The sequence below is a fragment of the Saccostrea cucullata genome, unplaced genomic scaffold (genome assembly GCF_032062105.1).
Source record: "Saccostrea cucullata isolate Sc308-1 unplaced genomic scaffold, CSIRO_AGI_Scuc_v1 ctg660, whole genome shotgun sequence".
NCBI lineage: Eukaryota > Metazoa > Mollusca > Bivalvia > Ostreida > Ostreidae > Saccostrea > Saccostrea cuccullata.
In genome coordinates this window covers 3,455-75,543 of record NW_026927717.1, presented here as the reverse complement: position 1 = coordinate 75,543, position 72,089 = coordinate 3,455, and the positions used below count along the sequence as shown (strand labels likewise).

Genomic DNA, 72,089 nt, shown 5'->3' with positions numbered 1-72,089 from the left:
ATCTCTAAAGATATTTAACTAACTGAATATTTGCAGTACTGTTCGTAATTCTCAAACCTATATGTAGCTTAAATACGTGCTACTGAAGTAATAATTTTTTATGTATTCTTGTTCTGTAATAGACTTGGATTAATTATTATACATCCATTAATAATTTGTCCTCTTTAACATTACATAAAATTGATGCCGTGCATGCAACATTTGTACATTGCCCTTTTTTTAAGTTAATATTTTAGCATCGTTCTACATACATGTAGGTACTTAGCGTATTAATTATTTTCCAGGGAAAATTCATGAAACAAGTAACAGCTGAGTTATAATAATAGAAATATAAATATCATAGATAATTTTTGCAATGCAATAATTATTTTTCAAAGGAATATCTAAGTTATTAATTAAAAAAACATGTAAGTCCTTATCATCAAAAAGATAAGCCCTTTCACTTCGGAGTTCCGAATGACAATGAAGACTGAACAATAAGTGAACGGTGAACGCAAGGTGAATGCAAAGAAAACGGAACGAAGAGCGAACAGTGAAGGTTTTGTGATCGGTGAAAGCAAGCGCACGGTGAACGGTGAATGCAATACTGTGAACAAAGATTTAACGGTGAACACACGCTGAACGAACGGTGAGCCAACGGAAAAATGGGAAAGTAGAACGTTTCAGGGACTGTATCATCCGATGCACTATAGAAAAAAAATTTGAGCAAAAAATACTTTGAATATGTTTTATATATTTTCCTAGGTTGGTAAATAAGGTGTTGGTGGAGTGGTAGTACCTTTGCTTTACACTGTTCTATTATACACAACACACTCAATATTCAACCTTAACACATATATTTTCAACCTTGACACATATATACATTTGTACAAATGACTTTGTACAAGTTGTTTTCTTTATTTCATTTCAAATTTTTATCCCTCTTTCTCTCACAGCAACACATTAACATACACTACTCCAGAAATATTCACTTTTCATTTAGCATAAACTGAATTAATTACCCAATAGCACTGAACCTCCAAATTTATATAAGATACAACTGTATGTAAAGCTAAACTCCACTTTAAAATACAACAGTTTTACAACCAAGCTTCTCGACAACATAGCATCTAATCAAAAATTTTTTAAATTTTCTCATTAAAGAAAGCATCATTACATAAAGCATTAGAAGTTGTGCAAACATCCTTTGCATTAAAATTCTTAACTAACCATAAGAACATTAAATACTAACATCCTTATCATCCAATGCACTACAGAAAAGAAAACTGAGCATGAATTACCCTGAGTTTCTTTAATATTTTTCAGAGGTTGGTAAGTAAGGTGTTGGTGGAGTGGTAGTACCTTTGTTTTACACTGGTCCACACGCCACACTCAATTTTCAACCTCTGCCAAAATTTAGATACAAATGATACTATATCATTTTTATTCCTTGCTTGACTCCACAATATATTTTACTTATTCTCGCATCACAGCAATATATTCTACTTATTCTCACACCACAGCATTTTCAACCTCTGCCAAAACTTAGATACAAATGACACCATATCATTTTTTTCCTTGTTTGACTCAAAATATATTCTATTTATTCTCGCATCACAGCAACATTTTCTACTTATTCTCACACCACAACATTTTTAACCTCTGCCAAAACTTAGATACAAATGACATTATATCATTTTTTTTCCTTGTTTGAGTCCACAATATATTCTACTTATTCTCGCATCACAGCATTATATTCTACTTATTCTCACACCACAGCATTTTAAACCTCTGCCAAAACTTAGATACAAATGACACTATATCATTTTTATTCCTTGTTTGACGCCACAATATATTCTTCTTATTCTCACACCACAACATGTAAAGCTTACTACACCATGAATATAAACTTACCTTAATATTAAGCAAATGTTTAAAAATGGTTTACACCACTATATAATCTTTAGAATTGAAAACAATAGAAGATCAAACCAACATATTTTTTATTTTTCATTTTTCTCGTTTTAAAACAAGCCACCTCACAAAAATCAATAGACACTTTTGTTAATATAATTTACACAGCAGATATAAAGTTACCATTCAAACTTTTACTTCTTACATCCTTATCATCCGATGCACTATAGAAAAGAAATTTGAGCAAGAAATTCTTTGAATATGTTTTATATATTTTCCTAGGTTGGTAAATAAGGTGTTGGTGGAGTGGTATTTTTTTTTTTTTTTTTTTTTTTTTTTGCACTGGTCCACACATCACACTCAATTTTCAACCTTGACACATATATACAAATGACATTGTACAAGTTGTTTTCTTTATTTCATTTCAAATTTGTATCCCTCTTTCTCTCACAGCAACACATTAACATACACTAATCCAGAAATATTCACTTTTCATTTAGCATAAACTGAATTAATAACCCAATCGCAATCTACTTATAAAATGAATTAATTACATTGTATGGGGTTGAAACGACTGTACATGTATTTCCATGCCAAAGCGATTCTAAGTAAAATAGCGTTTTATTCAGATTCTACTGCAAAATATTCTATATTTATGTGCCTTTTTATTCTTTTATGACAATTATTTTAGCTAACTTCTTCATGTATCTAGACATTTCCCAGCCATGATTATACTCGGTCAAGATGTTAAAAAAAGGCATTCAAATTATTTGTTATACATGCGTAGATTAAATTTTCAAATCAAGACCCCCAGGGGTAGGGTGGGGTCAAAATTGCTGATCAAAATTTTTCTTAGGAAAATATATGGAAGTCTTTTTGTTAAACCATCTTCTTGAATACTTCAAAGCCATGATTAGCATGATTACATTCAGTTCTTTTTTCTATGTTCAAGTGAGCGAAATGGCCCTCTGGCTTCTTGTTGATATTCATCAACCATTTAATATGATGAAATAAAATTTATAACAAAATTTTCAAAATTTTGAAATATGTGTCCGCAGGGTTGGATGTTCCTGTGGGTAGGGGCGCATATTTGGTTATAGAGTGGAAATGCATTTTCTCTTTATTACTTTGATCTACCTCTGGGTATTGAGTAACCAAAGTAATCAAGCTAAGTGAATAGTTATGATAAGCAAGAGTGCCTCTTTCAAAATTTTGAAATGTTATGGCCTTTGATTTAAAACGAGAACCATTTCAACTGTTGGAAAGCTGTTACATGATACTCAGGTGACCTATAAGGCCTGTGGGCCTCTTGTTTAACTTCTATGGTCAATATATTATGACTTTGTCAGGAAATAAAATCCATCACTAAGTTGATGCTAGCTACATGTACAGTTTTCATATTCATTATAACTGTAAGGCCATTATTTCGACACAGATTAACACATTTTCCTGTTATTTCAAATCATAGCAGCTGTGAACGATCGGGATAGTCACATCTCAGTGGCACTTAATCAGACCCTTATTTGTGATCTGTGTTTGCTCTGCCCATAATTCGTATTGTTTGTATGGACTTTTAAGCTCGAATAATTTTTTTATCTGCATAATTTATTATATTTTATACACGTGACATTGTGTCATTTCTTTTCTTTTTGGCTCCACAATATGTGGTACCTAATCTCACTCTTCACATATATAAAACATACATGTACAATAGATTTTACATTATTTACAATAGAAATCTTAAATTTCAGACATATATAATGAACACACTTAAATACAAAGAAAACTCCTGTTCACTTTAATGGACACCATATTGCATCTTTTTTCATTGTATTATTATTATTACTATTATTGTGATTCGTACAAAATTCAAACCTGTTAACAAGACCTCATGCAATTACATTTTTTCAAAAATATTCTTCATAAAAACAAACCATCACATTTATCAGTTAAGAATTTAATTTTTAAATAAATATTATTCTAACCATGTTTACAAAAGACATTGAAAGAAAATAAACATCAGTGATATACTCTAAGTACAACATAAAAAGTACTTAACCCATTAGATCTTCCCTTTGAAGAATGCAGAAAGGACACAAAACACCATTCTTGTCTATTCAAGAAGGTAAAAGTTTTGCAACAGGACACAGGAATTTTTGCCAACATAGCAATCTGGAGGCTTTGAATACATTTGAAAGACAGATCATTCCCAGCAGTAAGATTTCTTTCATAAGAAATGTAGTTTTGAATTGATGTCAATTTAGGATAAGCTTAATTTGAATTATTATTTAGAAATACAATATCATTAGCTCACCTGAGCTGAAGACACAAGTGAGCTTTTTTGATGACAATTTGTCTGTCGTATATATATATATATATTATATTTCTGACTGGATTGCCGTCTGTAAACTTTTCACAGTTTTGACCTCTTCTCTAGGCCAATTTTAACCAAACTTGGTACAAAACATTTTTGGTTGGAGGGGAGTTTATAAATGTATTAAAATGAAGGGCCAAGTCCCCTTACAAGGGGAGATAATCAAGAAAAGAAAAAAATAGGCTGGGGTCATTAAAAATCTTCTTTTCAGTAACAACTAAGGTGGAAGAATTGGGGTAGTATAGATTCTAAATTGTTCATATTATGACCACACCCAAAGAAATATATAGGAAAATAACTTTTTTCAAAATCATCTGTTCAAGAGCCACTTGACCACAAAAGCTGAAACTTGTGTTGAAGCATACTGGGATAGTGTATAGTCATTATCAGTTATATTGTACAAATCATGAACCCCAGGGTTTGTTCAGGGATGTAATAGGGAACCCAAGTTTTACATTCAAATATATGATTTTTTTTATCTTCTTCTCAGGAACTACAGAAAAGCTGGAACTTATGTGAAAGCACCCTCTCACTGGGTAGTGTAGATTTAAAATTGTTCAAATTATAACCCAACCCATGGAGTAGGGAGGGTTGACAATAGGTATTACAAGGGGGGAAATCTGGTAAAGTAGTGCATGGTCAAAGCTACTCAGGTGAGCAATGTGGCCCATGGGCCTCTTGTTTTAATAGTTTTATTATAACCCCCACTTGAAAAGTGGTAGGGTATATAGTGATTGGGAGTTCCATCCGTCCGTCCGTCTGTTACGCCTTTTCTCTTATCCGCAACTCCTCTTATACTACTGAGTGAAATTTAATAACTTTCACAGAATCTTTATTACATATTGCCATTGTGCACCTCCTATTTTATTTTTTTTAATTCGACACATATTTTAGGTTTCCCAGAGCAAAACATGGACATTGCCATTTTTTGTTTACCTATGACGTCACATAATAGAAGCTTCTGGATAACATTTTATAGGACGAGTTACTGTAAACGTGGTTATATTGACGTGTTGAAAAATTGACGATTTTTTGTTTACGAAAATTGACGAGTGTTAATTTTGACGAAATATTTAATCAAGAGTTTCAAATCTTTGAATTCACAGGGATACAAACGCAGCGTCGGAATCACTAAAATTTAATTTTTGTACAAACTATCTACGTGTGTAAATTTTGATAAAATAAATTGCCTTCTTGTTATTTGATTTCATTATAAGCGGTCAAATGCCTGAGGTGACAGCACGGCATGATAATTAGGCTAAATTACGCTTGCAGTATTTGATACACCAATTTAGATTCAATGGTTTTTAAAAATGTGATTTTATATCACTATGTTTTCATAACTAATTACAAAAGATATTAACAGTGATTTTGATCTCGTTGTCAAACGAAAAAGCCGTTAAAAATTTAGCGGTAAAGTTGTACAATGGTCAATGTCTGTTGTGTCTCTATGCATATGATAAGAAGTTTGACGAGTGTAAATTTTGACGAGAAAAAAAGAATCGTTAATATACTCAAAATTAGCACATCGTCAAAATTTCCATGTTTACAGTATTTCTCTTTACACATTACCATAAAACAATATAAATCAACACATCGACATTATGGGAGGCCGGGGGTATCATTTACTGAGCTTATTGCTCACAGTACCTCTAGTTTGGATATGAAAGAAGTTTAGTCGCTTGATCATATTCTAAAATGCCTGAAGATCCTTAGAGTAGGTTAAAGTTTTATGTCTTATATCTCTTGTTTATTTATGTTACAAGGAAAATTAGAATGGAAAAAAAACGTACTTATGAAATCATGTTAATTAAGGTAGGTCGCGGGTTTACTGCATAAAAATTCTTACGAGAAAACATACCCTGAAAATTTGATATAATGTTCCTTAGAATTTACAGCGTATTATCTGCAATTTTTATTAAGTTTGCCTACGTAGTTTTAATGCCATAGTACCGTAAACGCGGTATGGTTTTTAATACTTTTTTACGCTTTGCTATTGACTTTTAGCAGCTTAATAACACTTACAATATAAATTAGTTCTTTCATTTGGTATTGTATTTAATTTGTCCAAGACATTACATATAATCACATCAGAATTCAGACTGAAATACCTCGTATTATAAAACATTACGAGGTTTACGTACAATACAATGCACTTTGTATTTATCAATCTGCTTGATTCATTAAACTTGAAGTTATTTGCGGAGAATAAAACGGGAAACAACGTAACGTTGTCTTTGTGACGTAACTGACGTCATAATCAAATGTGCACAAAACAACCGATCGAATCGTCGAAATTGTGTACCAAAACTGATGACAAAAGCAAACCCGCGACCTACCTTAAGTCACAATCAGAACTTTTCAAATGGCTGTTGCAGTTTGCCTTCCATACACGAAAAAGTCTGAACATGACTATGTCTAGCTGCATGTCATTAAAAATTGAATTTTAATTCAATTAGTACATGTATTGTCATGTAAGGAAATATATTGGGACATGTAAATTAACACAAATGTATGTGTAGAAATGGAATTCAGACTATAAAAGAAAAGATGTAAATACTTGCTGTAAATTGTTTCAGAAAAGGACAGGGTGTGAAATGTTGGCCAATCAACAATCTGGAGACTTTGAAGTTTTTATTTTCTAAGGTAAGATTTGTTTTATTAAGATATAAAATACTTGTGGATTTGATGCTTTTTAATGATTTGAAACATGCTGAGAAATATTTGTTGGAATTGTAGTAACCCACCATACCTACCATAAATGGACAAAGAAGATTATAATTAACCACCATTAAATCCATGGACATCAAAAAATGCGGTATTCTTTTAACTCATCTTATTTTTAGCTCTACTTGTCAGAGACCAGAAGAGCTTTTGCGATAGTAATGCGTCCGTCCGTCTGTCTGGCAGTCTAGCTGTCTCTCTGTCTGTCCGTCTGTAAACAATTATTCAAAACGCTACTCCTCCTACAGTTTTGGTCTGATTTAAATATAACTTGGCACACAATAAGACTACGCTAAGATACATAAAGTAGTGCATTGGTTTTTGATTTTGATGAACGCTCTTGCCATGGTTACTAAAGATAGAATTTTCTGTGAAATTCCTTTGAAATACTACTCCTTCTACAGTTTTGATCTGGTTTCAGTTTAACTTGGCACACAAGTACAATACACTAAAATACATAAAATAGAGCATCGGATTTTGATTTTGAGGAACGATGTTGCCATGGTTACCAAAAATAGTATTTTCTGTGAAATTCCTTAAAAATGCTACTCCTTCTACAGTTTTGATCTGATTTCAATATTACTTGGCATACAAGTAAACTACACTAAGATAATAATAAGATAATAATAAGATAATAATAAGATAATAATAAGATAATACATTGTTTTTTTTATTTCAATGAACGATGTTACTAAAAATACAAATTTTTTTTTAATTCCTTTGAAACACTACTCCTCCTACAGATTTGATCTGATTTCAATTTTACTTAGCACACAAGTAGTCTACACTAAGATACATAATATAGTGCATCAGTTTTTGATTTTAATGAACGATATTGCCATGGTTACTTAAAATAAAATTTTTCTGTTCAATTCCTTCAAAACGCTACTTCTTATACAGTTATCCCGTGGGGATCCGGGTTAGAATAGGTCCTCAGTACCCCCTTGCTTGTCATAAGAGGCGACTAAATGGGGCGGTCCTTCGGATGAGACCGTATAAACCGAGGCCCCGTGTCACAGCATGTGTGGCACGATAAAGACCCCTCCCTGCTCAATGGCCCTGAGTGCCGAGCATAGGCCCAAATTCGCAGCCCTTCACCGGCAATGGTGACGTCTCCATATCAGTGAAATAATCTGGAGAGGGACGTTAAACAATAAACAATCAATCAATCTTATACAGTTTTGGTCTGATTTCAATATTACTGCACACACAGGTAAACTATACTAAGATACATAAAGAAGTGAACCAGATTTTGATTTTGATAAAAGGTGTTGCCATGGTTACTAAAAATAGAATTTTCTGTGATATTCCTTTAAAACGCTACTCCTACAATTTTGGTCTGATTTCAATATAACTTAGTAAACAAGTAGACTATGAAACATAAAATAGTGCATTGGTTTTTGATTTCGATGAACAGTGTTGCCATTGTTACTAAAAATAGAAATGTCTGTGAAATTCCTTTAAAATGCTAGTCCTTCTACAATTTTGGTCTGATGGCAATGGCTTCTTTTCTCATCCTTTGTAATAAGTACAAACCAGTAGAGCTACAGTCTCGACAGAGACTTCTGGTCGACTAAGTTATGCCCCTTGGACTTAGAAAAATTTAATTATTTGCAATTTCAATTCATTTTCTTTGCAACCGTTGAACATACTGATATGAAATTTAATATACAGATTTATCAGAGGTATATTTAGGTCAAGTTCTGTTTTGGGTACAATCACACCATTTTTGACAGTTATACCCCTTAAACTTAGAAAAATTCTAATTATTTGCAGTTTCCTTTCATGTTCTTCACAACCGTTGCACATACTGAAATGAAATTTAGTATACAGATTTATCAGAGGTATATCTAGGTCAAGTTCTGTTTTGGGTACATTGGATCTGCACCTGTATTGGATTTTCTTTATATATTTCCTACAATGCATGTGCTTGATTCGGTATAATGTACAATAAACAAATATTATTGCATGAATGTTCGGGAGACATGAATATTTCTTCATCAGTGAAAAATCATATTCCCCTCGGGTGTTTTCCACGGGGAATATGATATTTCATGGGCGAAAAAATCTTCATATCTCCCTCGCTTTCATGCAATAATTGTATACTATATTCACTCACCAGGGGACACAACTGGAATGGGAACCAGAAATTAACGGATAATATACAATGGACCTCAAGGAAAGAAAACATAAAAACTGTTGGTATTGAGTTATTACAGTGTATGTGACATTAACAAAATGTATTTAGTATAGTTTAATTAACTTTAGTTTATAGTTATTGCTTGTAGACTAGAACATCAATACATTATATGTGAACTGTTTAGAAAAAGTATTTTTTCATCACATGAAAAAGTACATGTACACTTTAAGTGTACAACATTATAATGATTTTTTTTTGTAAAATCAATAACAAAGCTGCCAACAATATTACATTTTTGAAAAAACTTAAAAGTTACTTCAATTCAATTAGAAATAAGTTTGAGGGGTTTTCTATCAACAAGGTGAATTTCTTCTAAATTTGGCCAGCATACATCCTCTCTCAAAAACACAAGTGGAAAATTGAACCCCCAAGTTGAAGAATCTTCATAATCATCATCCTCTACTATTTGGATTGGTCCACTGTATAATGTTGAATATTTTTCAATGTTTGAGGCAATCCTAGAATTATTAGAATATTTTGCCCAAATTCTTAAAAACTCAAAAGCCTCAAGATTTCTTGCTACACATTTGCCCCGCCCAAGGAAAATTTCTTCCACTATCTATCACCCATTTAATGGCTCCTATTGTGTTCCATAAACATTTTTTGTTTCCAAGATTGCGCCAGTGAGAGCATACTACTTTGATGGAATGTACAATATCGTAAAATGCCAGGTAGGAAAATACACATGTATCATCAAAAGAACTTCATCAGGTAAATCAGATATTCCGGCTGGCATTTTGGTTGAAAAATAAAGATATCATTAAACAGTTTTCAAAAAATTGATTTTTTCTTTTTACAAAAAAAATGTGATAAAAACCGAATGTCTGTTTGCCCTCTACTGACTCAGGGTAGATTAAATTGGATTGGTTGTTAGCAGAATTTTTTTTCCTGAAAAATTTAATGTAAGTTTGTAACACACTGACTGTTGATGGGATGAAAAAATCAAGGAATAAGAACTTGTTTATTGAATGTGGAATGTTAAAAAAAGATTTTAGTCAGTCCATTCTGAGCAAGTTGGTCTGGAGAGGGCAAACAAATATTTATTTTGAAGATGGCCTAACTACATACCAAAGTAACCAAAGCTTCTGTAAGTCTTCAGTTAAGCAGGCCCCAAAATTTGGAGTCCAGTCCTGATCCCATTAATGCAATAAAATAATATATACCAGTATTAAAAATGCCCCCTTCAAAGAAGGGAGGGCATATTTTCTTGCTGCTGTCTGTCTGTCCACTTAGTTCCCATTCATTTTCTTGGCAACCGTTGCACATACTAAAATGAAATTTGGTATACAGATATATCACATGAATATCTAGGTCAATTTTAAGTTTTGTTTTGGGTACAATTGCACCATTTTTGACAGAGTTATACCCCTTGGACTTAGAAAAATTTCAATTATTTGCAGTTTCCATTCATTTTCTTTGCAACCGTTGCACATACTGAAATCAAATTTGGTATACAGATATATCACGTTAACATCTAAGTCAACTTCTGTTTTGGGTATGCATGATCACACCATTTTTGACAGAGGTATGCCTCTTGGAGTTTGAAAAATTCCAATTATTTGCAGTGTCCGTTCATTTTCTTTTCACCGGTTGCACATACTGAGATGGAATTTAATATACAGATTTATCAGATGAATATCTATGTCAAGTTCTGTTTTGGGTATAATTGTGCCATTTTTGACAGAATTATGCCCCTTGGACTTCCAATTTGGGGGGAGGGGGGCATAAGTATTTTACAAACATCTCTTATTATGTGACAATTTATATAAATTAAGCCAATACACTGTATAAGGTCTTTTTAATTCCACATTTTTAAAATTTACAGATTTCTTAAAAAGTACCAATAGTTTTAAGTTCCGCTGCAAGAAATTAATTTAATGCTTCTTAAAAGCATTCAAACATCATAAAAAACTAATGCTAGCATTCATGATGAGTTAAATTTTATGAAAAAAAAAAATATAAACTATCATGAACATTTGCAAAATCTGCAGTATAACATGAGGAAAACTGGCTGACATTAATAAAAATTAACACTTGATAAAGTTATACAACAGGTACATGTTAAAGCAGGTCAATATGAGCTTCTCAATATTTTTTGGGCTCTGTGATGTTTTGGCAGCTTTGTTATATTTTCAATCATGTCATTATACCCAATTTAGTTTATTAGAACTATAAATTTAGTATTATGATAAAACTAATGATCAACTTGTTTGTAATTTTCATCTTATTATATACAGTTCACATATATGCTCATTTGTAGTGCATTCATGTTATAAATATCATGAATACTCTTAAGTGGGCTACAATGACTCCGGTGGCGCCGGAGGATACCCCTGCCTTTGAGCAGATAATACAATTAATGGATACTTGAACTGACACTTTTTTATTTTCTTTTAAACATCATGTCATATATAGTCTTTCTGACATTGTAATGAAGAATGCATCTATTTTTGGATAAATGCATAAAATTCTTTTGTACTATACGGTATTTCATTTTTTACTTGTTCTATTTATCCAATAATTCATATTCCAATAAATTTAATTATACATTTTCACCCCTTAAATTCAAACTTAATCAATCATGTGCCTTACCTCATCAAAGCAATAGAAATATATACATATATATATATACCGGTATATATATTATATACACGTAATTTTTGATATTTGAAAACGATATTGCTATGATTAAAATCATTGGAATTTACAATTGGTTTACTTACAAAATTCTATTTCATCAATAATAGAATAAATTAGAATCGTTTATAATTAATAAGATCTTTTATGCTACTTGCCAAACAGAAGGATATTCTGTTGGATAATATTTCTTATATTGGAGGTATTCCCCCCATCCCAAAAGGTGTCAGTTTTAATATCCTGCAAATTGGGGGACCCACAGCCTAGAGTTTAACTTGTGATGTGATGTGCCTCTTTGCATGTCCTAATACAGTTTAGGGCATCGCAAGTGAGTTATGGCTACACATGGAGGCTTCTATGCAAAATATCTAATTAAATTCCCTAATTGCTCTACCTAGAAAATGCTAAGACTTGTTTTCTTATACATTCTTGGTACCCACGACATGCAATAGCCAGTACACATTATGACGTCATCGACCTCTACTACACAAGTTTATAAGAAATATCAAGAAATATCAAAAAAATTGCTTCGGCGTAAGGGCAAACTTTACTTTGTTTTACAGAAACAAGGTAAAAAAAAACGCAGGATATTCCAAGAATTTAAAGATATTGCTGCACAAATGTCAGTACTGCAATTGTTTAGTTACTAGTCGTGCAGTTTTAAGTTTAAATCAGTTCACAGTCCAGTGTAAGTTTCTTAAAATTTTTAATGATTGAGAAAGTGCATAGGATTTGTGCAGCAATTTTATTAATATTCTCTTTAATATTATACATTGTTTATTTTAAATTAGACGCCCTTGCGCCGACCTGATTTTGTTGATGTGATTTATTACCTTGAATGGGAGAGAACAATGATGTCATAATATGACGTCATAACGTGCACTTGCATTAATAAACTGTAAGTACTTAGTATGTATAAGAAAATCAGTTTTCTCTGTACATAAAATATACAACTTATAAACTTTTATAAGCTCATTTGCATAGATATATTCATATTTACCCTTTGTGTGCTGACTTGTTTTACATGCGCTTTAACCTCAGGACTGAGTTGTTTTATAATATCAACAAAATTATCACAATGGTGTACTAATTAAAATGCAAATATCTAAAATTGTTGACAACCAATTTGCTTGAAATTTGGCAAATATATAGCAAATGTTTTTTTTAAATCTATACTATTTTTTTTAATCTAATATTTTATGTTGCGATGGAAACCAAATTTTCAAAATATTTATTTATTTATTTTAAAAGTGACTTTTTAGCATTCTAACTATATTTTTCAGAGAAGATATTGCACTTTGATGAAAAAAATAAATCAATTGCTTTAAAAATTCAATTTTTGTTAAATATTATGCCAAAAAAAATAATTTAAACAATAACCCAATGATAAAGTCAATGTTATTTATACCATAATGTTGTGAAAAGTCATTGCATACTTATCTGAGTAAGGGATATATTCATGTAGGTTTAAGTGAATTCTGATTCAAGTTAATGGATTTTTTTTTCAGATTTTAACTAAAAATTTTTAACTAAAAAGAGTATAAATTGAAGATTCAATTAGCCTGTAAATATAAAACCAGCGATTATTTTAAGAAATATTGCCAATCATATAAGAAAGTATGATCCTCAAAGAATATGCAGTTTTCGAGGTTGGGAAATCTTGGAGCAAATTGGCACAACAATAAACTAATTGCTGTTACTAGTTTTCATTTTCAAATTAAAGCAGTCAATATGTTAAATAATTCTTAAAAAATAAGAATAATAACATTTACACTAAGTTATAGAGGTCTTATTTTCTAATGACGACTATCTAACAGCCCTAAATATACTCTAATAATTCTCAAATCTTTTTTTAATTTTGTTGTTATTTGAAGAAAATGCATTTCTCCGTGTTATTTGTAAAGTTTACATAGTCATCAACTTTCCTCCCACCGTACTTCTCACTCTGTAAGAAATGTGACATTTACTTTAGAAGTTTTAATCCTGGCTGGCAACCATAATTGCCAGCAGGAAAACTAGTGATTTAAATTTTAGAAATTTAGGCACCTTTAGCAGTTATTTATAACGTTTTCAAAAATGACTTCGTTCAATGTGGTCATTGATGAATAACAGTTTTGTTTTTTTTTCAATTGATTTTAGTTAATGATAGTTGACAGATATGTATCATAATATCAATCAATATATAATTATTATGAAATACTTTTAAGTTTATGCAGGGTTCCTGAGTTCAATTCCTGGTCCAACCATAGTTACCATACATTTTCTCCTTTCCTATTATACATGTTTTAAATGTGCCTGAATTTTTACTTCAACAAAAAATATTATTCCTAATACTGTATAGTGTATACAGGGAAATTTTTGCCCCTGTTTTATTTTTGCCCCTTTCACCCTCTCCTTGATTGGACGAATTCAAATTACAACTCATATTTTTTCTTAAACAGAACTATAACTAGGTGAATTTAAAACGGGAAAAAATTGTTCACAAGTTCAAAAGAGTTAAGCCTTAACTCACTTGTGATACTATATTTGGTGTATTACAAATTCCAAATTTAGAGTAATCATCGGATATGGGCTGTTGGCTTAATCATGAATTAGTGCAACATATGTCCTTTCAATGCATATTGTATATGCAAATGATTTCTTGGTGTTATTAATGAATTCTGGGCGGGGCCACAGTGGGAAATCAAAGTTTTACATAGAAATATATAGGAAACATCTTTAAAAATCTTCTTCTCAAGAACTACTGTGCCAGAAAAGCTGAAACTTATGTGGAAGTATTCTGGGGTAGTGTAGTTCTAAATTATTCAAATCATGACCCCTGGGGGTTTGGGAGGAGCCACAAAGGGGAATCTAAGTATTACATAGAAATGTATAGGAAAAATCTTTAAAAATCTTCTTCTCAAGAACTCATACTGTGCCAGAAAAGCTGAAACTTATGTGGAAGCACCCTGTTGAAGTGTAGAAGCTAAATTTTTCAAATCATGACCCCCGGGGGATGTGCGGGGCCACAATGGGGAATCAAAGTTTTACATAGAAATATGTAGGAAAAATCTTTGAAATCTTCTCAAGAACCACTGAGCCAGAAAAGCTAAAACTTATGTGGAAGTATTTTGGGGTAGTGTAGATTTCAAATTGTCTAAATTATGATCAGTGCGTTAGGGTGGGTCACAATATGTATTACAAGGGGGAAATCTAGTAAAGAACAGAATGGTCAAAGCTTCTGAGGTGAGCGATGTGGCCCATGGGCCTCTTGTTTTTAATTTTATTATTATGTTACTGGAGTCACTCACTTGACCTATTTGCAGACCTTTTAAAATTGTTTTTCTTGTTCGATGCCATTGAAGCCTTTCAGGTTTTTGATCTTAATTTAGTGTTTAGGTCAGTTTAATAGATACCATTCAAGATAGCATTATCAAACTCCTTTATGCTAATACACACTGAAGAGAGCTATGCAACTGCATCACCATTGTTGTCCTTGACCTTTCTGACACACATTTCTTAAATTATTGTTTAGCTCAGTTTTTAAGAAACCATTCAAGATATTTTTATAAAACTTCATCCTTATTTTGATACATATTGATGAGAGATATGCAACTGCATCAACATTTTTTACCTTAAAAATTGCTTTGACATTGACCTCGCTTTTCCATAATTAGTGTCAAATTTTTAAATTCTGATACATATTGTTGTAGTAAACAAATTTTTATTGTCCCCAAGAAACGGTCAAGGCGTCTCCTGGGTTTAGTCAAAGCGTCCGCTAATTTTGGTCAAAGCACCCCCTTATAGTATTTTTTTCATTAAATTATAGACATAAAACAATTCTATTCTGTAACATGTTTGTAAAAATACATGTATATTAGGGAGCGCCTTGACCAAATCGGGGACGCTTTGACCAATATTTGGGGGTAGTTTGGTGGATGTTTTGTAACATCATTTTACTGAAAAATTCTATAACGGGCGCTTTGACCAAAATCAGGGGTCATTTTGAACAAAATAAGGGGACTTTTTGATCAAAATCAGGGACGCTTTGATCAATATTTGGGGGGTGGTTTGTAACATCATTTTACTGTAAAATTCTATAAGGGGTGCTTTGACCAAAATCAGGGGACATTTTGAGCAAAATTAGGGGACGCTTTGACCAAAATCAAGGGACGCTTTGACTGGGAGGGTTATATTAGGAGGCCCTTTGACTGGATTTTGTCCCTTCTATATACCACATTCAAAGTCTGCTGTAAATATTGTCACTGCAGGGGTGGGGGGGGCTGTAGGGAGGCATTCCACAAAGGACTGGAACACCTTAAATAAATACAGGTAACTTTTGATGGCTAGAACTTCGATCTCTCGAAGTTCTTGATAGCTCGAAATGAATCTCAGGTCCCGAATTTTTTCCCTATATAACTAAGCAAATTTATTCTTGATTTCTCGAACTCTTGATCTCTCGAAACCCTTGATCTCTCGAAGTAAAATTGCAGTTCCATTGTTCATATTCTATTGAAATTCGCCCTCGATATCTCGAAGCGGCTATTTGTATACAATGTTACATAGTTAGCAACTTTACCTGGATATTTAATGACCCCTGGCTCGTGAAACGGGATGTTTATTCAGGTGACACTTATTCTGCAAGGTGATAATTGATTTATAATTAATCTTATGGTGCCTATATGCTATCAAAATAATTATCATCGTCTTTATTACACTAATTCAGAAACATAGTGTCGCTGAGAAATTGTAAATGCAGATAACGAGACGAAACAACTAGTGAATTAATTTTTATTTCGAATCAGTTTCAAAGTTTAACGAAATATGAAAATTCAGGAACAGCCTTGCTGTCAATATGACGACTTTTCTGGACAAATTCATACAGAATTTGGTTCAATGCACATGTTTGGAAAAGTCACAAGGCTACTGTACTACGCGATGCTGGTCTATGCCGTTTTCATATTACAAATGAGTAGAATGATATCGGTATGATAATAAAATTTAAGAACACGAACTGACGATGTCCATTTTTTCCTTTACTCACTTAAATTTATAATTCACTTAAAATACGAGAACATATAGTTGTTTTGTAAAAAACACGTGTAAAAGGTAAGAAATGCATGAAAATCATCCGGTATGACTAATTTTAAAACCTGTCAAACAAACCCAGAAAATCCGGACTCTTGAAAACTCGAAGTCTTGATCTCTCTAAGTTTTTCCCCGGTCCCGTAGACTTCGAGGTTTTGAGAGTTACCTGTAAATGAAACAAGGTGTATTTGTGGCAAACATAGGAAAGATTAAACTTTTCTTTAATGCAAATTTAATTAATTGGTAACAAAAGTAGGGTATTCTCACTGGAAAACTATTGTGAAATTTGATAATAAGCCAATGTTAAAGTTTTTTCATTAAGTACTGTACAAAAATCTCCCAGGTCAAGGTCAAAAGGTCAATGTAATTGGTATCAAATGAAGTCTCTTGCAACATTTAATACTTATGGAGAGTATGAAAGGCCTAGCCCTTACCGTTCAGAAGTTATGGTCATGGTTAATTTTTTTAGCTCACCTCAATGAAGTTGAGATGAGCTTATGCTATACCCCCAACATTGGCGTTAGCGTCGGCGTCCCAGGTTAAAGTTTTAGGAGCAAGTCCATTCCTAAGTAGCTATTAGCCTTAACTGAACCAAACTTGCATGGATGATGCATCTAGGGATGAACACTACCAGACTTGCTTTGGATGTTGGATCATTTTTCAGCTGAGTGACCAGGTTAAAGTTTTTGGAGCTCGTCCATTGCCAAGGAACTATAAGCCCTACCCTGACCTAACTTGCATGGATGATGCATCTGTGAATGGACACTACCAGACTTGCTTCGGATGATGGATCTGACCTATATTTCCCAGATGAGTGACCAGGATAAAGTTTTTGGAGCAGGTCCATTCCCAAGGAACTATAATCTCTACCCAGACAAAACTTGCATGGATGATGCATCTAGGGATGGACACTACCAGACATGCTTCAGATGCTGGATCTGACCTACATTTTCATTCCAAAGTGACTATTAGTCGTACCCAAACCAAACTTGCATGGATGATGCATCTAAGGTTGGACACTACCAGACTTACTTCAGATGCTGGATCTGACCTACATTTTCATTCCCAAGTAACTATAAGACCTACCTGAACCAAACTTGCATGGATGATGCATCTAGGGATGGACACTACCAGACTTGCTTTGGATGCTGGATCTGACCTACATTTTTATTCCTAAGTAACTATAAGACCTACCTGAACTAAACTTGCATGGATGATGCATTTAGGGATGAACACTACAAGACTTGCTTCGGATGCTGGATCTGACCTACATTTTCATTCTCAAGTAACTATAATCCCTACCTGAACCAAACTTGCATGGATGATGCATTTAGGGATGGAAAATATATCGGACTTACTTCAGATGCTGAATCTGACCTATATTTTACATACAAGAGACCAGGTTAAAGTTTTGGGAACAGATTAATCCCAATGAACTTGAAGTCCTTAATATCTGCAGTATTAACAAATTTGTGAATATTTGTTTACACTTAAAATACATGTTTTTCACGCTATATGCATAGAAATGTGTATATGCCTTGTAAGGGGTTAATTGTTGGGATAAATACTAGATATTAAGAAAATATGATGTGAGATTTGCATTACTTACAATGACAACATTCGTCGAGGTGAGCTTTGTAATCTTTGATTACCTATGTTTTTAAAAGTAGGTCAAAACTCCAAGGTTAAGGTCACAGGGTCAAAGTTGTTGTTATCAAATGAAAGGTCTTGTCACAAGAGTAAAATATGTAAAGTATGAAAGCAATAGCCCTAACTATTTAAAAGTTATGGTCAATGTTTGCATTTTTTAAGAAGGCCAGTGTCAAAGGTCAAGGTCAAAGTGTCAAAATTCTTGGTATCCAATAAAGGGTCTTCTCCCAAGGATTACGCATATGAAGTATGAAAGCCGTATTCCTTACCATTCAAAAGTTATGGCCGAGGTTAAAGTTTTTTCACAAGTAAGGAAATCTACAAGGTCAAGGTCAAGGTCAAAGGGTTAAGGTTGTTGGTATCCAATGAAAGGTCATTCAACAAAGATTACATATGTGAAGGTTAAATGTCCTGGTATCCACTGTTCAAAAGATATGTCCAAAGTAAAAGTTTAAAATTTTCATGAAAAAGTGGGTCAAACTCCAATATCAAGGTCATAAGGTCAAATTTGGTGGTACTCAAGGAAAGGTCTTGTCACAAGGAATACACCTGTGAAATATGAAAATCATAGCTCCACTAAATCAAAAGTTATGGGCAAGGTTAAAGTTTTTGCAGACAAACAGAAAGACAGACAGACGGACACGACAAAAAACAAGATGTGTTTGTAAAACACTGATGCCCCCGTATGGCAACATAGCAAAGATAAAGCTTTTATTAAATGCAAATTTAACTAGTGCTAATTGTAACGGGGACCGTTACAGATGTTCCCCAAACGCTCCCCAACTCCCTTTTGGTGCCATATTCCCTAGAGGCTTCATTAAATAGGACAAACTCGATGCATTTAAGACTTGAGCAACGTTTACCCAGAACTGTACCAAGTTCATTCAAATTTAAGCATTGCACGCTTGCGCATGTGAATGCATGTGCGTAATGACCATATCATCTTGTCTACACAATCTATATATTTTGATATACTAAATATTAGAGTATTTAATCCAAAAGTATTAAAATATACGCTCATTCACGTGTATTTTTTATTTTACTCTTTTCACGTGCACGCACGTGCATACATGATCATGGTGACTATACCTTCTTGTAGAAGTCCATTACATCTATCTATGTTCTAAATCCCACCCCGTTTGGTTGTAAACCAAGGGAGTTATAGCTGTTTAAAGTTTAAGCCAATTAGATTGCAGCGCATGTACACGCACGTGCATGCATGTGCATGGTGACCATACCTTCTTGTAGAAGTCCATTATATCTATCTATGTTCCAAATCCCACCCCGTTTGGTTGTAAACCAAGGGAGTTATAGCTATTTAAAGTTTCAGCCAATCAGATTGCAGCGCACGTGCATGCACGTGTTTTTATGATAATTGCTATATATTATGTTGTAGGATATCCTTATGCATGGCTATGTTCAAAATTTCAAAGGATTTTATCAAAAAGCAAGAAAGATATTGAGACTTTAGTTTCCGCCAATCAGAGCAAAGCGCACGTGCATGCGCGTGAGATCTTGCTAATTTGATCATGTGATATTATCTATGCTACTAATATATCCTTATATTATGAGTTTTAAAGCATTTCATCAAAAATGTAAGAAGTTACGCCTATATCAATTAAATCGGTCATTTCACGTGTTGCACGTGCACGCTCTTGCAAGCACGTGCGCGCAAAATGACCTTCGTTCCGCAAATCTACATAACATGTCTACTGACCCTAAAAACATTTCACCTAAATCGGATGTGTAGTTTACAAGATCATTCGCGGACAAAATTTTCCCGAGAAGAAAAATAATAATAATAAGAAACAGAGTAAAAACAATATGTTCCCCAACTTCGTTTGGGGAACATAATTAATTGGTACCAAAGGGTACTCTCACTGGAAAACAATTATGAAATTTGAAAGTAAGCCAATGTTAAAGGTTTTTTTATTAGTACAAAAATCTACAAGGTCAAGGTCAAAAGGTCAATGTAATTAGTATCTAATGAAAGATCTTGCCACATAAAATACTTATGCAGAGCATGAAAGCCCTAATCGTTCAGAAATTATGGTTACCGTTCAATATCTTAAAAAGTAGGTCAAACTCCAGGGTCAAGGTCAAAGGGTCAAAGTCATTGTTATCAAATGAAAGGTCTTGTCACAAGGATCTACATATGTGAAGTATAAAAGCCCTATCTCTTACTGTTCAAAAGTTATGGCCAATGTTAAAGTTTTTCACAAGTACAAAAATCTACAAGGTCAAGGTCAAAGGGTCAAGGTTGTTGGTATCCAGTGAAAGGTCTTTTAACAAACATTACATATGTGAAGTATAAATGTCCCGGTGTCTACTGTTCAAAAGATATGGCCAAAGTAAAATTTTAAAATTTTTCTTAAAAGTAGGTCAAACTCCAAGGTCAAAGTCAAAGGGTCAAAGTTATTCTTATCAAATGAAAAGTCTTGTCATAAGAATCAAATATGTAAAGTATGAAAGCAATAGCCCTTACTCTTTTAAAGTAATGGTCAAGGTTTGCATTTTTAAAGTAGGTCAAGCTCAAAGGTCAAGGTCAAAGGGTCAAGGATCTTCATATCCAATGAAGGGTCTTCTCACAAGGATTACATATATGAAGTATGAAAGCCCTATCCCTTACCATTTAAAAGTTATGGTCAAGGTCAAAGTTTTTTCACAAGTATAGAAATCTACAAGATCAAGGTCAGAGCGTCAAGGTTGTTGGTATCCAGTGAAAGGTCTTTAACAAACATTACATATATGAAGTATAAATGTCCTGGTGTCTGCTGTTCAAAAGATATGGCCAAAGTAAAATTTAAAAATTTCATGTAAAAGTGAGTTAAACTCCAAGCTCAAGGTTAAAAGGTCAAATTTGGTGGTATCCAAAGAAAGGTCTTGTCACAAGAAATACACGTATGAAATATGAAAGTCATAGCTCCACTTAATCAAAAGTTATGGGCAAGGTTAAAGTTTTTTGCGGACAAACAGACAAACAGAGAGACAGACAGACAGACGCGACAAAAACTATATACCCCGAAATTTCGTTTACGGGGGCATAAAAACATAACCCCCGAAACGGGCATAATTAAAAGTGTGTCTTTTGTGTACGAGTTGGTTTGTGTACGACTCGGTTTGTGTACGAGTTGACTTGACATCATCATAATGGCGGCGAGTGATCAGACTGATATCGACAAACGCATTTTTAAGGAAGGTATTCGTCTCTTAGAGGACAAAAATGTACGGTTTGCTATTATTAAAATGATTTCATGCAATGGTGCGGAAAGTATCTCATTTACAGAGGCAAAGTGCGGGTTTGAAGTTTTATTGGACAATGACAAAGAACCGTCGTTTGTCCCATTTTCAGTGATGTTTGGAAAAGGTGTTTCTTTCCTGAAAGAAATGGAAAATGCCAATAGCGAGGAAATAGAGAAACTACAAGGTCCAATGAAAGAGGCTATATTGTGTCTTGACAAGTTTTACAAATCGAAAGGTGAGATATACAAATATTTTATTGGCAGCAACACAACCAGATTGGGCACACTGCCCCAAATGGTCATTTAACCCCCGTTCAACGCGGACTTTTTTGCGTAGTGTCGTTCAAATATTTGACAAAATCGTCACCTTTGTTAACAAGTGTAACGTTTCTGTGTTTTAACAGGTCTGGTACAATCACTTGATTTAGCTACGTAGCTTGATTTACCTACATAGCTTTATTTACCTACCTGAGGTAGCTTTATTTAGCTACCAAATTGATCTATTTCTATTTAAAAGCATTTTTCTCAGGGTGTTCAGAAAAAATCATTTTGATGCAGTGATCATTTTCAACTTTGAATTCATCTGAAAACAACAGGTCCAGCACAATACCCCGATAAAGGTATATAGCTTGATAAAGCTATATAGCTTTATTAAGGTGTTTAAAATACCTTGATCAAGGTATTTTATGGAATGAAAATTCAAAAAAATCTTTAAAAATTAAATACTGAAAGTCGAGTTATGAGTTTTTGTCAGTGTGTCCACTCGTGCATGAAAAACACTCTGGTATCAAAAAGATTGATTGATTACTGTTTAACGTCCCTCTCCAGAATATTTCACTGATATGGAGACGTCACCATTGCCGGTGAAGGGCTGCAAATTTGGGCCTATGCTCGGCACTCAGGGCCATTGAGCAGGGAGGGATCTTTATCGTGCCACACCTGCTGTGACACGGGGCCTCGGTTTATACAGTCTCATCCGAAGGACCGCCTCATTTAGTCACCTTTTACGACAAGCAAGGGGGTACTGAGGAACTATTCTATTCTGGATCCCCACGGGGTGGTATCAAAAAGAAAGCATAAAATAACGTCTCCTCACATGACATGTTTTTATACTGATTTGTTTATGTTTGAGCACTTTACATGCATAGGTGAATTTACTGAAAACAACTCAGAACTCGACTTTCAGCAATTAATTTTTTAAGAATTTTTTTGAATTTTCATTACATAAAATACCTTGATCAAGGGTAGACCCCTTTATCGGGGTATTGTGCTGGACCTGAACAACTCATGAAAAATCCCTCTTGGAAAAATGTCTTTTTCTGCGCAATTGCAATCGTGCGTAGTTGCACCTATCAATCTTGTTTATCACTTCATAATTCCGCCATCTGCGGTGATGTGGAAAACTGTTGGTCATGCCGGCGAAACCGGCTTTAAATTTTGCATGACCAGTAAAAATGCTATCAGTGTCAGTCTGACTCCAAATGAATGACCCTTTTTTGGTTAAAAGTTTTTTAGCTCACCTGAGCCGAAGGCTCAAGTGAGCTTTTCTGATCACATTTTGTCCGGCATCCGTCTGTCCGTCTGTCTGTAAACTTTTCACATTTTCGACTTCTTCTCAAGAACCGCTGGGCCAATTTCAACCAAACTTGGTACAAAGTATCATTGGGTGAAGGGGATTCAAGTTTGTTCAAATGAAAGGCCACGCCCTCATTCAAGGGGAGATAATTGGAAATTAATGAAAATTTGGTAGCATATTTTAAAAATCTTCTTCTCAAGAATCACTGGGCCAGGAAAGATGAAACTTATAGGGAAACATCCTCAGGTAGTGTAGATTCAAGTTTGTTAAAATCACGACCCCCGGGGGTAGGGCGGGGCCAAAATGGCCGACCAAAGTTTTACATAGAAATATATAGAAAAATTCTTTAAAAATCTTCTTCTCAAGAATGACAAAGCCATAATTCATCATATTTACATGGAAGCATGTTCAGGTTGTGTAGATTCAAGTCTGTTCAAATCATGACCCCCGGGGGTAGGGCAGGGCCAAAATGGCTGTCCAAAATTTTACATAGAAATATATAGAAAAATTCTTTAAAAATCTTCTTCTCAAGAATGACAAAGCCATAATTCATCATATTTACAGTGGACCTTCAGATATCCAGACGCCAGATATCCGGATGCTTCAGTATCCGGACGATTTTTCATCGGAACGAAATTTTAAAATGTTATTCTGTCTTGTTTAACTGGTGATTCAGATATCCGGATGCTTCACATATCTGGACAAATTGACTGGGAACCAAAGCGTCCGGATAAATGAGGGTCCACTGTATATGGAAGTATGCTCAGGTAGTGTAGATTCAAATTTGTTCAAATCATGACACCCAGGGGTAGGGCGGGGCCAAAATGGCCGACCAAACTTTTACATAGAAATATATAGGAAAATCTTTAAAAATCTTCTTCTCAAGAATGACAAAGCCATAATTCATCATATTTATATGGAAACATCCTCAGGTAGTGTAGATTCAAGTTTGTTCAAATCATGACCCCCGGGGGTAGGGCGGGGCCAAAATGGCCGACCAAAGTTTTACATAGAAATATATAGGAAAATTCTTTTAAAATCTTCTTCTCAAGAAAAGCTAAGCCATAATTGATCATATTTATATGGAAGCATCCTCAGGTAGTGTAGATTCAAGTTTGTTCAAATCAAGACCCCCAGGGGTAGGGCGGGGCCAAAATGGCCGACCAAAAATATACATAGAAATATATAGGAAAATTCTTTTAAAAATCTTCTCAAGAATAGCCTAGCCATGATTTTTCATATTTACATGGAAGCATGTTCAGGTAGTGTAGATTTAAGTTTGTTCAAATCATGACCCCAGGGGGTAGGGCGGGGCCAAAATGTCCGACCAAAGTTTTACATAGAAATATATAGGAAAATTCTTTAAAAATCTTCTTCTCAAGAATAGCCCAGCCATAATTGATCATATTTATGTGAAAGCATTATCAGGAAGTGTAGATTCAAGTTTGTTAAAACAATGACTCCCGGGGGTAGGGCGGGGCCACAATGGCCGACCAAATTTTTACATAGAAATATATAGGAAATTTCTTTAAAAATCTTTTTCTCAAGAAAAGCCCAGCCATAATTGATCATATTTATGTGGAAGCATCCTCAGGTAGTGTAGATTCAAGTTTGTTCAAATCATGATCCCCGGGGATAGGGCAGGGCCAAAATGGCCGACCAAAGTTTTACATAGAAATATATAGGAAAATTCTTTAAAAATCTTCTTCTCATGAACAGCCAAACCACAATTGATCATATTTATATTGAAGTATTATCAGGTAATGTAGATTCAAGTTTGTTTAAACAATGACCCCCTGGGGTAGGGCGGGGCCAAAATGGCCGACCAAAGTTTTACATAGAAATATATAGGAAAATTCTTCAAAAATCTTCTTCTCAAGAATAGCCAAGCCATGATTGATCATATTTATAGGGAAGCATCCTCAGGTAATGTAAATTCAAGTTTGTTCAAATCATGACCCCGGGGGTAGGGCGGGGCCACAATGGCCGACCAATGGTGCTCAGGTGAGCGATGTGGCCCATGGGCCTCTTGTTTAACAATTTTAATAAATAAACTCAAATGTCATCAGAAAACAAACCTTTACATATCTTTTATCCATATTTACAACTTTTCATTCCCGGATTCAAACAACAACAGCTGCAAAAATACCATATAATAAGTAAACAACTTACATTTTAAACACTGGGCCTGGCAAGCTTGCATCATCATGTCAACAGCCATTATCCACAAGTTGTATTTGGTAAGATTGGGACCATTTTCTCGTAGTTTACGATTAAATTTGTAAAATGATCTTAAAATTTATTTTAAAGTTTAATTTTGTTTACCAATAAAAGTTACGAAAATGCTGTAAATTACACCATTTAAGTAAAATTTGTTATAAAGTAATAAAAATTTAATTATTTATTATCCTGCAAGGAGAATAATGTCTATTTTTAAGTAAATCCATCACGTGACGCCGTCGCTACTTTTAGATTGATAAACAAACACAGCGTCGAGAAAACGAAGTAAGCCCTTTGAGATACATCTCACTTTTGACATGGATGGCGTGTTACTATTAATATAAATTATCTTTAAATGTAATCAGTATCAACCATCTATACTCTTTTATGACGCATATTAACCTTCTATTAAGAATCGTTGTCAAAATGCAAGTTGCTTCGTTGTCTGTAATTTCCCGTGGACATACATGTCTATATTTAGACCTACTGTTTACGCACTTCCTTAATCAATATTCATGAAAAGATTGAATTCTTGATTGCAGATATTGCTTTATTGTTCTGTTATAACGAGTTTTACAGTTAAATTTTGTGGAAATATTATTTTTTCATTACACTTTATGTGTTTCAAATCATATAATCATTTCATGTTTCACATAGAAATCGGCATCCATACGGCTTATATTACTTTAATTCAAAGTAAAAGTTAAATTATCAATAAAAGCAATTTGAATTAATTCCTTTAACGTGTGTAATTTTTTAACGATTTTTTGGAATTTTTTTTTGCAAAGAATGACTACTCCCTTTGAAAACTGGTTCCCAGGTCCATAATCTAGTCGCTAATGGACAAATTTACAATGTTTAATCTCTGTAGACTTTAAAATTTGTTGCCATGTGTATACACTGGTTGACCTCAAGGGTTCAGATAAACGGAGGAAGGTTGGAAAAAAATGATCTATAAAACTATAATTAGGATAACTTGGAAAACATTTTTATCATTGTTGTATATAATTCTACCTTTTCAGAGAAAAAAAATTAAAAGAGATTTAAAACCAATTTCAAAATAATAATCGAATAAAACTTTGTTCACACATTGTTCATCGAGTTGCGTTCAGCATTCGCACATCGTTCACTCAGTCTGTTCACTCTGTATTCATTTACCATTCATTCAGCATTCGTTCCCTGTTCAGGTGGGAAAGAAGAACGTTTCAGGGACTGTATGGTGACAGTTAACAACACAATGCAAATCTGACCATTAAAACCAAAGGGTCACTTGCTAAAATTCGGCATTGATTCTGTATCAAAATAACCTACAATCCCCTCCTGCAGGGGACTAATAAATTTTATGATGAACTGTTAGTTGTGTACTAAAATCAAAACCTTTTTTTCAATTTATTTTGTAGGAAAAAATGAAACTTCATTGAAAACAGTCTTTGATATGAGGCATGATGGGAAATCCACAATCACCGAGACAGATATAACTATTTCGCTGGCTGAGCATCTTCTAGCTAAGCTAGCACCCGGGGAATCATATGTACTTGACAGCAAAGCAAAAGGAAAACAGAGCTGCAAGTGTGGATGCAAAAAAGAGCCTACATTTTCTTATACAGGAATAGGTATGATGAATGCAAATTTGAATTTGATGAGTTGTATTATTAATGTGGTTACACGTAAACCAATCTTAATAAGAATCAACTCATTGAAATAATTTCTATGATTATCTCCTAACTAGGAGAATTGGCAGGATTGATTTGTTAGCTCACTTGAGCTGAAAGCTCAAGTGAGCTTTTCTGATCATACATATTGTCTGTCTGTTCATCTACCTGTCCATCCTGCACATATCTGTAAACTCTTAGCTTTTTTTAACTTTTTCTGAGGAAACTACTGGGCCAATTTTGAACAAACTTGGTACAAAGCACTCTTGGAAGAAGGGGAATTTAGATTGTCAAAATCAAGGCCCCTTCCAAGGGCAGATAATCAATAAAAGATAGAAATGGGGAGGGGTCATTAAATTTTTAGCTCTTCTGAGCCAAAGGCTCAAAGAGCTAATGCTATGGCCATTTGTGCGGTGTGCGTCTTGCGGTGTGCGTTAACTTTTTAGCTCACCTGAGCCGAAGGCTCAAGTGAGCTTTTCTGATCAAAATTTGTCCGTCGTCTGTCGTTGTCGTTGTTGTTGTTGTCGTCGTTGTATTGTCGCAAACTTTTCACATTTTCATCTTCTTCTCAAGAACCACTGGGCCGATTTTAACCACACTTGGCACATGTATCCTTTTGTGAAGGGGACTCAAGTTTGTTCAAATGAAGTGCGACGTCCTTTTCCAAGGGGAGATAATAATAAATTTGTTAAAAATTAATGGCATTTTTAAAAAATCTTCTTCTCCAGAACCGATGGGCCAGGAAAGATGAAACTCATGTGGAATCATCCTCAAGTAGTGTAGATTCAAGTTTGTTCAAATCAGGACCCCCGGGGCAAGGGTTTTGGGCCAAAATGGCTGACCCAAGTTTTACATAGGAATATATTGGAAAAATCTTTAAAAATCTTCTTCTCCAGAACCATTGGGCCAGGAAAGATTGAAACTCATGTGGAATCATCCTCAGGTAGTGCAGATTCAAGTTTGATGAAATCATGACCCCCGGGGCAAGGGTGGGGCCAAAATGGCCGACCATAGTTTTACATAGGAATATATAGGAAAAATTTTTTAAAATCTTCTTCTCAAGAACCACTGGGCCAGGAAAGATGAAACTCATGTGGAATCATCCTCAGGTAGTGTAGATTTAAATTTGTTCAAATCATGACCTCCGGGGCAAGGGTGGGGCCAAAATGGCTGACCCAAGTTTTACATAGGAATATACTGTATACAGGGTTATTTTCGCCCCGTGTTATTTTCGCCCTGTTGCACTTGCGAACAATTTTGCCCCGTTTTAAATTCGCCCATTCATAGTTCCGTTAAAGAAATTATGCTTTCTTCTTTGACTTCACCCTGTTTAAAATTCGCCCAATCATGAAGAGGGCGAAAGGGGTGAAAATAAAACGGGGGCGAAAATTTCCCTGTATACAGTATAGGAAAAATCTTTTCAAAATCTTCTTCTCCAGAACCACTAGGCCAGGAAAGATGAAACTCATGTGAAATAATCCTCAGGTAGTGTAGATTCAAGTTTGTTGAAATCATGACCCCCAGGGCAAGGGTGGGGCCAAAATGGCTGACCAAAGTTTTACATAGGGATATATAGGGAAACTTTTTAAAATCTTCTTTTTAAGTACTTCAAAGCTATGATTAGTGATATTTATATGGAATCATCCTCAGGTAGTGTAGATTCTAGTTTGTTCAAATGATGAACGCCTGGAGGGGGGGGGAATAAATTCAAGCCTGATGTGCTCAGGTGAGCGCTGTGGCCCCTGGGCCTCTTGTTAGAAAATGGGCCATAACTCAAGAACCCCTTGGCAATTCTGTGTCAAATTTGTCACAGGGTATCCTTAAAATTGGCCCAAGGGCTACCATTTATACTAAAATAAGGGTTGTGACCCTAAAACAAGGGGAGGCAGATTTTCACCAAACTTACATACAATGATCAAGATATGTTGAAGATTAAAAATTGTTCAAGGCATGACCCTGGGGCAAAGGGCGTGGCTCAAGGTCAATTCAAAGTTGACCTAAATTTACAATTAATGAAAATGACTATATTTTGCTTACTATAAGGACTAAGATCATCAAATCTTGTAGATGCATCTTAGGACTTCACATAATGTTAACTCAAAAGTAGGTCACAGTGACCTACTTTTTTTAATTTTGCCGGCATTTTTTTTTTCAAATTGATTTGAAGGCATATTTAGGACTTTTTAAGGCCTATGATCATCAAACTTAGTCAGTTGATGCATCTTGGGTCTTTGAAAAATGTCAACTTAAAAGTAGGTCACTGTGACCTACTTTTTGAACTTTATGACTTATCCTTTTTGAAACATTTCATCCCATTATTTCAGACACTGAGAGGGTTAGAATCATCAAATCTTGTAAGTTGCTGCATCTTGGGACCTTAAAACATATTTAAGTAAAAGTAGGTCACTATGACCTACTTTTAGAATTTTGCAGGCATTTGTTTTCAAATTGTTTAAAATGCATATTTTGATAACCTTCAGACCAATGATCATCAAACTTGATCAGCTGATTCATCTTGGGACTCTGAAAAATGTCGACCAAAATGTAGGTCACTGTGACCTATTTTGACATTTCATGGCTATATTTCAGTATCTTAGGTATTTATTGGCTTAGAATCATCAAACTTTGTGCATTGAGGCATCTTGGGTTTTCGGAGAGTGACGACCAAAAAGTAGGTCATGGTGACCTACTTTCAGTATTTTATGTCTATATTTATGTATCTCCAGTACTTATTGGCTTTGAATCATCAAACTTTGTCAGTTGATGCATCTTGTGTTTTCGGAGAATGTCGACTGAAAAGTATGTCACGGTGACCTACTTTTGACATTTAATGGCTATATTTATGTATTTCTGGTACTTATTGGCTAAGAATCATCAAACGTTGTTAGTTTATGCCTCTTGGGTTTTCAGAGAATGTCGACCAAAAAGTAGGTCACAGTGACCTACTTTTGAATATCTCAGGTATTTATTGCCTTAGAATTATCAAACTTGGTCAGCAAATGCATCTTAGGCTTCTGATAAATGTCAACCAAAATGTAGATCTCAATGACCTATTTTTGACATTTAATGGCTACATTTAAGTATCTCCTGACCAGTACTTATTGGCTTAGAATCATCAAACTTTGTCAGTGTATGCATCTTGGGTTTTCAAAGAATGTTGACCAAAAAGTAGGTCATGATGACATTTATGGCTATATATAAGTCAGGGTTCGACACTGAGGGTAGCCCGCTGGCCCGGGACAACTGAATTTTGAGGTAGGGCTACTTAACATGCCTTTAAACTTGCCCTGCAGGACTACTAAGAATTTTATCAAATTTTCACTTAGAGCAACAGAAACAATTATCAATTGCACACAACATATCAAACAATTAATAAAATAATCTATTTTCAAACATGTTTTATCATAATAATTATTATTTTTGTAAGTCAAAGGTGATTTGAAATACTCTAAATGATTATAAATGTTGACTTTTTTGAACAGAAAAATATCTTAGGTACAATCATGAAAATACATATAATTTTTACCCAAAATACAGCCAGAATGCAGGATTTGGCATCTCTATTTTCCAGAATTTCCCGGTGGAGGCTCCCCATACCCCCACCAGCAGGAAGGGAAAACCCCCTCCCGTACCTTTACCCCCCTTGTCACTTCGCGACTCTGCCACCAGCCTTCGGCTGCTGGACAACTAATACATGAACAGGGCTAGTAGAAATCAGAAATGGCTAGCCCCCTGCTGACAACTATGGTTTTAAAAGTTAGTGTCGATCCCTGCCAAGTATATATATTTATGATGAAGAAAGTTGCATCTAGCATTATGGTTATTTTTTATGCCAGGTGACCTATTGCTATCCGTTGTTGTCCGCCGTCGTGCGTCGTGGGCTGTGCATTAACATTTAAACATTTTCAGCTTCTTCTCTGAAACCGCTCAACCAATTTCAACCAAATTTGGCACAAAGCACCTATGGGTGAAGGGGAGCAAAAATTGTGAATTTCATGGTCCCTGCCCCCCCCCCCTGGGGCCTGAGGGGTGGGGCCAAAACCACTTAAATTGTAGCAATCTTTAAAAATCTTCTTCTTTACTCCTGGACATTAAGCAGTCAAACTGTTTGCATGATTGTAATCAACATTGAGTCCTCTACCAAAATTGTGAAAATCATGGCCCTAAGGGTTAGGGGTGCTAGTGCTAGGGTGGGGCTAAATATTAATACTGTATAGTGAAAATGCATTACAACTTTGGAGATCTTCTTCTCTCCTCCTGGGCATTAAATAAGCTAACCAAGTACATAATTATGTTGAATAAGATTGCCTTTTCAAATATTGTGAATTTCATGGCCCCAGGGTCAGGGGTTCTGGTGTTAGGGCATGGCTCTAATAGATTATATAGTGAAAATGCATAAATTATTTAAAAATCTTCTCCTCTGTGCTTTGATATATAACCAAAGAACAATGTACATAGTTATAATAAATAATATATAAATTCTTCTCCTATGCTCCTTGGTATAAAACCAATAAACTATGTACATAGTAATGATGAGGAAGGATGGTTCTTCCAAATTTTGTGATTTTTTTTACCATTGGGTTAGGGGTTCTGGTGTTAGGGTGGGGCTCTAATGCTCTATAATGATTATATTGTGAAAACACATAAATTCTTTGGAAAGTTTTCCTTTTCTCCTTGGTATAGTGCCAATGATCTAAGTATATATTTATGATGAAAAAAATTTGCCTTTTCCAAAATGGTTAATTTCAGGGCCCCTATGTTAGAGGTACTGCAGAACAGGGAGGGGGGGGGGGTTATATAGCCTGAAAATAAAGTAATACTTTGAAATCTGCTATTTGATTTTAATCACCCATTTCTGATGACATGAAATTTATAAAATTTCCAAAATTTTGAAATATGTGGCAATGGAAATGCATTTTCTCTCTATTTCTCTGATCTGCCTTTGGGTATTCAATAACAAAAATAAACATGCTAAGTGTATAGTAATGATAAACAATGGTGCATCTTTCAAAATTATGCATTTCAAGCTAGGCTTAATAGCTTATGGTTTAAAATAGTCAAACCAATTTCAGTTGTTGGAAAGTTTTACATGTTACTCAGGTGACCTATAAGGCCCGTGGGCCTCTTGTCTCTTTGATCTAGCTCTGGGTATTAAGTAAACAGAGTAGGCATGCTAAGTATAATTTTGAAAAGCAATGGTGCCTCTTTCAAAATTGTTAATTGTGAATTTCATGGCCTCTAGTTTAAATTTGTTTGAAACTTTTTACACAATACTCAGGTGACCGATAAGGCCCTTAGGCCTATTGTTGTTTCATTTCATCATTTTCAAGACAAACATTTATCAACCTCATGAATTTCTGATGTTGGCCTATGATGAACCGCCATGATTTTCACTATCGAAAATAAGTGCTGTGCGATATTACTGGTTAACCATTGTATCCCGATTTAGTTCTTCACAAAACGTATTGCGGTTATTTTTTTTGTGAATAACGGTCATTCAATATGCTATATATTGTTACAAAAAGAGTTATTTGCCCTTTTCAAGGTAAAATATGGCGGCAAGCGAAGTGAAGTGTGATCAGAAACCAGAGAAGCGAAAAGAGGACAACTGTTAAATGAAAGCCCTTCATGTTAAAGCAGCATCTGAATATTACTACTTAATTCTTAAAGTTGTGCCACAAAAAACTTAGCTTGCCACTTGCATACAAACAACGCAATCAACTGCAAAATAGAATCCGACATCCAAATACACATACATGTTCAAGAAAACCATATATTTCTGTCCAGAAATATTTTTACCATTTACGCAAATACTGTAAAATCACATATTTTCAAGGGGACAAATTTTCTTGGTTTGATAAAAATCTCCTGGTTCGTGGGGATTTGATTTTGTAGATCAAGAATTAATTAGCACTTATGTATTTAACATTTTTAGCTCACCTCAACGAAGTTGGGGGAGCTTATGTAATACCCTCGGCGTCCCTGTTGGCGTCGGCGTCGGTGTTGACGTCTGCGTCCCAGGTAAAGTTTTTTGGAGCAGTTTTATTTGAAAGTACTTCTATGTCTTATATTGATTAGACATGCATGGAAGATGCTTTCAGTGTGTTTCATTGTACCAGTCAAAGTTTCAGATGCTGCAATTTCATCAAAGGAATGACCAGGTTTAGGTTTTTGGAGCAGGTTAACATTTTTGGTGCAGTTTTTGGTGTTGGTGTCATATACAAGGAACTATAAGCCCTATGTTGACCAAACTTGCATGGATGATACATCTCAGGATGCACACTACCAGGTTTGATTCAGATGCTGAATCTGACCTACATTTTCCGGTTGAGTGAACAGGTGAATGTTTTTGGTGCAGGTTTCATTTACATGTAACTATAAGTCCTATGTTGACCAAACTTGCATGGATGTTACATCTAAGGATGCACACTACCAGACTTGCTTCGGATGCTGAATCTGACCTACATTTTCCGGTTGAGTGAACAGGTTAAAGTTTTTGGTGCAGGTCTCATTTCCAAGTAACTATGAGCACTATAATGACCAAACTTGCATGGATGATACATCTAAGGATGCACGCTACCAGGCTTGCTTGGTATGCTGAATCTGACCTACATTTTTCGGTTGAGTGAACAGGTTAAAGTTTTTGGTGCAGGTCTCATTTCCTAGTAACTATGAGCCCTATAATGAGCAAACTTGCATGGACGATGCATCTTAGGATCCGCACTAATGGACTTGCTTCGGATGCTGAATTAGACATACATTTTTCAGATAATGGACCAGGTAAAAATTATGGATGCAGTTCTATTACCAAACAAGATGTGTTTGTAAAACACTGATGCCCCCGTATTGCAACATAGCAAAGATTAAGCTTTTATTTAATGCTAATCTAATTAATTGGTACCAAAAGTAGGGTATTGTTACTGGAAATTGTGAAATTTGAAAGTAAGCTAATGTTTAAGTTTTTAATAAGTACAAAAATCTCCAAGGTCAAGGTCAAAATGTCAATGTAATTAGTATGAAATGAAAGGTCTTGCCACATAAAATACTTATGTAGAGCATGAAAGCCCTAGCCCTAACCGTTCAGAAGTTTTGGCCAAGGTTAAATTTTTTTAAAAGTAGGTGAAACTCCAAGGTCAAGGTCAAAGGGTCAAAGTAATTGTTTTCAAATGTAAGGTCTTGTAATAAGGAACAAATATGTAAAGTATGAAAGGAATTAGCCCTAAGTTTTAAAAGTAATGGTCAAGGTTTGCTTTTTTAAAGTAGGTCAATCTCAAAGGTCAAGGTCAAAGGGTCAAGGATTTTCATATCCAATGAAGGGTCTTTTCACAAGGATTACACATATGAAGAATAAAGGCCTTATCTCTTACCGTTCAAAAGTTATGGCCAAGGTTAAAGTTTTACACAGGTACGAAAATCTACAAGGTCAAGGTCAAAGAGTCAAGGTTGTTGGTTTCCAGTGAAAGGTCTTTTAACAAACATTACATATGTGAAGTATAAAAGTCCTGGTGTCTACTGTTCAAAAGATATGGCCAAAGTAAAATTTAAAAGATTTTCTTAAAAAGTAGGTCAAACTCCAAGGTCAAGGTCAAAGGGTCAAAGTTATTGTTATCAAATGAAAAGTCTTGTCATAAGAATAAAATATGTAAGGTATGAAAGCACTAGCCCTAACTCTATAAAAGTTATGGTCAAGGTTTGCTTTTTTAAAGTAGGTCAAGCTCAAAGGTCAAGGTCAAAGGGTCAAGGATATTCATATCCAATGAAGGGTCTTCTCACAAGGATTACATATATAAAGTATGAAAGCCGTATCCCTTACCGTTCAAAAGTTATGGCCAAGGTTAAAGTTTTTTCACAAGTATTGAAAACTACAAGGTCAAGGTCAAAGGGTCAAGGTTGTTGGTATCCAGTGAAAGGTCTTTTAACAAACATTACATATGTGAAGTATAAATGCCCTGGTATCTACTTTTCGAAAGATATGGCCAAAATAAAATTTTAAAATTTTCATGTAAAAGTGGGTCAAACTCCAAGGTCAAGGTCAAAAGGTCAAATTTGGTGGTACCCAAAGAAAGGTCTTGTCACAAGGAATACACATATGAAATATGAAAGTCATAGCTCCACTTAATCAAAAGTTATGGGCAAGGTTAAAGTTTTTGCGGACAAACGGACAAACAGAGAGACAGACAGACATGACAAAAACTATATACCCCCGAAACTTCGTTTACGGGGGCATAAAAAGTATAAGGCTTATATAACATTGTATAAACCAAACTTGCACAAATGATGCATCAAGGGATGAAAACTCTCAAATTTGCTTCAGATGCTGGATTTTAATTAAATTTTCATGAAAAAGAACTAGTTAGAAGTTTTTATATAGCTCTATTTCAAAGTATCAGATCAAAATTGCATAGATATTTTCATTTTGGGCTGTACACTTTTTTTTGGTGAATTGTGTGACTTTGCCTTACTTAAAGACAACATTCATTGAGGTGAGCTCTGTAATCTCTGATTACCTATGTTTTATTTTGTGGTGGACATGAAATTGTTGGTATCGTCATACATTGAAAACAATGAAAATATCCCCCCCCCTACCCCCCACGAAAATTTGTGATTTCACAGTAACATATTTTCTTGATTTTAAATCTAGCAATCACTTTAGTAAAAATCAAAAAAGATAATTTTGACCTCACAAATGTAATATATAGGTCAATGCGCGATCAATGAACAGGTTTCATATAACTGTAAACACAAAACAGTCAGTGTCTGAGGAAAATTCATGAGTGAATTAAATGACAGTGAATTATTTTAAGCTTGAATTATTCTTTTATAAATAATGCTACATTGAATATTACTCGAAGGAAAGATGATAAGTATTTGTCCTCTCTCCCGTCTTATTATTTAAACTAAACACAAGGAGAAAGTTGTCTCTGAATAATCTGTATGACATCCAGCTAGAAAATACATTAAAAACCTTATTTCAACAAAGTTTATTCAATTTAACTTAGGTTTATTATTCTTATCCAGTTTATTTCAGTTATACGTATTATACGGGTACACATAGAATTTCTCTTCACTTGAAGTATAAAATCACTTACTTGTACATGGACTATAAAGTTTTTGCTCATTTAATAAGTCATGACTCCATCAAAATGAAATTTTACTGAGAACAATAAGATGTTTTAAGAACCCATTTTATATTGATAACCATATCGAAATATTAACCATTTTTGAGTTATAGAGCAAAAGCTTTCAAGGCCCCTAGATCCTTAATTTGAGGGGCCAGCCCCTTTTTAATGATGTCAAATGATAGAACTTAAAATTCAAGCCCCCTCCCCCACCTCGGTAAACTTTCATTTCTGATCTGATGTGTTTTTCCTAGCCAATTGCTCAGGTGAGGGATGTGGTCCCTGGGCCACTGTCTTTGAGTCACTTTTGCCAGTCATGCTGTTCTGCATCACATCCTAGGATAGTGTAGACTCTAAATTGTTTAAATCATGACCCCCAGGTTTAGGGTGGGGCCATAGGAAATTCTCCCAAGTTTTATATTGAAATATATAGAAAAAAAGGCAGGGTCATAATAGGTATTACAAATTGGAAATCTTGTAGAGAATAGCATGGTCAAACTTACTTAGGTGAGCCATGTTGCCCATAGACCTCTTGTTTTTTTTTTTTATTTAAGAGATTCTGAGTTCTTCAGCTAGTTAGCTCATTTATTTTGTATTACAGGTCATGAGCTAGTGTGGCATGGATTTATTGATATTGTCTTCTCATCACATCTGGGTGTACCATCAATAGCCAGTGCTCTGGTGGAGGAAGAAGAAGAAACCACTCCCAAAAAAAGAAAACTTGATGAAGGGGATGGTAATGGTTTTGAATTATTTATGGTTCATAAGCCCTCTTACTCATAGAAAATGTTTCCATAAGAAAAGTATATGCTAAATAAAATACGAACAATTTTATCATGGCTTGTAGGACAAAATTTGACAAAAAAAACGCACTAGAGATTTGTGTCAGTAAGAGTTATCTCTATTATCAGAGTATCAATGTACCTTAAAGAGTTTGATATCCACAATTGCATCTCTAGTTTTTTTGAGGCGCATTGTTTTCTATGCAGCCTCATTGCTATCACCTGGCAATTCTTTCTTATCTGAACTGCGGCGGCAAAGGACTCAACAATATTGATTCTTAACACGTTATTAAAAATAGTGCTTATGTACATTGACAAGTTGGCGATATCCATTGTTAATTTTAAACTGCTAATAACACAAAATCTCACACATACATGTTGTTTTAACTTTGAATCAACAGAGGTTACGAAAAATGAAAAAATAAAAAACAATTAAAACAGAGAGAAAACAACAACAAACGTGCACTGCGCGGAGTAAGATCTATTTGCATAACAACAGCTCATACTATGAATTACTCGGTTTCGTATCGGGTTCATAATAAACCGTATACCAAGCCCAATCATTTATTTTAGTCCCGTATATGTATATAACATTTGTAATATATTGTGCCATTTATATTGGGAAAAAGTTAAAAACAAGGAAGTGATATTTATAAAAGTGCACATAATGAAAGAAACTGAAATAATTCAAATATCAAATTATTTAATATCATTCAATAATCATTACTAGTAATGAATTTCTATATTGACATTCATTATTTCATCTTCCTAATAGTCAAAGAATAAAAATTTTAAAAAGAGAATTAAAATACAATTAAAATCAATTATGATTCAATTTGAATAGCAATGAATTATAACCGATATATCTTTTAAAAAAAATGTTTTTCCTCTCCTGATCGATTGGCTAAAATTCAGAGCCATGGTTCAAATTTTTTAACCTCAAAGAAACGTTAAATATTTTTAAAATTCTTATTCCTGGATTATTTCATTCCCTTAACATTGATGTTGAATTTCTCCAAAAAAAAAGAAGTTTTATACCCTCAATGCAATGCGCCTCTCCGGCCTGCAGGCCTTTGATTTAGCTCTTTGGAGCCAAAGGCTCAAAGAGTTAATGCAATGGCCATTTGTGTGGTGAGCATAAACTTTTTAGAATATGGGCCATAACTCAAGAACTCCTTGGCCAATCAGTGTCAAATTTGTCACAGGGTATCCTTGGCCTTATGGCTACCATTTGTACTGAAATATTAAACAAGATAATCAGGAAAACAAAAACCAAAAGTACTAGTTGCTAAAAATCTTCTCAAGAACAACCAGGCAGATTTTCATCAAAATTACATACAAGGATCAGGATATGTCGAAGATTAAAATTTGCACGGGGAATTACTCTGGGGGAAAGGGCATGGTCTCAAGGTCACTTCAAAGTTGACGTAAATTTACAATTAATAGAAGCGTTTATGTTTTGCTTACTATAAGGACTAGGATCATCAAATCTTGTAAGTTGATGCTTCTTAGGACTTCATATCATGTTAACTTAAAAGTAGGTCACAGTGACCTACTTTTTAAATTTTGTGGGTATTTGTTTTCAAATTGTTTGAACATTTTAAGGCCTATGATCATCAAACTTTGTCAGTTGATGCATCTTGGGTCCTCAAGCAATGTCAGCTTAAAGTACATCATCATAACAACAATTGCATGCGATTGAGTTGGTGCTTATTTGACAGTGTCACATTATCGACACTATCAATATATCCATATATAATGAGTTTCAAAGCATTTTATCAAAATGTAAAAGTTATAGCTATATTAAGTATATAAGTAATATCAAGTGTTAAACGCAAAATGACCTCCTACACCTACAATACACACCTATTAACCGTAAAATGGTTTTAGCTTAGTTTGGTGAATAGCTTCTTAGAACACATGCAGACAAAAAAGTACCGGAGAACAAAGAAGAAAAAATGAATAACTAGAGCAAAGCTCATTGCAAAGCAACCAGTAGGTCTTCTGTCCTGTTTGAACGGAAGTTACTTTCATTTAAAAAAGAGTAATGACGTCCAGAAATGGTTTAAATCCCCTTAATCTATGTTAAGGTCATACGCAACGTAGTTTGAACTTTTTAGCTCACCTGAGCCGAAGGCTCAAGTGAGCTTTTCTGATCACATTTTGTCCGTCGTCCGTCCGTCTGTCTGTCTGTCTGTCTGTCCGTCTGTAAACTTTTCACATTTTCGACTTCTTCTCAAGAACCACTGGGCCAATTTTGACCAAACTTGGTACAAAGCATCCTTGGGTGAAGGGGAATTTAAATAGTTTAAATGAAGGGACATATCCCCTCGCAAGGGGAGATAATCAAGAAAAGACAAAAATAGGGTTGGGTCATTAAAAAATCTTCTTCTCAAGAACCACTGGGCCAGGAAAGATGAAACTCATGTGGAATCATCCTCAGGTAGTGTAGATTCTAAATTGTTCAAATCATGACCCCCGGGGGAAGGGCGGGGCCACAATGGGGAATCAAAGTTTTATATAGAAATATATAGGAAAATTCTTTGAAAATCTTCTACTCAAGAACCACTGGGCCAGAAAAAGTGAAACTTATGTGGAAGCATCCTGGTATAATGTAGATTCTAAATTGTTCAAATAATGACCCCCCAGGGAAGGGCGGGGCCACAATGGGGAATCAAATTTTTACATAGAAATATATAGGAAAATTCTTTGAAAATCTTCTTCTCAAGAACCACTGGGCCAGAAAAAGTGAAACTTATGTGGAAGCATTCTGGGGTATTGTAAATTCTAAATTGTAGCAATCATGACCCCCGGGGGAAGAGCGGGGCCATTATAGAAAATCAAAGTTTTACATAGAAATATATAGGAAAAATCTTTGAAAATCTTCTTCTCAGGAAGCACTGGGCCAGAAAAGCTGAAACTTATGTGGAAGCATCCTGGTATAATGTAGATTCTTAATTGTTCAAATAATGACCCCCAGGGGAAGGGCGGGGCCACAATGGGGAATCAAAGTTTTATGTAGAAATATATAGGAAAATTCTTTGAAAATCTTCTACTCAAGAACCACTGGGCCAGAAAATATGAAGCTTATGTGGAAGCATTCTGGGGTAGTGGTAATTCTAAATTGTAGGAATCATGACCCCCAGGGGAAGAGCGGGGCCATTATAGAAAATCAAAGTTTTACATAGAAATATATAGGAAAAATCTTTGAAAATCTTCTTCTCAGGAACCACTGGGCCAGAAAAGCTAAAACTTATGTGGAAGCATCCTGGTATAATGTAGATTCTTAATTGTTCAAATAATGACCCCCAGGGGAAGGGCGGGCCACAATGGGGAATCAAAGTTTTATATAGAAATATATAGGAAAATTCTTTGAAAATCTTCTACTCAAGAACCACTGGGCCAGAAAATATGAAGCTTATGTGGAAGCATTCTGGAGTAGTGTTAATTCTAAATTGTAGGAATCATGAACCCCGGGGGAAGGGCGGGGCCATATTAGGGAATCAAAGTTTTACATAGAAATATATAGGAAAAATCTTTGAAAATCTTGTTCTCGGGAACCACTGGGCCAAAAAAGCTGAAACATATGTGCCCATGGAAGGATCATGGGGTAGTGTAGATTTCAAAATGTCTAAATTATTATCAGTGGGGTAGGGTTGGTATGCATTATGTATAACAAGGGGGAAATCTGGTAAAGAACAGAATGTTCAAAGCTTCTCAGGTGAGCGATGTGGCCCATGGGCCTCTTGTTTGGGTTGTCCCCTGGAGTTGAAGAGTTCCACTAAATGAAGGACCTGTGTACAGTATTTTTAATGTCTATAAATGGATTTGTACACCTCTTCTAAAACAATTTTTGAAGAAAAAAAATCTGAAATTTATGTTTTATAATTTTTGTACATTTTTATTTGAATAATGCAAAAATTTTCAAAATTTGATATCTTTTCAAAACGTCTGGTGAGGCATGCTGATTTTTTGTCTATGAACAAGTAATTATATTATAAGTTTAACTTTGGAATATCTTGGAAATCTATCAGTAGGTAAGGTACGTTGCGCATGTCCTTAATTAGGGCCCTATTGTGGGAGCCCTATAGTAATCACTCTGTCTGCCCGTCTGTCATTCTTCTGTCCACTAATTTTCTGTTTCTAATTAAGTTCAAATTTGGTATGGTTGTTCAGTAGGCTGAAAGACATATTTTGATGTTAAATTTGTTTCTCTATGTCCTCTGGTTTGGAGCTGGGGTGGTAGGGTAGATTCCTTAATTTTATATATGAATGAATTGGCATAGAGAGATAACTTCTGAAAATGTTCCCATTGTAAACTGAATACTGCAATGAATGAGTCCCTTCAATGGAATTAATTAGCTTTCCTCCTGAAGAAAATCCTAGCATTATCTTTATCTGTCATATTGAGATTAATAACCACCTCTGCAAATGAAGTTTGTTTTGAAGTTCTGAAATGTGGATTTAAGTACACATGTAAATGTTTATACTTTGTTTTTGTTAAAATACCCTACACAATGAGTTCAGATTTCCAATGAATTCTAAAACAAGAAAGAAGCCGAAGGCTCAAGTGAGCTTTTCTGATCAAAATTTGTCCGTCGCTGTTGTCATCGTCGTCGTAGTCGTTGTCATTGTAAACTTTTCACATTTTCATCTTCTTCTCAAGAACCACTGGGCCAATTTCAACCAACCTTGGAACAAAGTATCCTTGGGTGAAGAGGATTCAAGTTTGTTCAAATGAAGGGCCACGCCCTTTTCCAAGGGGAGATAATCATGAATTTTTTAAAAATTAATGGCATTTTTAAAAAAAATCTTCTTCTCCAGAACCACTGGGCCAGGAAAGATGAAACTCATGTGGAAGTATCCTCAGGTACTGTGGTGTAGATTCAAGTTTCTTCAAATCATGATCCCGGGGCAAGGATGGGGCCAAAATGGCCGACCCTAGTTTTACATAGGAATATATAGGAAAAATCTTTAAAAATCTTCTTCTCAAGAACCACTAGGACAGGAAAGATGAAACTCATGTGGAAGCATCTTCGGGTAGTGTAAATTCGAGTTTGTTCAAATCATGACCCCTGGGGCAAAGGTGGGGCCAAAATGGCCGATCAAAGTTTTACATAGGAATATATAGGAAAAATCTTCTTCTCCAGAACCACTGGGCCAGGAAAGATGAAACTCATGTGGAATCATCCTTATATTATAGGTAGTGTAGATTCAAGTTTGTTCAAATCATGAGCCCCGGGCAAGGGTAGGGCCAAAATGGCCGACCCTAGTTTTACATAGGGATATATAGGAAATATCTTTAAAAATCCTTCTCAATTACCACTGGGCGAGGAAATATGAAACTCATGTGGAATCATCCTCAGGTAGTGTAGATTCAAGTTTGTTCAAATCATGACCCTGGCCCTGGGGATAGGGTGGGGCCAAAATGGCCGACCCAAGTTTTACATACAGAAAGTACTTCAAAGCCATGATTAGTGATATCCGGGGTATTTATATGGAATCATCCTCAGGTAGTGTAGATTCTAGTTTGTTCAAATGATGAACACCTGGAAGGGGGGGGAGGAGCCAGATGTGCTCAGGTGAGCGCTGTAGCCCCTGGGCCTCTTGTTTTTTTTGCTCTTAATATGTAAATTCAAGAATATCTATCATTACTGAAAAAGTTCTTATTGTAAATTTAGAAGAAAATGATGAAAGAGAAGAACAATTAATCCCTTGGGATTAATTATCTAACCTTCTGAAGGAATCCTTTATCTGTCACAGATTAATGAGAACCTTTGTCTGCAACTGTTGTTGGTTTTGAAGTTAAGGTCAAGCCTTCATAATATGTATATGCATTCATTGAAGGCTGGAATTTTATATACAACACAAAATTCATTATTGTTTATATATACATTCAATGTTGAATTGTTCTTTACTGCGTTATTGAAAAACAAGGATATTATTTACAGGGTTTTTGATATCCGGGAATTAATTTTTAGAACACAGTGGCTGTTTAAGTGCATATAGGCAACACCCATCAGCCACGTAATTCTAAATTTATAGGACCCGAGACAGTGCTGTGATTTTTCTTATTTCTCTTTCATTTTGACATCGTTTTGAATAAGTTATTGCTTATTAACATTAATGTTTTCTCAGCAGTGTGTTTCGGTGGTTTTATATCGTATTGATGTATTAAAAATCAAAATCACGGCCCCACCTTCATCAGGGATCCGGCTGTAATTTTTATCATGGCAAAATAGCATTTGTTAGCAAATCACCAATACTTTTATGCTTAGCATATGCAATCATTGGTTTTGTTTGAAAAATTTGTTTACAAGTTTCATCTTTCAAGATTAATGACCAGTATTTTAATAATTTGGATTTCCGACCTTTGATTCTTGGATCATACTTTGTAATAAGAACATTAGGTATTTCCTTCGTTTTCTTAGTTTCTTGTAACGTTATGACTCTGTTTAAAGCCAAGGAGTCATTAATAATTGGGTCAATCTCAATTTTCTTGTATTCTCTTTTTAAAAGATGTGATCTGAACTCAGCAAGTTCTTCCTGAAATTGTGTCTTGTCACTTGTATTGCGAACATGTCTTATACATTCCCCCTTCTAAAATCCTTAAATACTGATTTGGGGTGAGCGCTGTGGCGGTGCAAATATTGAAATGTATTTGTTGGTTTTATTTATGACTTCACATCAAGAATATGATAATCTTGGAATCGGGTTCCTTTGTATACACATGTGTCCAGAAATGGTAGTGATACCTCAGATAATTCATAGGTAAATTTCAGTAAGGGATGGCATTCATTTGCTGTTTTGAAAAACCACTTTATTTCGTTTTCCGAGCCATCATAAATCATCACGGAATTGCCCATGAAAACAAATTTTCTGTTTGTATTCCGAGTTGTTTACTAACATTTCAGTTATTTGATACATTCTAATGTCCGATATTTCTGGACTTCAGGGGCTTCCCATTGGACACCCGATTGTTTGTTTCTAATATTTGCCATTGAATTCAAATATTGTGTATTCTAGAATGCACTTTAGTAAAAACATCAAGTCAGCTGTTTCAGGACAAGGAATGTCTGAGTGCATGCTGCAGTCGAAATTCGATAGCGCTTCTTCTACCGCCGTAGACAGTTCATTGAAGGTCATATTTGTATACATTGATGTTACATCGTAAGTGACAAGTAAGCAGTTCTTTGGCGGTTTGATACTTTCAATTTTATTGATGAAATCTTTTGTGTCTTTGATATACGTTTTTGAGAATGATATGTCCTGATTAATCACTCAAAATTGTTTCCAAATTACATTTTGATACGAAGTTTTGAAGACCACCGCATATAAGTAAAGATTCTTTTATATTATGTGTGACATTCTGCCAGATTATATGATCAAATATTTTTTCTGTGCAGCAAGTCCACGTAATGTTTGAACAGCCCTTGTAGTCTGATTTCATTAAATCTTGACACAAGATAGCTTTAGTCTACACTTAGAAATATTGTTTAGTGCATTCATTTGGTTCTTTTTTTGTGGCATTCTTCCTTAAGTTTTGGTTAATTATATGAATTAAAACTTAAAATTTTTTTATTAACTTCAGAAGTTCTTTGAAATAACTAAAGGTTCTGTGAGCAATGACCTCACTAAATAATACCCACTGCCTCCCATAAGATTATCATGGCAGTATCCATGTTTTGCTCTGGAAAATCCAAATTATATGTTAGATCAAAAAATAAAATATCAGGTGCATAATAGCAATTTAATATGAAATAAGGATTCTGTGAAATAGTGGTAAAGCGTAACATATGGACGGACAGACATACAGCTAAACAGATGGACTGACATACTGATTACTATGTACCCTCCCACTTTTCAAGCAGAGGGTTTTTAAAAAAAGTCAATCTGATGACTGAGGTTGTAATGTATGGGTCTATTAAAAAATTAATAAAAATTCTTTTTTATATATATCTCTAATATTGCTTAATGAGGTATGTATATTCCATGAATAAGCTTATATTCTTTGCACATAACACCTTAATTGACAGACATTTTCTCTTGAATTCTAGGTAAAGATAAAGATGGTTCACCAGGAGGAAAGACAATAACAGAAGTCAAACATGAAATTCCAGAGCAAACCCTAGTACAAGCACTAGCTCAGACAATAGTATTTTCACTGGTTCAGAAACAAAGACACCCAGATTTTTTAAATCATATGGTACCTAACATTGTGATTTCTCCTGAAAAATTTGAAATAATGATGTATGATGCAGATAAGGATATTTTACTGTGCAGCAATTCAGTTTTCTTGTTCAATCTAGACGTTCGAGAAAACAGAACTCTTACAAACGAGGCTGTTATTGTTCTTTGGATGGTCCTACACTACAGAATTTTTTGTTCAGGATTTGATACAGCTAGTCAAGCTGTAATTGAAAAATGCAAGTCAAATTTTAAGAATCTTGTTCAAAGCAAATGGAACATTTATTCAGATTCACTGAAATGTTGTGTTGCTGGATTTCCGTCAGTTAAAAGTTGGTCTGTAAATGAATTACTGCAGCGTGGACATCAGTTGAGTTTAAATTAATTATAGTATATAGAATAAGAAAACCGAAATAATTCACTCTGTCATGATTGTTATTTTTTAGATCACCTGAATAGACTCAGATGACCTATTGCTTTTTGTTTTCTTCCATCATTGTGTGTTATTTGAACTCTCTGAAACCACTGAACCAATTTCAACTAAATTTGGCATATTAGCATGTATGGGTTAAGGGGAACAAAAATTGTGAATTTCATAGATCCTGCCCCCCTTCCCCCTGGGGCCTGAGGAGTGGGGCCAAAACTACTCAATTTGGTGCAATCTGTATAAAATTTCTTCTTTACTCTTGGACATTAAGCAGTCAAACTGTTGCTATGATTGTAATCAGCATTAAGTCTCCTACCAAAATTGTGAATGACATGGCCTCAGAGTTCTAGTGGGAGGGTGGGGCTATATAAATTATATAGTGAAAATGCATAAATTCTTTGAAATTCTTCTCTGTTCATGGGCATTAAATTAACGGGGATAATCAATTGTATAGTTATGTTTAATAAGCCTGCCTCTTTCAAAATTGTAAATTTCATGGCCTCTGGCTTAAACCATGAATCAAATTCAATTGTTGGAAAGTTGTTACATGATACTCAGGTGACCTGTAAGGCACATGGGCCTTATCTTTTTTACAATATCATCTTTAAATGATATTTTTTTGTGATATCACTTATAGATATCTAAAATATTTAAATTGAGAAGGAGTATACATCATTTATGTTCTTTTTCCATGTCAATCAACACATTTTCAAAACACTTTTTATATGGGAAAATAATTATAAACACTTTTTAAGAAAAATGTTATGAGTGTTATCAAAATCTTATAATAACACAAACATGGTAACTTCAATATGATTTTCTCTCAATTTTTTCATTAAAAACATGTTTTTTTTTACATGATTGCTGATGGATACTTGCTATGAAGCTCTTCAAGATAACTTTGAGGACAAAAATGTGTATTTCATATATTTAAAATGGTTGACAATTATATAAATGTAATGAGATTGATGATACAATTACAACAGGCTGTCAAGGATATCAAATTTTCAAATATCAATTTTTTTCTTATGAACTGATGGCTGAAGGAGCTCATTTAATACTTTGGTTATAATATTTAAATATTATGATGTCTTGATAGTTGTTGAATGAAGTAATATTATTTTTTGGTGATTATTTAACCTTTTTTTGTTGTTTTCACATTACAATCATTTATACCTTCCTTTATATATACTGATTTCTGAAATGTTGCATTTTTATTGTTGCAAGGAAGACAAATTTTATCAATATTTTTAGAATATATATATATATACATATATATACATATTTATAAATATACTGACAGCTCAAGTCCTTAGACTACTATATTTTTACTTAATTTCTATTTAGGTCACCTGAGTTGAAAGCAGAATTGAGATTTTCTGATTACATTCTGTCCGTAGTCCATCTGTCATTCTGCAAACTTTTCACATTTTCAACTTTTCACAATCTACTTGGCCAATTTTAACCAAACTTGCCACAAAGCATCCTCTGGTGAAGCGGATTCATGTATATACAAATGAAGGGTCATGTCCTCTTCATAGGGGCGATAATTCAGAAATAATATAAGTTTGGTAGCATCATTTTCAAAATCTTCTCAAGAATCACTGTTTCAGGAAAAATGAAATTAATGGGGAAACATTCTCAAGTAGTGTAGATTCAAGTTTGTTCAAACCATGAACTCTAGGGGTATGGCAGAGCCATACAAGATGATCAAAAAATTTACATAGGAGTATAAAGGTATAATCTTGAAAGATCTTTTTCTCAAGAACAGCAAAGCCATGATCATGAGAGGCCATATTTATATGAAAGCGTTCTCGGTTTGTTTAGATAGGAATTTGTTCAAGACATGACTCCTGTAGTTGTGTTGTCCCACAGGGGAAGATCCCTGTTTTACATGGAAATGAAATGGAAATTTTTAAAAATCTTTTCCAAAAGAACACCAAAGCAATGATTGGTCATATTTGTATGAAAGCTTTCTCAGAGAGTGTAGATTAAAGTATACTCATAATCGATAGATTTAGGGTGAAATTATACTATGTATCAAAAAAGTTAGAACATCTTTTACTTTGCCAAATCAGTTATTTTACAGTTGAATGATTGTCATTCCATTACCTGTGGATGATTTTAAGCCCTCTTAACAGAAATCAACAAAAAGCATTTTAAGTAAAACTATAGACAATATTTTGGGTGTTTATACCCCCCCCCCTTACGAAGTTTGGGGGTATATAGGAATCACCTTGTCCGTCTAGCTGTCTGTCAGTCTCTCTGTGCAAACATGTCCGGTCCATACCTTTTCTTTTGGAGGGACATTAGATCTGCAACTGTACTCAAAATTTCATAATTCGTGTCCTGTTCAGATCTTTCTTAAGATTGCCCATGACCATAGGGTGTGTCATGACCTTGACCCAAGGTCATTTGTGGAAGTTCAAGGTCAATGTAAGAAAAATTTCATAATTCCTGTCCGATCCATATCTTTCTTATGGATAAACTTAGTAGGTTCTCATTTCACACAAAGATTGCCCATAACCTAAGGGTGTGTCATGACCTTGACCCAAGGTCATTTATTTAGGGAAATTCAAGGTCACTAAAACAAAAATATCATAATTAGTGTCTGGTCCATATCTTTCTTATAGATAAACTTAGTAGGTTCTAATTTCACACAAAGATTGCCTATGATCTTAGATTGGTCACAAGTATAGTAGATTTAGATTTTTTTCTTATTATGAATTGGGGGGGGGGGGGTATAGAAGGGACTGCGGTTTAAGTTCAGAATTACAAAGGTTTAAAAAGCCACAGTTAGTCAATGAAACATGCAAGTATCCTTTGATAGTATAGACTTAAATTTGTACATTTCATAACTCCTCCCAGATACGAATAGCCACAATGTTCAGGTGAGCAATAACTCAACCAACAGTTTCAATTCATTTTCTTACATATACTGAAATGAAATTTAGTCTTCAGGTTAATGAAGAGGATATGTAGGTCAGGTTCTGTTTTGGGTATTGTCAAGCAATTTTTGACAGATAATGAGCGTAGATGTAGAAAACTTCCTACTTTTTCTCAGTTTCTCTTCATTTTTTGCTCTACTGGTCAGAGACCAGAAGAGCTTATGGGATAGTAATGCATCCGGCCGTCTGTCTGTCTGTCTGTAAACAATTTTTCAAAACGCTACTCCTCCTACAGTTTTAGTTTGATTTCAGTATAACTTGGCACACAAGTATACTACACTAAGATACATGGAATAGTGCATCAGTTTTAAATTTCGATAAACGGTATTGCCATGGATACTAAAATAGAATTTTCTGTGAAATTCCTTAAAAACGCTACTCCTTCTACAGTTTTGGTCTGATTTCAGTATAACTTGGCACACAAGTAGACTACACTAAGATACATAGAATAGTGCATCGGTTTTTGATTTCGATGAACGGTATTGCCATGGTTACTTAAAATAGAATGTTCTGTGAAATTCCTTTAAAACGCTACTCCTTCTACAGTTTTGGTCTGATTTCAATATAACTTGGCACACAAGTAGACTACACTAAGATACATAGAATAGTGCATCGGTTTTTGATTTCGATGAACGGTATTGCTATGGTTACTCAAAATAGAATTTCCTGTGAAATTCCTTAAAAACGCTACTCCTTCTACAGTTTTTGTCTGATTTCAGTATAACTTGGCACAAAAGTAGACTACACAAAGATACATAAAATAGTGCAATGGTTTTTGATAAGTACAAACCAGTAGAGCTACAGTCTTGGCAGAGACATCTGGTTTTTCAAAGGGGAGGGGGTCAAACCATCGCTTGTTTATGTCTTTTTATACATCAATTTTGTGAATATTGATACATTTTATGCCATGATCCCTATGTGTTGGTCATTTAATTCTTTAATTGTATATATATTTTATGTGTTATATGGAATGTTTTTAGTGTATGAATGACACAAAATGAGAAAATTAATGATTTTTTTTCAGTTGCATATTTATGCATTTCCTCTTCACATATAAAAAGCTTTTTTTTACTTATTGTAACAGATTTTTTTTCTTGACAATATTTATGATCTAGTTCATATGTTTTGTTAGGCTTAAAAAACTATTGGTCATCACGGAAAAAAGAATTGTTTTATCTTAGTTGAAAAATCTTTTAGGCTTAAATTTTATGGTTCATAAACCCTACAGCTAGACCTGCTGTAATCAGTATGAGATGAACTTCAGTTTTTTTGTATTTGAATTGAAGGTTAAGTGAGTTGATCAGTCATGTTTTATCGTCTCTAAGTCATTTTTCAACTTCTTCTTTAGAAGCATCTCAACATTTAAAAAGTTTATGTAGTACATGTACTAAGTAATTGATTATAGCTTGTACATAGATGCTTATTATGTACGTGTACTAGTAGTAAAATTGTGATGGCCAGTCTGTGCAGTAATGCATATTTAACACATATCTCTCTCATTAAATCATTTAGGAAAAAAGGTTAAATGACCTCTAATCAGATTTGAAGTGAAATTCAAAATAATTAAGGATCTCTAAAACAGAAGGTGAAAAACTGATTTTTTTTTTCAAAGTTAAGGCTGTAGTATCATTATTATGACCTCCAAAGGTACATGTTTAATGTAAAATCTGTATTCTTACATTGTTTGTGCAAAGCTCAAAAGCTTTGAGATATGGGGTTCAGAAATAACTTAATGAATTTAAGATAGATTTTTAGCTCACCTAACAGAATTGTAGAGCTTATGTAATACCCTCGGCGTCTGTGTTGGTGTTGGCATCCCAAGTTAAGATTAATTTTTTTTGGAGCAGTTTTCTTTTTAAATACATCTGTGTCCTATATTGATTAGACATGCATGGAAGATGCTTCTAGTGTGTTTCATTGTACCAGTCAAAGTTTCAGATCCTGCAATTTCAGCAAAGGAATGACCAGGTTATGTTTATGTTTATGCAGGTTAACATTTTTGGTGCAGTTTTTGGTGTACTTCTCATTTCCAAGGAACTGTAAGCCCTATGTTGACCAAACTTGCACGGTTGATACATCTAAGGATGCACATCATCAGGCTTGTTTTGGATGCTGAATCTGACCTGCATTTTCTGGTCGAGTGAACAGATTAAAGTTTCTGATGCAGGTCTCATTTGCAAGTAACTATAAGCCCTATGAAGACCAAACTTGCATGGGTGACATATCTAAGGATGCATACTACTGGGCTTGCTTCGGATGTTCATTTCCAAGATAATATGAGCCCTATAATGACCAAATAGCATGGATGGTACATCTTAGGATGCATACTTCCAAACTAACATCCTAAAAGTTTTTTTGTGCAGGATTCATTTCCAAGTTACAATGAGCCTTATAATGACTAAACTTGCATGGATAATTCATCTTAGGATGCATAACTACCAGACTTGCTTCGAATGCTTAATCTGACCTACATTTTTTCTGGATCACTGAAGAAATTAAATTTTTATGCAAGTTTCATTTCTATGTAACTATTAGCCCTATGGTGTGCAAACTAGCATGGATGATACATCTTAGGATGCACACTAATGGACTTTTTCCGGATGCTGAATTCAACATACATTTTTTCTAGTAAATGGACCAGGTAAAAGTTATAGGTGCAGGTCTATTACCAATACCTATAAGACTTGTATAAACCAAACTTGCCCAAATGATGCATCAAGGGATGAAAACTCAAACTTGCTTCAGATGCTGGATTTTAATCACATTTTTTGTGAAGAAGAAATAGTTTGAAGTTTTTATATACTTTTATACCAAAGTATCAGATCAATATTGCATAAATTTTGCATTTTTGAATGTACTTTTTTGTAGCATAATTGTGTGACTTTGTCTTTCTTAAAGAGAACATTTGTTGATTGATTGATTGTATACTGTTTAACGTCCCTCTCCAGAGTATTTCACTGATATGGAGACGTCCGAACATTTGTTAAAGTGAGCTCTGTAATCTCTGATTACATATGTTTATTTCTGCAATGAATGATAAACATTAAAAATAACAAGAGTCCATGCCCTGTTTACAGAAACAGTTTTTTATTTGTATATAATTTTTTAACTCTACACACATAACAGAGCACAGACTGGCAATGCTGTTGAGTTGGTTTTCCCTTCTCAAATTGCTACTCTGAATTTTATGGATTATAAAATTAATATTTTTCATTAATGGACAGCAAAATTTCTACTTTCTTACGTATTAACTTAGCGGCATACCGTCTGTGTGGTGAATTTGTGGCAAAATGGGGTTTTGTATTAAATTTTAAATTTTCTTTATTATTTAAATGAAATTATAATGGTTGGAAAACACGTAAAAAATAATATATCTGCGATTAAAATGTGCAGTATAGTTATTAGGGAAGCGTGCTGAATAATTTGTTTATAGAATTTAACAACAACAAGAATTTGACGAGTTTCGTTACATAAAATATCATTTCCCCTCTAAGCCGTAAAAGAACTAATGTTCATACGAATATAATATATTGAATACCTTTAAAATTTATCCAAGATTCTTGGCTTTTCTTGAACTCTCATTATTCTAAACACTCTTCCGATTGCCTTTTCTCTACAGAGAAAACTTCGGAATGTTTTTCAAGAGTATGTTTCGGTATATGTTTTTAAAAATAGTCAGTTAAACGACGATTGATTTTTTCCCGTTTAAAAGTTAAGGTAACACATCAATATCCAATCATTAATTCCTATTGAAATTAAAAAAAAGATGTGAACGTTCAATTTATTAAATTTATGTCATGAAATGCAAGCACTTAGCGGCAAATCGTGTATGTGGGCACTTTGCGGCATATATGGCCTTTTTAAATTAAATTAATAATTAAGCATATGACTTTTAGAAACCAAATTTTATTTTGTGAATATACCAGGTTGAAATTATGTATCTGCAATAAACAATCTTTACAGGAAAAAATCAAGATGTTTTACATGTAGAACCTTCTCTACTCTGCACACTTTTAGAGATATGATTCCATCGCTTTTTTGTTGCAGTTAAGAGCAATCGGCCCTTATATTAAAATTGTAGAATATAGATATTCATAGATTATTGCACAATATGTAATAAATTCAAATATTCTTTATATTTCAAAAGGCCACGATATTAGTACATTGATATATACATTCTCCGTAGAAGTAAACAACGGTGATTTCTATTCAGTGATACTGTGTTGTGTTCCTTATTTTTCCTTTGGGTATTTGCTATGTACTATAAAGTGAATATTAAATAAATAAGCTTAAAAATATTTGCACCCTTAAAAAGTATATAATTTCTCCATGTACCAAAAAAATTTGTAGTGTTGTAGAGAATGTCCTTAAAGAAAATGTTTATGGTGTGAAATCAGTAGACTTGAGGAATAGCAGGGTTTTTTTTATTGTTAAATGGATAGAAGGTAAAGTTATCACAACAATAACGAATAATAACGAATAATGAATTCCTATTGTACTCGGAAAACTGCAAGTATATAAATTTATATAAATTCATATCATGGATTGTAATCACTTAGCGGCATACCGTCTGTGTGGTGAATTTGTGGCAAAATGGGGTTTTGTATTAAATTTTAAATTTTCTTTATTATTTAAATGAAATTATGATGGTTGGAAAACACGTAAAAAATAATATATCTGCGATGAAAATGTGCTGTATAGTTATAAGGGAAGCGTGATGATTAATTTGTTTATAGAATTTAACAACAACAAGAATTTGACGAGTTTCGTTACATAAAATATCATTACCCCTCTAAGCTGTAAAAGAACTAATGTTCATACGAATATAATATATTGAATACCTTTAAAATGTATCCAAGATTCTTGGCTTTTCTTGAACTCTCATTATTCTACACACTCTTCCAATTGCCTTAAAGTTTTCTCTACAGAGAAAACGTTGGGATGTTTTTCAAGAGTATGTTCCGGTATATTTTTTTTAAAATGGTCAAGTTAAAAGACGATTGATTTTTTTCCTTAATTTTGAATTGTTTAAAAGTTATAGTAAAACATCAATAACCAATCATTCATTCCTATTGAAATTAAAGAAAGATGTGAACGTTCAATTTATTAAATTTATGTCATAAAATGCAAGCACTTAGCGGCAAACCGTGTATGTGGGCACTTTGCGGCATATATGGCCTTTTTAAATTAAATTAATAATTAAGCATATGACTTTTAGAAACCAAATTTTGTTTTGTGAATATACCAGGTTGAAATTATGTATCTGCGATAAACAATCTTTACAGGAAAAAAATCAAGATGTTTTACATGTAGAACCTTCTCTACCCTGCACACTTTTAGAGATATGATTGTATCGCTTTTTTGCAGTTAAGAGCGATCGGCCCTTATATTAAAATTGTAGAAAATAGATATTCATAGAATATTGCACAATATGTAATAAATTCAAATATTCTTTATATTTCAAAAGGCCACGATATCAGCTCATTGATATATACATTCTCCGTAGAAGTAAACAACGGTGATTTCTATTCAGTGATACTGTGTTGTGTTCCTTATTTTTCCTTTGGGTATTTGCTACGAACTATAAAGAGAATATTAAATAAATAAGCTTATAAATTTTAGCACCTTTAAAAAGTATATAATTTCTCAATGTCCAAAAAATATTTGTTGTGTTGTAGAGAAAGTTTAAAAAAAAATGTTTATGGTGTGAAATCAGTAGACTTGAGTAATAGCAGTATTTTTTTTATTGTTAAATGGATAGAAGTTAAAGTTATCACAATAACGAATAATAACAAATAATGATTTCCTATTGTACTCGGAAAACTGCAAGTATATAAATTTATATAAATTCATATCATGGATTTTAATCACTTAGCGGCATACCGTCTGTGTGGTGAATTTGTGGCAAAATGGGGTTTTGTATTAAATTGTAAATTTTCTTTATTATTTAAATGAAATTCTAATGGTTGAAAAACACGTAAAAAATAATATATCTGCGATTAAAATGTGCAGTATAGTTATTAGGGAAGCGTGATGAATAATTTGTTTATAGAATTTAACAACAACAACAATTTGACGAGTTTCGTTACATAAAATATCATTACCCCTCAAAGCCGTAAAAGAACTAATGTTCATACGAATATAATATATTGAATACCTTTAAAATGTATCCAAGATTCTTGGCTTTCCTTGAACTCTCATTATTCTAAACACTCTTCCGATTGCCTTTTCTCTACAGAGAAAACTTCGGGATGTTTTTCAAGAGTATGTTTCGGTATATGTTTTTAAAAATGGTCAAGTTAAAAGACGATTGATTTTTTTCCTTAATTTTGAATTGTTTAAAAGTTAAAGTAACACATCAATATCCAATCATTAATTCCTATTGAAATTAAAAAAGATGTGAACGTTCAATTTATTAAATTTATGTCATGAAATGCAAGCACTTAGCGGCAAATCGTGTATGTGGGCACTTTGCGGCATATATGGCCTTTTTAAATTAAATTAATAATTAAGCATATGACTTTTAGAAACCAAATTTTGTTTTGTGAATATACCAGGTTGAAATTATGTATCTGCGATAAACAATCTTTACAGGAAAAAAACAAGATGTTTTACATGTAGAACCTTCTCTACTCTGCACACTTTTAGAGATATGATTGTATCGCTTTTTTGTTGCAGTTTAGAGCGATCGGCCCTTATATTAAAATTGTAGAAAATAGATATTCATAGAATATTGCACAATATGTAATAAATTCAAATATTCTTTATATTTCAAAAGGCCACGATATTAGTACATTGATATATACATTCTCCGTAGAAGTAAACAACGGTGATTTCTATTCAGTGATACTGTGTTGTGTTCCTTATTTTTCCTTTGGGTATTTGCTACGTACTATAAAGTGAATATTAAATAAATAGCTTAAAAATATTTGCACCCTTAAAAAGTATATAATTTCTCAATGTCCAAAAAAAATTTGTTGTGTTGTAGAGAAGGTCCTTAAAGAAAATGTTTATGGTGTAAAATCAGTAGACTTGAGGAATAGCAGGGTTTTTTATTGTTAAATGGGTAGAAGTTAAAGTTATCACAACAATAACGAATAATAACGAATAATGAATTCGTATTGTACTCGGAAAACTGCAAGTATCTAAATTTATATAAATTTATATCATGGATTGTAATCACTTAGCGGCATACCGTCTGTGTGGTGAATTTGTGGGAAAATGGTGTTTTGTATTAAATTGTAAATTTTCTTTATTATTTAAATGAAATTCTAATGGTTGAAAAACACGTAAACAATAATATATCTGCGATGAAAATGTGCAGTATAGTTATAAGGGAAGCGTGATGAATAATTTGTTTATAGAATTAAACAACAACAAAAATTTGACTAGTTTCGTTACATAAAATATCATTATATCCCTCTAAGCCGTAAAAGAACTAATGTTCATACGAATACCGTATATTGAATACCTTTAAAATGTATTCAAGATTCTTGGCTTTGCTTGAACTATCATAATTCTAAACACTCTTTCGATTGCCTTTTCTCTACAGAGAAAATGTCGGGATGTTTTTCAAGAATATGTATATGTTTTGAAAATCGGCCAAGTTAAAGGACGATTGATTTCTTTTTCCAAATTTAGATGGGTTAAGTAACACATCAATATCGAATTATTAATTCAATTTGTAATTGAAGAAAGATGTGAATGTTCAATTTATTATATTTATGTCATGAAATGCAAGCACTTAGCGACATATATAGCCTTTTTAAATTAAATTAATAACTTAGCATATGGCTTTTAAATACCATATTTTATTTTGTGAATATCGCATGTTATAATTATGTAGCTGCGATAAACAATCGCATTATCCTTAGTTTGGAGAAGTAAGAAATATTTTTTACAAAATGTAACAACGAGAAGAGATTTGCGACTTTTGTTGCTTATCAGTAACCCTTTAGCCCTGAAAAGAAATAATATGGATACAAAACAATACATTTATTAAATAAAAAAAACATCCAAGATTGTTGGCTTTGCTTCAAATATTTCAATGAAAAGAGTTTTCTCTTTTTTAACTTCTCACACGGAATGCAAGCACTTTTCACACGGAATGCAAGCACTTAATGGCACGTCATCTGTACGGGTAGTTTGTGGCATAATGGTTCTTTTCAATAAAAGTAATAAAATTCCTTTCAATTAAAAAAATAATTGAAATGATTTGAAAATCCAGTTAATTTATAATATATCTTCGATAATAATTCAAACGTTGTTATAATGCATCAGTAAAAAAATATTTCTTGTAAAAAGAATTAAAAGAAAAAAATAGACGAGTTTTTAGATTATATATCAGTAACCCTTCAAACCTGAAAGAAATAATGTAAATACGAAAATAGTAAATTTATCAAGTTCAAAAAGTATCCATGATACATGTATTTGGCTTTACTTCAAATATTGTTATTCTAATACTTTCTTTTTTGCCATCTCTTTACAGGAATAAAATTTATACATGTATTGTAGGGGAATAATTTTTAAATAGCAAGTACTTGTTACAGGATACAATGTTTCTAATTTAAAATAAGACTCCCACAGTACTCTCAGTTCTTTGATTTATGTTCCACAAAACGCCTACTATTATCCGCGCCTGGCACACTTAACAAATAGGAGGTAACTCTGTTTTGTTTACAACTATTTTTAGAACGATAACGGGATATATATCACAAATCTCTTTCTTTGTGTTTTGTACAATGTACCTAAAATAAACTGTTTTAGATGTTTGAAATAGATAAGTTGATCATAAATATAGTTGTCAATACATGTACGAAAAAGGGCATTCGTTTTTTTAAAATGATAAATATTAAGATATATTTATAATTTTCGTAGCTTAGGAAAAACAAAAACATTCACTTTTTTACATAGGTTTTAGAAAAATGAATGTGTTTGTAATACATGTTAAAACTTAAATAAGTTCTGGTTTTTATACTTGATTTCTAAAAATTAAATCAATTTTTTTTCTATTAATAGTATGCTTGTACTAAAACAATATATACGTACTAATTATAAAAAGGCCATTTGCTAGAAATTCTTCTAATAAAAATCAATTTACTTAAGACCAACTTTACAATTGATGAAATGATATGCCTAAATTAAAAAAAAAATTACATTTGTTTACAGTTATTAGAGTATTTTTTTAAATTTAATTGTTTGTTTATACATAGTTAATAAATGGGACGTTTTCAGAAAATGTTGCATAATTTGTCAAAATAATTATTACATGATACTCCTTTCGAATTGTGGGGGAAAATAATCGTAAATCTTCTAATCTTAAACTAATAAGGTACAAAAATAATTTGATTTTGAGAAATAGGTCATGACGGCCAATAATTTCATTTCAAAAACAAAATAGGCACGGAGAAGTTTTGTCCCTTTTTTGCCTCTATTGGTCCATGGCCTTTAGAGGCAAAACCAAAATACTCTTTTAGTACCACTAGAGGCAAACGGAAAATATATATGCTTTACATATTTTAATCAACTGGTTACTTTTCATTGATAGTCAGTATATCTCTTTATAGTTGCTTATTGTAACATATAAAAGATGAAAGAAGCATTAAAACATATCATTCTCATAGAAAATACCATGTTGCCGCTATTGGTACACACAGACCCTCTTGCCGCTATTGGTACCGATTCGGTAATATATATATATATATATATATATATATATATTTTTTTTTTTTTTTTTTTTTTCCAGTTCGTAGTTTTCTGCGATGTAGTGAATTTTAGAGCGTTACTTTTTCCGACAGTTTTTTTCAAACTGAACACAGAAGTATGAAATGTTCAGTGATGCTTAGAGCAACCTTTGGAGAGGTGAATTTTGTATATCATAACACCGGAAGTACAAAGCGCCGACGCTCGATGTAGCCCAAAAATAGCCCTATCGTGAATTTCAAAATTTCTTACACCTTTTCTATTTACTTTTTACCTATTTACTACTAACTTTTAACCTAGAAATATTATATTAAACTATAGAGAACAAAAGAAGTGTAGAATTACATGATCTTTCAAATGATATCTCGAATTGATCTAATGGGGACAGAAGTTTTTTTCTGATTTCTTTCAGAGTATTGAGAATTTGTAATAGATCAAAGAAGCAAAGTTGTTCAAAATGTCAAGTAAAATTTATTGAGATCATCAAAATACGTCCGGCCCAAACGGAAGTAGTCAGGAAATGCATATATTTGCCTTTCTTGACACGTTTTCGGGTAAAATCTGTCACTAGAAGCATTAAACTTAATTTTTCCTCCGTCGACGTCACTTCTGGTCACACAAGAAGTAATCATAAATGACTCGTGTTTGACCACGTGGTCGTAAATGTCTCATTTTCGATCTCACCTCATTCACAATAAGACGGAAGACTTACTTGTTGCTTTGCAACAAGCTCGTCTAGTTATGGTTATTCTTCAAAAACGTACACACGAGTATGTTGTTTTTTTTTCCACCTTATTGATAAATTATATCAAAAAAAAAAATTTAAGATAAATAAAATTGTCTCTTCCAATTGAAGAGTTTTTATATATAAATTATTGATTTCTTTATGCATTACTTTTTAGATGACACATACCTTTCCAAAATCTCACTTTTTATACATGTATTTTTAGTACCATTCATTGTTTTATTCCGTGTCCTGCAATAAATCAAATAACTTTATTTCCATAATATACGCACCAGTATATATGTACATGAACGGTTGGTGACAGATTTATACAATTGCGATAAGAGCCATTATTTTTATTACTCTTTAAAGACTTGATGTTAAAAAAAAGATTACGAGTATTTAAATCTTCCTGGTTCGTACCTTTTTTAAAGTAAGCAACTCCCTGATTTCTTAAAGATCGGTCGGGTTTGGCGAGTAACATGAAGAGTTCCTTGATAATTTTTTGTCTCCTTTCTTGTTATGTGTGTGGAATAACAGCTTTCCGTAAGTTTTATACTTGTATTAAATCATACAATGATATACTTTCAATATGTTTAGAAGACATATATGCATTTTTACTGAAAAAATAAAAAAAATGCAAAAACAAGAATGTTCCAAGGAACGCATGTTTCGCCTGCTGTTGGCTTCTTTAAAGGTAAATAAATCTAATAGTGGTCAGCTATTTATACAGTGGCTGGAACGTTATTGTTGACAAACCAATCGTGTAGAATCGTTCGTGCATCGTGCGTGATCGTTCGTGTAACGTGCGAGATCGTGCGTGTAACAGACTCAATCGTTTGCGGTTTTAATCGTGCGTGAACGTGCGTTTAGAAACGTGTAAATTTCGTTTTGTAAGTTTTTATCGGAATGTTATCTGTGAAACAAGTATTTCGTTTATATTTTATTTTTTTATCCAAATAAAAGGAATGAAGCGCAGTTTACTTAATTGAATGCAGAACGAACTAACTATCGCTTGTAAACAAACAATATAGTAAGTCGTACAATATTATGTTCTCATCAAATAGCGTGACTTATTGTGATAAACCATACTAAGATGTTTTACTATATTTTTCTGAAGTTCATTCTTGTTTGCTGCTAATTGTGGTAAGATTTTTTTAATTTTCAAATAATCAAAAAGAAATATTTAATATTTTTACAAATAAATAAATATTTTTCAAAGCTTACATAGATGTTTAGTCGTTGAATGTACATGCACGTCACGCAGATGATTCTCGGGGTTTTGTTTAACAGTGTTTATCTCTGTAGCTTACTTTTAATTATTCTTTAAAGTAAAACAATAATTTTCAATGTCGTTTTTCATGTTTTAGAGATTCATAAACATTTTGAAGTAATGAAAACATATAGATATAACTTTTAAGTTAAGTCATTCCATGCTGCCATTTTTTCCCCAATCGTATCCCCCATTCTACATATTATGAAATCCAATTCAATCAAATTTTACGGTCCACCTACTACTATCTTCTGATAGAACAAAAAAATCCGTTTTCTTATGTCGGAGAATTATCTAAATAATTATTTATTATCTAAAATAATAATAAAAAAAAGCTTACATGTATTTAGTACCAGAAATACCCATTTCTGTTTTTTTTTCAAAGTCGATGATATAATATATTTATTGATAATTCTTTGAATCTAAATTCAATATAAAGCCGTATTTCGTTTTGGAAATATCGATTCCTAAATAATTTGAACTATTTTGCGTGAAGAATGGTGCGTTTGCGTTAGCAATCGTGTAAGATCGTGTAACGTGTAGAATCGTGAACGTGAAGGATCGTTCGTGTATCAGGTTTAATCGTGCGTTAATCGTGCGGAATCGTGCGTGTAACGTGATCGTTCGTGTAAGTTGTCAACAATAACGTTCCAGCCACTGTATGCTCCTAGAATAAACAATATTTCATGCAGAAAAAAATCTAGCATGATACTTAATAAACGGCACAAAAACATCAAAACATAATATAAGACTGCGATAGAGTCAATAAAAAATATCTTATTCTTAACCCTCCAATGAATAATAGGTTAATATCAGTCTGAATACTCCAGTAATTATTCATCATTTTACATGTGTTAGTACGTCTTATAAAGTCTTTACACCAATTGTCACTATACACGATCCGTTGTAGGAATCCGATCCCGATTCAGATATGTATTCTCATAATATTTAAATATCACTGTGTGAGGTAACTGAATATAACAGTTTCGAAGAACAGTCTTATGACCTCATAAACATGTATAAATGTTAATTATCAACATCCGCCACTCAAAATTCAAAAATCTTAAATTGTTCGTAGTATTCTTTGTAACGCTGGTATTTTTCATTATGTTTTATGCCAATCAGTGCACGTGCAAATAGAATTACCCTTTTAAATGTCAAAAAATTGCTGTATATTGTACTCTTTTGTAAAGTAGGTCAAAAGACAAGGTCAAGGGTCGCAAGGTCGTTAACCCATGGCAATTTTCAAATGCCATTCTGCCAAACAATAAATATACAAAGTATCAAGTCCATATCTATACAGTTTTTTGAGGTAAAAGGTGTGACAGACGGACAAACAGGCAGATGGACGGACAGAGAGACAGAAAGACGCCGGGTAAAGTGACCTTTAGTACCGCTCTGCTCCTCAGACGACATAATGATAGATAAACAGAAACATATATGAAGAGAGAAACAAATTTAAAACTACAATCGTAGTTTTATTGGATAATTATATTTAATGATTTTCATACAAATTTGTTTATACTTAAAAAAAATAATATGAAAGCCCAACACCAGACGCTAAATGAAAAAGCAAAATCGACATGATTCAATTTTAAATTTTTCTCCGCCTTTCCTGTTATTTTCAAACGTTTCGTTTTATATGAAACATATGGGCATAACGAACAATATTCAAGATAAAAAGTCCACAAAACAATACAAAATAGGAGCAGAGCAAATGCCGATGTCAGTTTTTCATCGTATTTTAAATTCAGTTAGTGTGATAAAGCACATGGTTCCGAACATTGTCATGCATTGATAAAAAAGCGAATCATGAACCTGCTTTTTGCAAAATAGGTCAGAGGGCCGTACCATTGATATACTTCATAATAATTGTAACAGAGCCAACATTTTGATTACTCATTTGACTTGGTGTAGTAAAGATGATTTAAATCTTCCTGGTTAATTTCTTCCTAAAGAAATTAATTATTTGGAGATAACAAACATAAAATCATACAAAATAGGAGCAGTACAAACACGAACCTTCCCTACAAAACATCACAGGTAAGATCAGGTGCCATGAAGGAGTGAGCATCCTCTGCCGACCGGTCCCACACGCCGTCTGCTCCTCGTCATGATCGGTAAATAACGTAAATATCCGTTGCCAATTCAGTGTATAAATAATGGACTAACAATTTGTATGAAAAAGGTCAGTCAGCATTTGACTCAGTATATTGTATTTGCTGACAAGGTCATTGTATCAACCATAAAACATAAAAGACTTTAAACGAGACTGCTGATATTCGTGTTTCACCAACGTGTTTGTCAGTAACTTACCTCGTTTTAGAAACTGTATACATATAGAACATGCTCTCGCGTATCGAATCGATTGAGAAATATAATCTCCGTATGCATGTGATAAACGTATATTGCTGCAGTTGAAGATTGAATAGATGAGGTCATCACTTTTTTCAAAGAGCTTGTTTGTTAGATTACCATTAACGTCTTTTTCAAGTAAAATATTCAGATATGAAACAGATGTGTCGAGCTGTATGGTATCCGTCATCTTAGGCTCATCGGGATACATGATTACCGTATCGACAAAAGAATGGAAATAATCGTTGTTCATTGACAATACGTCGTTGATATCTCTAAATGACATATGGGTATCAAAATAGGTCTGCAAATAACGTGGTGCAATTGGTACCCACAGGAATTTCAAAAAAAATGTTAGAAGACCAGGTTTCCAAAAACCACATGGATATTGTCAATCGGAAACTACAGCATCTTTTCGATGTCAACTTCAGAGCACTTGTGTATACATTTAACAAATGAAGGATATGGAGATAACGAACAGTATTCATTATCAAAATCCATAGAACAAGACAAAATAGGAGCAGAGGAAACACGGACCTCTAAAACACATAAAAAGATGGGATGAGGTGCCATGGAGGAGTGAGCTTCCCCTGCTGACCGGTCACATCCGCCGTATGCTCCTTGATATGATCGGGGTGTAACGGAATAATAACTTTGCAAATGATTAGTTGTTGCCTGAGAACCGAACTGTTCTATAACCAATTTCTTTATTTCGAAAAAAATGACCTCAAAGTACCTAACCCTAACTTATTTACTTAGAAAACTTAACCTTTGAAAATAATTCTGTTTAGAAGGTAATTCTTAAAAATTTGCACTCTAATTGCTTGTATGTATTCCAGATAATTAAAATCTGAAGTCTTTTATTAAAAAATAGAACATTAGCATATTTTTGGTTAGAGATATTAGAGTTTGGAAATAGCACAAACTGGTTCTATGATAAGCATGGAAAAAGAAAATATATATGGAGATACAACATTTGATGATGTATCTATCTAAAAATTCTGAAGCTAATAAAGTTTCCAATGTTTTGACTTTTTTCTCACTTTTAAAGTTAACAAGCAAATTCAAAGAATTGTCGTCCCCCGCTTTCGGTGTATTTGTGGGTGAGATGTCACTTTTATCATATATTGTCTCAAATCTGAACGCCCTATCATATGCCATTTAGAAATTATCACTGAAGTAGGATTTTTTAAAAAAAAAATAAGGCCAATCCTGAAGGTCAAGGTCAATGGGTGAAAATGATAGGATGCTTGGAAATATCTTGTCACAGGTAATGCACACCTCAAATATGAAAGCCTTATTTATCTCTTCTCAAGATAAGGAACAAGGTGTGATTTCTTAAATGCAAATCAAATACATTATTACCTTAAGTTTTTTTTTAATTAAAAGTAAGTCAAACTCCAAGGTCAAGGTCATTCTTGATATCCAATGAAAGGTCCTGTCACAAGGATTAAATATGTGAAACATGAAAGCCTTAGCCCTTACCCTTTAAAAGTTTTGGTCAAGGTTTTTTTTTATGTAAATTAAACGTTAAGGTCAAGGGGTTAAAGTTCTTTGTATCCAATGAAAGGTCATCTCACAAGGATTACATATGTGAAGTATGAAAGCCCTATTATTCCCTTACAGTTCAAAACTTATGATCAAGGTTAAAGTTTTTTCAAAAGTAGAGAATCTCCATCAAGGTCAATAGGTCAAAGTTGTTGGTATCCAATGAAAGGCCTTGCCACAAAGAATACAAATGTGAAATATGAAAGTCCTACATGTAGTGTCTACCATTCAAAAGTTATGGCCAAAGTAAAAGTTTAGAATTTTTGTGTAAAAGTGGGTTAAACTCCAAGGTCAAGGTCAGAAAGTCTTTGGTGGTAGCCAAAGAAAGGAATACACATGAGACATATGAAAGTCATAGCTCCACTTCATTAAAAGTTGTGAGCACGGTTCAAGTTTTTGTGACGTACTGACTGACAGACAAATGCGATTTAATGTCCCCTCGCTTTCGCGAAAGCGGGGGACAAAAATTAGTAGTCATACTCCTGAGAGTATATTTTTATGCGCCTGGATCGATAGATCCGGGGCGTATATTGTTTTTGTCCCGTCTGTCTGTCTCTATGTTTGTCTGCAAACGTTAACTTTGGCCATTACCTTTGAACCATAGAAGATCGAGATTTCATATTTGATATGCATACTTCACTAATGAAGCTCTTTCAAACGACACCAAGGTCAATGACCTTGTGACCTTGACTGCGACCTATATGCTAAGAAAGCTTTTTTCCTGCAAACTTTAACATTCGCCGTTACTTTTGAACCATGAAAGATGAAGACCAGACTTCATATTTGGTATGCATACTCGAGCTGTTACAAATGACACCAAGGTCAATGACCTTGTGACTTTGACTGCGACCTATATGCTAAATATAGTTTTTTCTGCAAACTTTCACCTTCGCTATAACTTTTGAAGCATAAATGATAGAGACTTCATATTGAGTGTGCTTACTTCACTCATTAAGCTCTTGCAAATATCACCAAGGACACCATTGACCTTGTAACCTTGATTGTTACTATATGCTTAAAATAGCTTTTTTGATCTTTCAACATAACTTTTGAATCATATTTGGTTTGAATACTCCACTAACTAAGCTTTCTCAAGTGACACCAAGGTCATTGACCTTGTGACGTTGATTGTGACCTATATGCTAAAAATAGCTTTTAAAAAAAGCCTTAACCATAACTTTTGAACCATGAGAGATAAAGACTTCATATTTGCTATACATACTCCACTTATCAAGTTCTTTCAAATGATACTTAGGTCAATGACCTTGAGACCATGACTGTGACATATGCTAAAAATAGCTTTTTTTTCGAACTTTGCTGCCGCCGGGCGCATAGTGGTTCACAAACACATCTTGTTACATATTGATTGATATGATGGTTTTACCTAGGAATTCAACACAAAATCTTGAAAAATAAAAAAAAAACCACCGATTTGTCTTACTCAAAAAAAATTTAAATTATACAAAATAAAATGTAAAATGTTGGCATTATAGAAACATAAATCATTTTTTACTAAGTTAATTTGAATTAATTAATACCAAAAAATTAATATAATGTAAACATTAATATTGTTCATTTCCACATATTTAAGTGATTGTCATTTTAACATTTTCAAGTTCATTTTACTGTGTTTTCATTTTTCAATTCATTTTCTTTTCAACTTGTAAAATATTTCAAAGAATTCGTGATCTTCAAGAGGCATAAATTTTAATATTGATTTAAATCTGCTTTCTTCTCACCATTGCTGCAATAATGTAGCCCTCTCAGATGTTTTCTGGAGAGGGCTACAATTCCGTCGCATCTCTGTAATGGTGCAAATATATATTTTTTTGAATACAGGCGATTGACGGCAAAATATTTTTTTTACATTCAACTTGCTTCTTATAAGACGGAATTTTTATTCATTGTCAACAACATAGCCCGTTAAACTCGAAAACCATGTAAAATATATCTGCGTGTTTAGCAGCAGCAGCCATGACAGTTCACGCGTGACGTACTGAGACTTTCGCTTGAAATTTAAAACAACTTAATAAAGCTAATGTCGATGTTTATAAACGACTGTGCTAAAATGTTTCACAAAAATATCGATAAATAAAACCATTTCAAGTGTTTTTTTTACGCAAACAGCAGTATGTATGCTTAAAATAAGGGAATTCCTAAAAGATCCGCTCCTATAGATTCTAAATTCTCATTGGCTGTCCCAAAATAAAATCGATCAAGGTCAGTAAACATGGCGGATAAATTCAAGTTGTGATGTTGACATACACGAAAAATCACCGATATATGGGTCATTATGAATATTTTTGGATCGATTTATGTCTTGCATACTTACTTTTTCGGAGTCTAGGTAAGAGATGTTAATAAAATAGCCGTTCACTGATGATTTGAGCCGAAATCCGTGCGGGAGTTATTCATTGCCGCATTCCACCATTGCGGAGATTCTAAGGAGTTGTAGCCCCCCCCCCCCCCCTCAAAAAAAAAAAAAACAAAAACAAAAAAAAAAAAAAAAAAAAAACAAAAAAAAAAAAACAAATCGGAGAGGGCTACATTATTGCAGCTATTCTCACCCTTCTTTCTTCTGCTTTCTTCTCGTTGGCTAGAACAGGGCTTTTTGTTAGGTTTTTGGGCACTGGAAGGGAAATATTCGGGCAGGGATCCTTACTTCGTGTTGTTTTTCCTCTGATGGATACCTCTGTATACTCTGATTGTGCAAATGGCATATTGAAAAGCACATGAAAAGGTTTTTCAAACACATAGTTACTCAAGCTGCTTCACCTTTTAGCATGGTTCAGAACTAAGTTGATGAGATTTTCTGAAAATTGTAGAAATGTATTTTTTGTAATTTTACAAGCTTTGAATGCTTAGGCCTGATGCTTTTCAACAAACTGACAGGGCTGTAGATTTCAGATATTTTAGACCTTTCTGTAGGTTACTGTGAATGTTGTCTATCACTTGTATGGAAGAGTGTCCAGGAGTACAATACTTTTGTCATGGGATTCTTCGACATGAAAGTCTTCAAGGAAAGCGACATTACAGAATAATTATTACGATTCTGTGGAACGCAAGAATCTGACCATAGGATTATCGTGTCAACTAATGGGTAATCCCTTTATACAGCACCAAGAATGATTAGTAGAGCACTTTCTATCTCATTTGCTCCCCTGCCTGCAATACATTCAGCCCATATAGCATTGTATGCTTCTTGTCAAGGTAACAATGGACAATTAAATTGAAAACGTCCAGCTTTCTTTTGTAGAATACACTGAATATGTTTGTTCTAGGATAAGTAATGACGTAACGTCAGGAATTGCTACTAATGGGAAATAATACGTTTAATTCGTTTTCAGCTTACATTTGTAGTACAGTCTTGATAATAAACACGTAGTGTTTTATATGAAAATATAGGGTTTTATCTCACCAATAATGTTGTAATGAAAAAAATTATTATTACAAGGTATGTACACATTGACAAACTACTATATTCCGGAATAACGTCAATTTCCGTCGTGTCCCGTTGTAACAGAAAAATACCTTCAAAAGAGTTTATTCTAGAAAAAAGTTGAAAAATCTTCTCGGATCTCTTTGATATTTCACAGGATCGTTCTCTTACATCGTATTTAGACATAATATGTTTGTTGACAACCTCTGTTAAGAGAATGGATACCCATATCATTTGAAATAAAAGTCCTTTAAGATGTCCCATTCAATAAAAATTAGTGTACCGCGTTTTCCATAGGGAAAAAAGAAAATTTTGTCGGTAAAATTTACAAATTTGAATTAACATACAATGAGTACTTTTAAATAACAACCTGTTCCAAAAAGATAATGAAAATTTTCCAGGCGCTAAGCTTAAGATATTTAATCAAACATCATTTGTGTCTTGCAAACATGTCCCCCTGTGTAAATGACGTCATGTCATATATATATTAGTAAATAGCTTATTGATTTATTCCAAATTCAAGAGGCAATATTTATTAAAATTTATGTCAGTGGAAAGTACTTAGAAATTACTTTTGATACAAAAGGTTTCATTAGATCTTATCGGTTAGTAAGGAAATTACTAAAGAATCGAAATGTCTTTCGGAAATGTCCCCCTGCTGCTTAAAATAACGTCTGACGTTCTTAGGATGCACGATGAGAATACGTCAATGTGCATTTCCTATTAATTTATTTACGTATTGTTGTACCCTTCATACTTAACATGTTAATCTTTGATTATCACCTCTCTGTATCCTTAGATTGCATTTTTTGTTGATTTTTTTTTAAATGATCACCATGAAACGAGTATCGCATACAAATGTAGTTATAATTTCAAATCCATGCAATTGCAGAATATTCTTTTCAAATGCAAGAGAGAAAATGATGATAGAAAATTCAATATACAGTGTAATTTGTCTTGATGATCTGCTTTATTGAAAAAAGGACATTTACCCAAGGTTCTGTCAATAAATTATCATTACATGTAATAATTACTTCAGTGGAATCAATTATTCTTTAAAAACATATTTGAACACTGCACATAAACAATTCATATGGACGTCGTTTTGACGTTACAGCGTTGAGTTGCAATTCCTGACGTTACGTCAATGACATTCTGCAAAACAAAACAAATTAAAGCCTCTGTTTTGCTTTCCGATTTTCCGTCCGCAGTTTTGATAAGGCTGTCCGAAGGCTTAAAATGCCTAAAAAATATACATTTTTTTGAGCTAGGGTTTAATTTTAATATGTAATTCTTGTTTGTAATTGCAGTTAACTTCAGGTAATAGTTTAATCAGGTTTTATTTTAAAGCGTTTTTGTGATGTCACATGACTGTGTTGATCACGTGACGTAGATTTAGGATATTCCTAAATGTTGCTCAAAAATCGCTTCGGCTTAAGTGAACAAAAAATACTGTGCAATGTTTGTAACATAGATCATTTCATCGTGATCTCTAAGACACAAAATGTGCTTGGCACAGGTTTAATTTTTACTTGTTAAGAAAATATTCTAAGAGAAATTCAACTTAACAACATAAAAAGGGGTATTTTCCACTCTTTATCGCGATTTATACAAAAATGGATAAACTACACACAATTTCCCTGCAAAATTCAGTTAGAGGACATACTTCTCTTGAAGATTTACACAGAATATTTTCAATTTGTCCTTGTTTATCACTTGTGCCAGTCCAATATAAACACGATTCATAAATTCTAACTCTGTCAATCAACGGACGTGTAAGGGGAGCGCTTCACACATAATTTTTCGCTATTGTTTGAATATGTGCATATCAGACAAGCAAAAAGAAATAGGGATATTTAAATTTCAAATGTTCAACATCATAACAATCCACCCGAGCTTAAAAAAAGAATTCTAACACTTGAATTAAACAACAATTCCCAATATGAATCTACATGCTAGGTAAAAATTATGACACTTTCCCCGTCATGTCATCTCAAGTATGCAGTGACTTGACATCATATTTTATTATGACGTCATATCACTACTAGACAAAAAAGTGCAAGGAATCCCAAGTTTTACTGATAATGTTTGAAAATTACTGATCCGGTGCTGTTCTTGCTGATAAAATACTGATACTTACTGTTATTATTAGTAAATTTAATGTTGTTCCTGATAATTTTAGTTGTTTCTGATAAATACTGATAATTACTGTCGTCTTTACTGTTGAGTCTGATAAATACTGATAAATACTGTTGATGTGCTGTCGATGCTGAGATTTACTGATAATGACAGTGGTCATTGTTTTTAACCTGGGAATGGGCTTAAACAGCCTGAGAAATGATTATTTGTACGTTTTATAAAACGTATTTATCAACAAATTCATTACAGTATACTTAAAAATAAATTATTCTAAATGAAAAAGTCACGTTTTTATTAATTTGTTTTCACTTTTCAGGTATTAATTTTATTATAATCATTTTTAGATCATAATGTTAACATTACCTTTCAAAATTGTTTAAATTTTTCTGTACATTTCTCCTTACACGTAGATGTCATTATCTGAGGAAAATTATTCTGTTGTATTTCCAGCGATTTTTCTCCCCAAGTACTTTTAAAACAAGTTTAATTTTTATTCACAAAGGTTAAGAAAAATCTCATCTCATATTCTTTCTCACATGTATTTGTACTGTCATCAATTGCAAAAGCTTTTAGTGGGCATCTTAAATACAGACAATGCCTCAATGGTTGTAAATATTAATTTATTTTACCGTGTGGAGAACTGAAAATGTATGTGCTCATTTAGTTGAAAACAACCCCCCCTTTTCCATTTACTAAAGGCTCTCATTTTAACAAGACAGTATTAAATATTTGTCACATAAATCTATTCATGAAGCGTACACTTTGCTATTTTATTGAAGAATGTGACAGGTTTAAATAATGAAATTAAATCATATTTAATTTCATAAATAATCTTACGTATAGACAGTGCGCTCTAGTTCTCTGATTTATACATGTATGTCCTACCTGCGAATGTTATATCATTGTGTGATAGCAAGACTTTCTAGCTTTAAAAAAAAAAAAGAATTATTTGTTAAGCCATCAGTATTGATCACTTCATGGCATAAAACTTATACAGTGTGATTTTCAGTCAATGAAATACATGCCTTTCTTTAATTCTTTTCTCACTGTACATCATACATGTACATAGATCTGCTTTAAGTTTATGGGCACATAGGTTTTAATAGTATGTGCCACTCCTTATACACGTTATATGCCTTCAGTCAGTAAAAAAAACATAAAATAAACAAGAGGCCCATGGGCGTTATAGGTTACGTGAGCATCATGCTATGGCGTTCACAATTTTAAAAGAGGCACCATTGCTCATTATAAGTACACGCTTAGCAATTGCTTAGTTTGGTTACAAAAATTTAATGTATTTTCACCATATAATAAATCAATAGAGCCCCGCCCTAACACTAGAACTCCTAAATCTGGGGCCATAAACTTCACAATTTTGGTAGAGGCACCTTTGCTCATCATAACTATGTACTTAGTCAGTTTACTTAATACCCAGAAGCAGGGAAGAAGATTTTAAAAGAATTAATGCATTTTCACTACATAATCAATAAAGCCCCACCCTAACCCCAGAACCCCTGACCCTGGGGTCATAAAATTCACAATTTTGGAAGAGGTACACTTGCTCATCATAACTATGTACTTGGTTGGTTAATTTAATACCCAGGAGCAGAGAAGAAGATTTTCAAAGAATTAATGCATTTACACTATATAATCTACATAGCCCTGCCCTAGCACTAGAAACCCTGACCCTAGGGCCATGAATTTCACAATTTTGTTAGTGGACTCAATGCTTATTACAATCATGTCAACAGTTTGACTGCTTCATATCCAGGAGTAAAGAAGAAGACTTTTAAAGATCGCACTAATTTTAGTGTTTTTGGCCCCAACCCTCAGGCCCCAGGGAGGCAGGGACCATGAAATTCACAATTTATGTTCCCCTTTACCCATAGATGCCTTATGCTAAAATTGGTTGAAATTGATTGAGCGGTTGCAGATAAGAACCTAAAAATAATCAAATGTTAACACACGACGCATACCGCACGACGACAGACGAAAACGGATAGCAATAGGTGACCTAATAAAAACTCGAAGTTACTTTTTCCATTAATGCAATATTGCTTGTTGTTCTGGAACACACATATGAACCATGTGTAAACGTTCTACTTTTGTTTTAGAACCGGGTCAATTATTCGTACATTCTGCCATAGGGATATCGTACGGCATGCATTTTGTAAAATTAGAAATAATTTTGTGCAGAGGTTATATATTTCT

At 33.6% G+C, this 72,089-nt stretch overlaps 1 protein-coding gene and 1 long non-coding RNA gene across 2 annotated transcripts; both read left to right on the top strand.

Annotated features, from left to right (window-relative positions):
• The first annotated feature begins 3,895 nt into the window (after positions 1–3,895).
• On the top strand, positions 3,896–7,281 carry LOC134275324 (uncharacterized). Its single transcript, XR_009993797.1, has 3 exons — positions 3,896–4,108; positions 6,847–6,913; positions 7,007–7,281. It is a non-coding gene; the product is annotated as an uncharacterized LOC134275324 (long non-coding RNA).
• A 14,424-nt stretch (positions 7,282–21,705) lies between these two features.
• On the top strand, positions 21,706–47,067 carry LOC134275333 (uncharacterized). The gene is made up of 4 exons (XM_062757610.1): positions 21,706–22,023; positions 26,984–27,196; positions 36,956–37,090; positions 45,194–47,067. Exons 1-4 carry the CDS (start codon positions 21,792–21,794, stop codon positions 45,706–45,708), a joined length of 1,095 nt encoding a protein of 364 aa, XP_062613594.1. The 5' UTR covers positions 21,706–21,791; the 3' UTR covers positions 45,709–47,067.
• The last annotated feature ends 25,022 nt before the right edge of the window (positions 47,068–72,089 follow it).

Bases quoted from the DNA above. Each gene is read 5' to 3' on its own strand.
- LOC134275333 (XM_062757610.1), top strand. From the start codon at position 21,792: ATGATTTCATGCAATGGTGCGGAAAGTATCTCATTTACAGAGGCAAAG. The intron at 27,197-36,955 runs GTATGATGAATG...TTTGTATTACAG, and splicing joins ATTTTCTTATACAGGAATAG to GTCATGAGCTAGTGTGGCAT. The intron at 37,091-45,193 runs GTAATGGTTTTG...CTTGAATTCTAG, and splicing joins AAAACTTGATGAAGGGGATG to GTAAAGATAAAGATGGTTCA.